This window comes from Gallinula chloropus, assembly GCF_964237585.1.
Source record: "Gallinula chloropus genome assembly, chromosome: 30".
In the NCBI taxonomy this organism is placed as follows: Eukaryota; Metazoa; Chordata; class Aves; order Gruiformes; family Rallidae; genus Gallinula; species Gallinula chloropus.
Genome location: NC_140115.1, coordinates 2,428,222 through 2,499,414, shown reverse-complemented (window position 1 = coordinate 2,499,414; position 71,193 = coordinate 2,428,222). Strand labels below are relative to the sequence as shown.

At 50.5% G+C, this 71,193-nt stretch overlaps 2 protein-coding genes across 2 annotated transcripts; one reads left to right on the top strand and one right to left on the bottom strand.

The window, feature by feature from the left end:
* Positions 1-38,229: 38,229 nt before the first annotated feature.
* LOC311202489 (olfactory receptor 14A16-like) lies at positions 38,230-39,153 on the top strand (the record flags this gene model as incomplete). Its single annotated transcript, XM_084277074.1, has 1 exon — positions 38,230-39,153. The coding sequence occupies one exon, from the start codon at positions 38,230-38,232 to the stop codon at positions 39,151-39,153; it is 924 nt and encodes a 307-aa protein (XP_084133200.1).
* An 8,850-nt stretch (positions 39,154-48,003) lies between these two features.
* On the bottom strand, positions 48,004-48,927 carry LOC311202488 (olfactory receptor 14A16-like; the record flags this gene model as incomplete). The annotated part of the gene is made up of 1 exon (XM_084277073.1): positions 48,004-48,927. The coding sequence occupies one exon, from the start codon at positions 48,925-48,927 to the stop codon at positions 48,004-48,006; it is 924 nt and encodes a 307-aa protein (XP_084133199.1).
* Between the last annotated feature and the right edge of the window lie 22,266 nt (positions 48,928-71,193).

Here is a 71,193-nt window from a genome sequence, read left to right as displayed (position 1 = left end):
TTCCCGAATGGATGGTGTGGTCTCAGACTAAATCCCCTGTGGATAGGAATGAGCTGAGGAGTGCTTCTTCTGTCAGAACTCCCTGACATTGCTGCTGCAGTGCCAGTGAAACCTTCCCTTCAGTGCAGACTAGGAAGAGCAGGTCTGCCAATCAGCCCTCTTCGGAGCTGCCCAGTGCCGGACACTCTGTGATCACTCCCGGGTGTTCCCTGTAGAATATTATTGTCTGTACTCTCAGGGAGTTACCAAATCTTTTCTGTCATGGCATTTCTTGGAGCAGCTCCTTCTCCCTCCCTGACAATGTCTCTGCTGCCTGGAGCTGTCCCTGCAGCTGCTTCTCTTTGCCCATGTCACCTCCTGCTCTGTGCTCACAGACCTCATCCAACCTGCCCTGCGCTCAGCTCTGCTCTGCAGACCCCTCCTGGCATCAGGGCACTGCCCCGAGGAACCTCTGTGTGTGCAGGGCTCAGGAGATGCTCTGACAAGTTCTAATGACAAATAAGTTTGCACTGCCTTCTTAAAAGTTACCAGTTAAAGCTCTGCTCCCACTTCTCACCGAGTCCACAAGAGCAGAAAAATTCAACGCAAAGTCTCTTTCCCTGGAGAAGAAAATGCATCCTTGATGTTACTGAAAAGTCCCCAGGAAGTTCCCAGAGATCAGCTGGAGCTGGGACCAAATCTGACCTGCACAGCACAAGACCCAACACTGTCCTTCCATGGGTGACACTTGCCACTCACAGCTTCTTTCTCTGGTGATGCTGATGGAAGCCCACCAGGCACCTGTGTGTGCAGGGCTCAGGTGACGCTGGAATGTGTAATGAGTTTTCATTTTATGTTCTTGAGTGGGGAAATAAGTTCTCATCTCCCACAGTCAGCACAGCCCACAGGAGAGAAAAAGTCAAAGCAAAGACTCTGTCTACAGGAAAATGCTTCCTTGATATTGTTCTTCAAAGTCCCTGAAGAATTTCTCAAGGATCATCTGGAGCTGGGAGCAAAGCTGACCCATGGAGCTTTTTCTTACAGCAGAAGGACCTTCCCTGGGTCCCTCCTCCCACCCAGAGCTGCTGTCTGTGGTTTGAAGCCCATGAGCCAGGCTGAGTGCTGACCCTGGCAGTAGGAGCATCTCTTCCCCAGCACACAGCCCCTGGGGTGCAGGGACCCTGCTCTCAAGGACAGCTCTGGGCACCCCTGGGTGCACACGCTGCTTCACACCTCTGCAGCCATGCCCAGGAGAAGACAGCTGTCCTGCCCTCTCCCTCTGATGGGGCACAAGGGCATCCCTTCCAGGCAGCACCTTCTGGTCCTATAGAGAACCTGTCCTCCTGACAGACCCCACACACTGCCCCATGTCCCAGCTTTAGGAGATCCCTCCAGGAACAGAACCTGCATTGCCCTGCACCCACAGACATACCAAGCAGAGTGCTGTGGAGATTTCTCCTTCAGTGAGCTCTCAGCATCCATCAGCTCTCTCAGCCTCACAGGTCTCCCCTCAGTGCCTACAGGCAGTGTCCCCAGCCCTGTGTGCTTGGCAGAGGAGCTGCTCCTGGCCAGAGCTGTCTCTTTTCAGGAGCTGCTGGGTTGCAGTGAGCTCTCTCCATCCCAGGAGCCCAGCCCAGCTCACAGCAGAGGATCAGGCAAATACGTCACATACTCCATTCCCCAGAGTCTCCTGTGAGGTGTCCCTGGAGCTCCAAGGAAACTACTTGGAAAGACACTAAGTCTTTACTGACTTTCTCTTCCTTGGGTGGGGAGAAACCCTTCTGTCCAGCAGAGTGGTTTCTCCTGATCAAACCAGAGCTGGGCAGGACAATCACTTTTCCTGGTTCTCTTGTAAGACACGATCCCCATGTAGCAACTCTTTCCCCCTCTTGGAGTCACTCTAGACCCCTCATCCTTGCTTTACAGCCCTGGGGCTGGAAGGGGATGCAGCTCTGACCTATGGCTGTCACAAACCCACCTGTGCTGGGATTCCTCTTGTCACAGTTCTGGTGGCAAAAATAGGCTCCTTCTGTCTGGGAGCTGCTGTTCCCAGCTCCCATGGGAATTACTGGGGGCAGAGACAAGTTTCCAAGATCCCCTTCTCCATGAGAGTGGACTTGATCTGATGGAAACTGTGTGTCACCCCCATTCGCCTGTACCCAAAACTGAAGACCAGGAATGACTCTTTGGGAGCCCATGCCAGAGGCTTCTGCTCCTCGTGCACACCTGGGAGTTTGTGAGATAAATCAAGATTGTAGTTTTCCATGTTATAAATCTCTCCTCACTCCTGTCTTTTACTTCTGAAAACACTTTTCCATACCCAGAGGCAGCAGATGTCCAACAGCAGCTCCATCAGCCAGTTCCTCCTCCTGCCCTTTGCAGACACACGGGAGCTGCAGCTCCTGCACTTCTGGCTCTTCCTGGGCATCTACCTGGCTGCTCTCCTGGGCAAGAATTTAATGATCAATACTATAGCCTATGACCATTGACTCCACATGCCCATGTACTTCTTTCTCTTCAACCTCTTGTAGAAGGGAGTTGACCCAGGTGCTCACCAAAGCTGCTCTATCACTCCCCTTCCTCTGCTGCATAAGGGAGAGAAGATGTAACAAAAGGTCAAGATAAGGACAGGGAGAGATCATGCAGAGGTCATTCACCAGAGTTACTCTCAATAAACCCATCTAATTCATTACCCAATCAAAGAGAGCAGAGGAATGGGAAAGATAAATAAATTAAAACACCCACAACCATCCCTCCCTGTTTTTCCCAGTGTCCCCTTCACTCTCCAATTCTCTCCTTCCTCTAACTGAGCAGCACAGGAGGATGGGGAATGGGCATTGGGGTCAGTTCATCACACATTGTCTCAGCTGCTCCTTCCCCCTCATGGGAGGACTCCTCACAGTCTCCCCGTGCTCCAGCATTGGGTCCCACCCACAGGAGACAGTCCTGCATGAACCCCTCCAAGTTCTTCCCACATGGCTTCAGATCATCACCAACTGCTCCAGGGTGGGTCACTTGAATGGGCTGCCCTCCTTCAGCACCAGACTGCTCCAGCCTGGGTCCTCCACAGCCCTGCCAGCAAACCTGCTCCAGCACAGGCTTCCTATGAGGTCACAGACTCCTTCAGGTGTCTGCACCTGCCTAAGCGTGGTGACGTCTACAGGCTGCATGTAGAATCACTGTTCCACATCATCTAGCATGGGCTGAGGGGGAACAGCCTCATTCACCATGGTCTTCTGCATGGGATGCAAGGGTATCTCTGCAATGAGGCTGGGAGGACCTTCTCCCCCTACTTCACCGACCTTGTTATCTGCAAAGTTCCTTACACTTTCTCTCTCCTTTCTCTGACAGCAAAAAGACAGATAATTTTTAATTTCTTATTAAATATATTGTCACAGCAAATATATTTTCACTGCCCCTCTGCCATGGCAATGCTGCTGACCAGTTCTTCTGTGAAATCCCCCAGATCCTCAAACTCTCTTGCTCACTGGCCACGCTCAGGGAAATTGTGGCCAGAGCTTGTTTGGCTTTTGGGTGTTTTTGTGTTCATCGTGGTGTCCTATGTGCAGATCTTCAGGGCTGTGCTGAGGATCCCCTCGGAGCAGGGATGGCACAAAGCCTTTTCCACATGCCTTCCTTACATGTGAGTAGACTCCTCCTTTGTCAGCACTGCTATGTTTGCCTACCTGAAGAGCCCCTCTAAATATCCTCCCTATTTACAGATTAACAGATTCACAGAATTGGAATTGGAAGGGACCTCCAGAGATCATCAAGTCCAAGCCCCCCCTTCAAAAGCAGAGTCCTCGGACGGGTCGGACAGGTCGGCATCCAGATGGGTCTTGAATATCTCCAGAGAAGGATACTCGACTACCAACTCAGGAGACTGTCCCAGGGCTCTGTCACCTTTCCTTTGTTCCAACTTGGAGCCGTTGGCCCCTGTCCAGTCTCCAGAGACCACTTAACCTGGTAGAGGTATTTCTTTACATGGTGGTTCCACTGGCAGTGAACCCCCTCATCTACAGCATGAGGATCCAGGAGCTCAAAGATGCCGTGTGGAAACTGAGGACTGGATGTTTCTAAGCAGCAATAAACTGATCATTTTCTTCATTGTATTGCTGGCCCTGTCGATTTAATGAAATGTAATCATGCTGAATAGATTGATGGAGATGCAGCTTAAGAGACAATTAATATAATTTTAATATAAGAATTATCGTGTTTTTAAGAATAGATTTGTTTTGGATTTTAGTAGATGTGGTTTTGCCCCAGCTGAGAGCTGAGCACCAGACAGTTCCTTGTTCTTTAAAAGGAAGAAGGTGGGGGGACAAGTTGGAAGGGAGGGAGAGGAAAGGGAGAGGGAAAAAACCCAAATCCAAGGAAACAAAACCTCACAGGTTGGGATAAGGATAGTTTACTAGAATAGCAGAAAGAGAGATATAACAATGATAACAGGACTTTGTAGCAAAATATATGAAACTGATGATACACAATGGAGTTTCTCACTGAACCACACAACTCAGGCCGTGCAGCCCAGAGCTGTCCTGAAAACTGGACCATACCAAAAAAACTGCATGTCCTGGAGCTGTCTCCTTCTCCTCCCACCAGCCCCCCTTTTATGCTGAGCATGATGTAATTGGCATGGAATACACCCTTTGGCCAGTTCGGGTCACCTGTCCTGGCTGTGTCCCCTTCCTTCTCCTTAGTAGGGAAATAGGAACAACTGAAAAGTCCTTGATTGCTTGGCAACAACCAGAAACATCAGGGTGTTATCAGCACTGCTCTCATCCCAACTCCCAAACACGGCATTCCACCCGCTATTAGAAAAGAAATTAACTCGATCCCAGCTGAAACCAGCACACTGACATAATTTCCCTGACAAAGGCGCTGGTTGGGGAGGGGTGGTCATGGCATGGTGCAGCACTCTGTTATTGTTGGGTTTGTAAGGTACTCTCTGTGCTATCACTGGGTGTGAGTGCAATTTGGGCTGATATTGCTCCCTTTTTATGGTGCTTTTGTCAGTAAACTGTCCTCATCCCAACCCACAGAGGCTCTGTCTGCTTCTCCTCCAGGAGTGAGCGAGCACCATGTGGTGCTCAGCCATTGCTTTGGGCTCAACCACCACAGTTTCCAAGCCGCAAGCAGTGAGCTTCTCTAAGAGAAAGTTCTAGAAAACTGTGTCTAAGGCCTTGCTAAAGTCAGGTAGACAACATGCACAGCCCTTCCCTTGTCCAGGAAGCAGGTCACCCTCTCATAGAGGGAGATCCAGTGTGTCAAACAGGACCTGCCCTTAGGAACCCAAGCTGACTGGGCCTGATCACCTGGGGGTTCTTCATGAACTGGTTAATGCCTCTCAGGATGATCTGCTCCATCAGCTTCTCTGGGACTGAAGTCAAACCATCAGGCCTGTAATTTCCCTGATCATCCTTCTGTTCCTTCTTATATAGGGGGTTATGTTGACTGATTTCCAATCTGCTGGTACCTCTCCAGGCAGACAGGAATGATGGAAAGTGGCTTGGTGAACCCCCCTTGCTAGTTTTTTCAGCACCCTTGGGTGCATCCCATTCAGCCCCACAGATCTGTGCACATCTCTGTGGTGCAGCAGGACCATCTCCTCCTGGATTGAGGTGGGCTCATTCTGCTCCCTGTCCCTGTCTCCTAGCTCAGGGAATTGGATTCTCTCTGTACAACTGCTCCTATTACTAAAGACAGTGGCAAAGATTTCATTAAGCACCTCAGCCTTGTCCTCATCTTTCCACAATGTTTCCTCCTGAATCTGATAGGGGATGGAGGGTCTCCCTGGTCTTTCTTTTATTTAAATGGAGGACAGATGAATTTCTAGCTGGGCTTTGGACCAACAATGAGGACAAACTCTCATCCTGCTGTTCTTCCTTCAGTGTTACACACCCCACAATGCCCCAGGAAGAGCCTGAGCAATGCCTGAGGGGCAGGACCTGTCTTCCCTGGGGCTGGGGGTCAGGGCTTGGCCTTTCTGCTTCACCAAACCAACCCAGGGCTTACTCAGCATCTCAGCTGCTTGTACATTGCCTTTGCCTACCAGCCAACATGGCCTCCAATTACCTGTGCTAACGAGTCCCTGGGGAGGCTCAGCCAGCAATGGCTCTCAGCGGGACTCATTAATACTTCAGGGTACTTTGGCTTCTACTTTTGACATGGAGTTTTTTGTGTGATTTCCTCTCAGTACCTGAGCTTCAAGGACTCAGCACCAAATGCACCCCAGGGCTCATTAAAAATAAAAAAGAAGACCTAACGAGCTATGTCTCTTGATGAAATTATCTTCAAATCTTCAAGAGATGTGCATACCATTGAAGCTGTTTCAAAGGGAGTTCATAGGAAAATTGATTTCTTTTTAAGGTTGTAGGTTATTATTTTCACTGTAGAGGAGAGATGATAACCTCTGACTGAGATTGATGCATGTTGTCTCCTAAAGAGGTCTGGACTGCTCAAAAAAAAGGTCCCCTGATGTCTGGAACAGTGGTGACAACCTTGCTGCACATCTCCACAAGCCCACCATGACTCTCACCAGCCAACTGGGACTTGCATCCCTTGTCCTTACATCAGGTCTCTCTCTGCACTCCACAGTGGGGCATTACAGCCCCTCTGTACCAGCTCCCCCTGCTTTCCTTAGAGAACTGGCTGCACACAGGCAGCACACAGGGAGTTATTTTCCCAACAACAGAAGAAACCTGAGAAGATCCACCATTAAATTAAACACTCCTCACTCTATGCCAAGTGCATTCTGCCACCAGTGAGGTTCACCTGCCACAAAGCTTAACCATGTGAGAAATGTTTTTGTAAGAGGAAGCAGACTGTGAAATCACTGCAGCTCAAGAGCTGGCTAAAGACAGAATGAGTCAGACAACTGCCAGAAAGGCAAGGGTTTAACTCCCTGAAACTCAGAGCAGCAGCTGGATGTTTGAGAGGTGTCTGAACGGTCAAAGGGGAAGGGGAAGGGAAATCTAGAGACCAACCACAAGTGCTGGTGTGCAGATCCACTGCTAAATGGTGATTTCAGACAGAGTCAAAGAATCTCCTGAGTTGGAAGGGACCCATAAGGATCATAAAGTCCAACTCCTGGCTCCACACAGGGCCAGCCAAGTCAGAGCACGGAACTGAGCGCATCATCCAGATGCTTCTTGAACTTGGTCAAGCTCAGTGCTGTGACCCCTTCCCTGGGCAGCCTGTTCCAGGGCCTGACCACCCTCTCAGTAAAGAACCTCTCCCTCATATCTAGCCTAAACCTCCCCTGTCACAGCTTCATGCTGTTCCCTCAGGTTCTATCCCTGGCTACGAAAGAGATATCAGTGCCTGCCCCCTCTCTCCCCCTCCTCAGGATGCCACAGACTGCAATGAGGTCTCTCCTCAGTCTCCTTTTCTCCAGACTGAAAAAGCAAGGGACTTGTCGTGGTTTCACCCCGGCTGAGGGCCAAGATCCACGCAGCTGCCTGCTCCTTAAAGGAAAAGAGCAGGTTAAAGGGAAGGGGGGGGTGGGGGGGGTGGGTGAGAAGTAAGGGAAGGGAAAAGTACAACCAGGTCCTTGAGCAAAAGCAATCCCAGACATGGGTTTACCTTTGCCCGAAGCAGGGATGACCCAAACTGTCTTCCCTAATATACTCTTCATATGCACCACTGGGACTCTGTCTCCTTCCACAGTACGTGGAAATTTTGACTGGGCAGGACCAGCTCGATTGGTGGATCCCCTAGAGTTAACTAACCACGTGGCTTTGGCTAAATGTGTATCCCAGTGTTTGAATGTTCCACCACCCATCGCTTTCAGGGTAGTCTTTAAGAGCCCATTATATCGTTCAATTTTCCCAGAGGCTGGTGCATGATAAGGAATGTGGTACACCCACTCAATGCCATGCTCTTTGGCCCAGATGTCTATGAGAGTGTTTCGGAAATGAGTCCCATTGTCTGACTCGATTCTTTCTGGGGTGCCGTGTGGCCATAGGACTTGCCTTTCCAGACCCAGGATTGTATTCCGGGCAGTGGCATGGGGTACGGGATATGTTTCTAGCCAGCCGGTGGTCGCCTCCACCATCGTAAGCACGTAACATTTCCATGGCGGGTTCATGGGAGGGTGATGTAATCAATCTGTCAGGCCTCCCCATATCTGTATTTCATCCACCGGCCTCCATACCAAAGGGGCTTCAAGCGCTTCGCTTGCTTGATTGCGGCACACGTCTCACACTCATGGATAACTTGTGCAATAGCATCCATGGTTAAGTCCACCCCTCGATCCTGAGCCCATCTATATGTTTCATCTCTCCCTTGATGACCTGAGGAATCATGAACCCATCGAGCTAGGAATAATTCACCTTTGCGTTGCCAGTCTAGATCTACCTGAGCCACTTCAATCCTAGCAGCCGTATCTACCTGATGGTTGTTTTGATGTTCCTCCATGGCCCGACTCTTAGGCACATGGGCATCAACATGACGTACCTTTACAACAAGCTTCTCTAACCGGGCAGCAGTATCTTGCCATAAGTCAGCAGCCCATATGGGTTTGCCTCTACACTGCCAGTTGTTCTTTTTCCACTGCTGCAACCAACCCCACAGGGCATTGGCTACCATCCATGAATCAGTATAAAGGTAGAGCATTGGCCACTTTTCTCTCTCAGCAATGTCCAGGGCTAACTGGATGGCTTTCACCTCAGCAAACTGGCTTGATTCACCTTTTCCTTCAGTGGCTTCTGCTACTCGTCTTGTAGGACTCCATACAGCAGCTTTCCATCTTCGATGCGTTCCCACAAGGTGACAGGAGCCATCAGTGAAAAGGGCATATTGCTTCTCATTCTCTGGCAGTTTATTGTAAGGTGGGGCTTCTTCAGCCCGTGTTACCTCCTCATCCTCTGGTGACATCCCAAAATCTTTGCCTTCAGGCCAGTCTGTGATCACTTCCACAATTCCTGGGTGATTAGGGTTTCCTATTCGAGCCTGCTGAGTAATCAGTGCAACCCACTTGCTCCACGTAGCATGAGTGGCATGATGTGTAGAAGGGACCTTCCCTTTGAACATCCAGCCCAACACTGGCAGTCGGGGTGCCAGGAGGAGCTGGGCTTCAGTTCCAATCACTTCTGAAGCAGCTCGAACCCCTTCATAGGCGGCCAGTATTTCCTTTTCTGTTGGAGTATAATTGGCCTCAGAGCCTTTGTAGGCCCGACTACAAAACCCCAGCGGTCGACCTCGAGTCTCCCCTTGTGCTTTCTGCCAGAGACTCCAGGTAGGGCCATTCTCCCCGGCCGCAGTGTAAAGCACATTTTTAACATCTGTCCCTGTCCGGACAGGCCCAAGGGCCACTGCATGGACTATCTCACGTTTGATCTGCTCAAAGGCTTGTTGCTGCTCAGGGCCCCTTTGGAAATCATTCTTCTTCCGAGTTACGTGGTAAAGTGGGCTCACAATGAGACTGCAGTTTGGGACATGCATTCGCCAAAAACCTATGACACCTAAGAAAGCTTGTGTTTCCTTTTTGTTGCTTGGTGGAGACATAGCTGCTATTTTATTGATAATGTCCATTGGGATCTGACGACGCCCATCCTGCCATTTTATTCCTAAAAACTGGATTTCTTGCGCAGGCCCCTTGACTTTACTTTGTTTTATAGCAAAACCAGCTTCTAGAAGGATTTGAATTATTCTTTTTCCTTTCTCAAATACTTCCTCTGCTGTATTCCCCATACAATGATGTCATCAATATACTGCAGGTGCTCTGGGGCTTCACCCTTTTCCAGTGTAGTCTGAATCAGTCCATGGCAGATGGTGGGGCTGTGTTTCCACCCCTGGGGCAGACGATTCCACGTGTATTGGATGCCCCTCCAGGTGAAAGCAAAATGTGGCCTGCACTCTGGCGCCAGTGGTATTGAGAAGAAAGCATTTGCAATGTCAATTGTGGCATACCACTTAGCTGCCTTTGACTCCAGTTCATACTGCAGTTCCAGCATGTCCGGTACAGCAGCACTCATACCTGGAGTGACTTCATTTAGGCCACGATAATCCACTGTCAGCCTCCACTCTCCATCAGACTTCCACACTGGCCATATGGGACTGTTAAAGGGTGAGCGGGTTCGACTGATCACTCCTTGACTCTCCAGTTGATGAATCAGCTTATGGATGGGGATCAGGGAATCCCGGTTAGTACAGTATTGTCTCCTGTGCACTGTCGTTGTAGCAATTGGCACTTGCTGTTCTTTAACCTTCAACAACCCCACAACAGAAGGATTGTCCGAGAGTCCAGGCAAGGCACGCAATTGTTCAATTTCTTCTGTCTCCAAAGCAGCTACTCCAAAAGCCCATCGGTACCCTTTTGGGTCTTTAAAATACCCTCTACGGAGATAATCCATACCTAAAATGCATGGAGCTTCTGGGCCAGTCACAATTGGGTGTTTCTCCCAGTCCTTCCCAGTTAAGCTCATTTCAGCCTCTAACACAGTCAATTGTTGGGATCCCCCTGTCACTCCAAAAATGCTAACAGGTTCTGTCCCAACATGATTCGATGGCATTACCATACACTGGGCACCAGTATCCACCAGAGCCTTGTACTCTTGTGGGTCTGACGTGCCAGGCCGTCGGATCCACACAGTCCAATAAACACGGTTATCCCTCTCCTCCACCTGGCTGGAGGCAGGGCACCTCTATTGTTGCTGACTGTGTTGGCTGTTCACTGGTGCAACGTTCTTCCTGTCAGAATCACGTTGTGCAATTCTTTTACCTCGCAGCTCATTCACTCGTGCTTGAAGGGCTGAGGTGGGCTGCATACCTCACTTACTCATGTCCTCACCATGGTCACGCAGGTAAAACCACAGCGTCTCTCGCGGTGTGTACCTACTGTATCCTCCCTTCTGGGACGATGGACGCTTTCTCCCAATAGCTGCAACATGGCTGCATACGGGTTGGGAGATGGACACATTTTCGTCAAGCCGTTTGACCAGTTTCTCTACTGCTGCGATGACAGAGAGAGAAACATTGTCCTGATATCTCCGAAGGTGGCCGGACACCTCAGATACGGTTGGTGGATATGTATCACTCCAGTCCATTGTTGCCAATGAATTGGTGTGCCCTGCTGGTGCACTTCGTACAACCTTACGCCACATATCTGGGGTGCATAGGACGTCATCAGGATCAGAGGGAAGCTGTGAGTTGTCCAGATCATAATAAATTACCTCCCGTACAGCTAATTCTCTCAGGTGCTGGATAACTGCCTCTAGGTTGTTACACTTGGGTGTTTGACATGTAATGTATTCCTTTATGGGATACCTTTCCCTCACACTTGACAGTAGTCGCCTCCAGAGGCTGAGGATTTCAGGCTTTTCCCCAATTGCCTTATCAATGCCTCCTTCTCTAGCTAGGGATGCCAACTGCTTGGCCTCCCTGCCATCTAATTCCAGACTACTGGCCCCGTGATCCCAGGATCGGAGCAGCCAAGTGATGATGTGCTCACCTGGGCGGCGACTGAAATCTTTTCGAATTTCACGCAGCTCACTCAGGGACAGGGATCGTGTGACAACAACCTCATCCTGAGATGGTTGAGATGGAACAACCTTATCCCGGGATGGTTGAGATGGCTTTGCCTTATCCTGAGATGGTTTGGATGGCCCTGCTTCGTCCTGACATTCATCAGATGACCCAGCTTTATCCTGACCTTCATCAGGTGGCCCTGATTCAATTTCATCCTCATCCTTCACTACAGGAACAACTTTCTTTGTGTATTTCCTCTTTCGTACGGGAGCAACAGACACTGATGTGGGTTGATTTTTTGTTTTACCGGCAGTATCTGCTGTAGGGGCAGCGGTAGCTGCAGCATCAGTTGGGCAGGTTGTAGTAGCCACAGTGCTAGTCACAGAAGTTACAGTGGCCTCAGTGTTAGTCCCAGTGGTTACAGTAGCTGCAGTGCCATTCATAGGGGTTGCAGCAGCTACAGTGCTAGTCACAGGAGTTACAGTGGCCTCAGTGTTAGTCCCAGTGGTTACAGTAGCTGCAGTTTCTGCTGGTCTGTTTTCCTTCCTTTCCCTCTGACAGTGCTGCCTGCGATCAAGCAGTGTTTGGTAAATAGTGGCCAGGGCCCAGCACAGTGCAGTAAGCTGTGCATCTCTGGGAAACTTACGGCAATTTCTTTTCAGATATGCAGCCACTTTATCAGGGTCCTGTAACTGCTCGGGAGTGAAACTCCAAAACATCGGACGTGAGAAAGTGCCTAGGTAGTTGCCCATACTCTGCCACGTCCCCTGCCACTCGTGATTATCTGGCCTCGCAGAACACTCTTGAGTGGTATTCATAAACCTTTGCTTAATATTGAACAAAAGCAGAACCATATTCACCAAACATAACAACAGCAAAATGCTAGTTTGAATATTACAGGGATATTGGAAATCTTCAAAAACTGTTACCAGAGCTGTTGTATTTAGCCCAAAGGAAGAGAAAACAGCATAGATATTTCTTTCTGTACTCCCACCATACCAGCTGCCATTGTTAACTCCTCCATGTCTAAAGAATGGACAGGGCAGCAAAATCTCATACAAGTACCAGAACAAGTTCACAACCATCGATATCACTGTATCATAAACTGTTTTCATAAAGTACACCAAAATGAGGTACGGGAACGAAAACAGGAGCTGCAGCCCCAGGATGTTAAAGGATCCTGCTAGGATTGCATACAACAGACGGTGCTTTTGCTGCCACAGCTGTGAGCACAGCCTTGTAAGTAAATACCAGAGCATCATGACCAGAGACTGCTTAAATCAAAGTGCTTATTACAACTTTGACTTAATTACAATCGGGTCAGGGTCAGATCTACTGTTATCCCAACCTTTCGGGCCCCACGTTGGGCGCCAAAAAGACTGTCGTGGTTTCACCCGGCTGAGGGCCAAGATCCATGCAGCTGCCTGCTCCTTAAAGGAAAAGAGCAGGTTAAAGGGAAGGGGAGGGGAGGGGTGAGAAGTAAGGGAAGGGAAAAGGAAGAGAAAGGGGCAAATAACCCCACAATCAAGAAATTAAGAGGCCCGTGGGTTGGGATAAGGATAGTTTACTAAGATAACAGAAAGATACAATGTAACAATGTTAACAGGACTTCAAAGCAAAAATATATGAAGCTGTTGATCCCCAATGCAGTTTCTCACCAAACCACACAACTCAGGCCGTGCCACCCAGAGCCGTCCCAGAACCCGACCGTCCCCCAAGAACCGCGCGTCCCAGAGCCGCCCCAGGCCTTCCTCCCGTCAGCCCCCGATATCCTGGGCAGGACGTAATTGGCGTGGAATACTCTCTTTGGGCAGTTGGGTCACCTGTCCTGGCTTCGCCCCTCCTTTCTCATGAAGAGCTGAGAAAGTCCTTGACTGTCTGACAGCAACTAGAAACATCAGGGTGTTATCAGCAGTACTCCCATTTTACTCTCAAACACAGCATTCATCTGCTGTTACAAATGAAATTAACTCCATCCTGACCAAAACCAGGACACCAGGCTGGAGGAATGAGGAGGAACACTTATGTGGTCAGAGAAAGTCTGCCAAGATACAGTTAGGGGTCTTGTGTGGAGAGGCTGAGAGACCCGGGCTTCTTTAGCCTTGGGAAGGGGAGGCTGGGGGAAGCCCTCTTTGTGCTACAGGGAAAGAACTTAAGAAAGGAAGTCCACATGAAACTGTGGCTCTGAAGGTCAGAGTGGACATGAGGATGAAGAAATGTCATTCTGAGGGTAATGCTGTGGTGCAAGAAGTCACTGGGAGGAAGTGTGGATGAGCTGGTGGCTTTGTGCTTGTGGGAACAGCTTGTCTGGTGGGTGAGAAATCACTATATTCAGGGACATTGTGGGGTGAGAAAATGGTAGGGAAGGGCCTGCAGCCTACAGGAAAACATGCACAGGTGTGGGACAGTGTGTCATGGGTTGTGGTGCAGATGGCCATAAGTGCCAGCCAGGCTACATGTGTCTGATAGAAATGAGACCTTGCTCCCTCCTCTATGGCTGAGGTCCCTGCCACAGAGGCATCAAAGGTGCCACACTGTCCTCACAGCCATGGAGCATCCTTGCATCCTTGCACCCATCCTAGAATAGGCCACCATGTGTCATACCACTCTCCTTCCCTTGGCATCACACTTTTCCTGGGTTTGTCCTCATGGCCTCCAGCAGTCTGCTGGAATGAGCCCAATAGGAGCAGACAAATTTCTCTGGCAACAGACAGCAGTTAATCATGACCCTTCTTAATAAACATGAAATCTCTCTCCTCAGCTGCCTGCTACGGCCAAGCAGCGTGTGAAGGGGGTCAGCTTTCAGAGGAGGTTCTCTCCCAGAACAGTCCTTGATGGACCAAAGAGCAAGCAGAGGTGGAAAACAGTGATGAAACTGAAGTGGATATGCCCAGCTAGTCTGCTGAAAAGATGTCCTTAGGCCTGGCTGTGTCATCAGGAGACGTGGAAACACCTGAATGCTGAGGAACATGAAAGAGACAGACTACCAGACTAATGTAGGTACAAGGGAAAGTATTTCTTATGCCTGCATCAGTAAATTGTATATAAATGTATGAAATAATTGTGGCCCTTTGCAAGCAAACAAGATACAAAGAGAGCACAGCTCATCACTACGCAGTGTCTCAGTACAAGAATACCTGGAGATACGTCACAAGGAGTGGTAGGAATGTGGCCCATGTTAATATAGCTTAGACAAAACAGACTGAAAAGAAAATAAAACAACTAAAACCTACTAAATACAAACTGGTCCTAACGAGAGTTACATTGCCATGGCAGAGGGGCAGGGAAAATGTGTTGGCTGTGTGCAGCACAGCACTGAGAAACCCACTGGCCCAGGCAGCTGCTGCCATGTGGACACAAGCTCTGCTGCCCAGGAGGGTCCTGTAGTGCAGGGGCTGGCAGATGGCAACGTAGCGGTCATAGGCCATGACAGTGAGAAGGAAGTGCTCTGTGACAATCAAGAATAAAAAGAAAAGTTGTTGAGCCACACATCCTGTGTAGGAAATGGCCCTGGAGTCCCACAAGGAATTGGCCATGGATTTGGGAACAGTGGTGGAGATGTAGGCAAGATCAACAACAGAGAGGTTGAGGAGGAAGAAGTACATGGGGGTGTGGAGGTGGTGGTCACAGGCTATGGTGATGATGATGAGGCCATTGCCCAGGAGAGCAGCCAGGCAGATGCCCAGAAAGAGGCAGAAGTGCAGGAGCTGCAGCTCCCGTGTGTCTGCAAAGGCCAGGAGGAAGAACTGGCTGATGGAGCTGCTATTGGACATCTGCTGGGATCCAATGTGGAGACCTGTCAAAGAATAAAAAGGTAGTGAGATGTTAGGGAACAATTCTTTGAGGGAAACAGTTTCAAATTCACAGTAACTCCCTGTATTCAGGAAGCCTTTTGGCAGGTTCCTTTTGGCAGGTCTCTTTTGTGCTGGCTTGAGCGTGCCACTGCTGGGAGGAGGGTTGGCTGTGGGCTCTGGAGAACTCAGTCCTACCTGGCAGCAGTAAGGAAATAGAAGGATGGCCTGAACTCAGACTAAATCCCCTGTGGATAGGAAGGAGCTGAGGAGTGTTTCTCCTGCCAGAACTCCCTGACATTGCTGCTGCAGTGCCAGTGAAACCTTCCCCTGAGTGCAGAGTGGGAAGAGCTGCTCTGTCCATCAGCCCTGCTCTCAGCTGCCCTGTGCTGGACGCTCTGTGATCACACCCTGCTGTTCCCTGCAGAAGAAACTGGACCCCACAGGGAGCTGAGGAATCCAGTCTCACAGGGCAGAGCTCCAAAACCCTCCTGAGGTCTCATCCTACCCAAGGAGGATCTCAGCTCCCCGCTCCCAGCCAGGGACACACAGGGCTCAGTACAGCTGCCCACACACAGGTGATGAGTGGCATTGCCACAGCCTCTGTGCTGAGATGTCTCCTGCATGGGGCTCCTCTCTGGGGCACAAGAGTCCCTGGGAGAGCGGTGCCATTGTGGGAGGCAGCCTGCAGTCCAGCAGGAGCTGCCTGTAAGTCCACAGCCCTAAAGATTGGGGTCCTGATGTGAGGGTCAGCTCAGTGGCAGCCCCACCAGATCTCCAGGTAATGCTGGGACACAGACAGCAAGGACAGGAGTTTAAACATTGAGAAATGTTCTAGTCAAGGCTGGAAGGACAGGGACAGACAGACAGGCACTCAGGGGTTTCTCCTCATGTGGGTTATGTTGCCAAGGAGAAGACTCAGCCTAAAACACTGAAACTCTGGGTGCTGACTCTATGCTGCGTGGCAGAAACCTGGTGGTTGCTGTAGGAAAGTTTCAGCACTGCTGGGGATGTCAGGGACGTCTCAAATCCCCACTGCCAGGGCATTTCTGGGAGCAGCTCCTTCTCCCTCCCTGACAGTGTCTCTGCTGCCTGGAGCTGTCCCTGCAGATGCTTCTCTTTGCCCATGTCACATCCTGCTCTGTGCTCACAGACCTCATCCAACCTGCCCTGTGCTCAGCTCTGCTCTGCAGACCCCTCCTGGCATCAGGGCACTGCCCCAGGGAACCTCTGTGTGTGCAGGGCTCAGCCCAGGCTCCAACATCTTCAGGAGAATCAAGTTTTCACTGCATATTCTCAAGGGGAGAAACAAGTTCTCATCTACCACACTCAGCACAGCTCCCAGGAGAGGAAAAGTCAAAGCAAAGACTCTGCCTTTGGAGAAACATTCTCTTTGCAATTTCTCAAGGATCAGCTCTGGCTGGGAGCAAAGCTGACCCAGGCAGCACTTTCTTACAGCAGAGGGACCTTACATTGCTCTTCTCTGGTAACTGCTTTAACCCAGAGCTGCTGTCTATATTCCTGTGGAAAGCCCAGCAGGCAGGCTGAGTGCTGACCCTGGCAACAGCAGAGTCCCTGCCCCAGCACACACACCCCTGGGACACAAGGACCAAGCTCGCGAGGACAGCCCTGGGCACCCCTCAGCCATGCCCAGGAGAAGACAGCTTTCCTGCCCTGTCCTTCTTACGGGGCAAAAGGGAATCCCTTCCAAGCAGTACCTTCTGGAGCTATATAGAACCTGTCCTCCTGATAGACCCCACACACTGTCCCATGTCCCAGCTTTAGGAGATCCCTCCAGGAACAGAACCTGCATTGCCCTGCACCCACAGACATACCCCGGACATACTCACAGGTAGAGTGCTGAGGATATTTCTCCTCCAGTGAGTTCTCAGCATCTGTCAGCTCTCTCAGCCTCTCAGGTCTCCCCTTGATGCCTACAGGCAGTGTCCCCAGCCCTGTGCGCTTGGCAGAGGAGCTACTCTGTGGCAGAGCTGTCCCTCATCATTGCTGTAATGTTTCATCAGCTCCCACTGTCCCAGGAGTCCAGCCCAGCTACAGCAGAGGAGCAGGTGAAGGCGTCACGTACTCCTCGGCTCCTCTGAGGTATTCCTGAAGCTCCAGGGAACCAACTTGGAAAGACACTGAAGTCCTCCCTGCCATCTGCTCTCTAGGCTGGGGAGAAATCCTTCTGTCCAGCAGAGTCCTTTCTCCTGATCAAACACGAGCTGGGCAGAAGAATCATGTTTCCTTGTCTTCACATGAGGCAGGAGCCCCAGACAGGAACAGGAAGGGAACTCTTTCCCCTTGGAGAATGTAAAAAGTCTGACAAGTGACTAGAGGCACCTCATCCTTGCTTTGCAGCCCTGGGGCTGAAAGGGGATGCAGCTTGGGCACAGGGCTGCCTCAAACCAAGGGAAGCTGGGATTCCCCTTGCCACAGTTCCAGTAGGCACAAAAGAGGCACCTGCTTCCTGGGAGCTGCTGGACCCAGCGCTCATGGGAAATAATGGGGGGTGGAGGCCAAGAAGGAGGTGTTCAAACACCAACACCCAGTGAAACCTGAGGGGCCAGAAGTGCTCCAGGAGACGTGCAGGGAGATCCAAGGTCAAGGAATCACATAACATTAGGAGTTGGAAGGGACCTCAAAAGGTCATCTAGTCCAACCCCCCTGCCAGAGCAGGATCACCTGGACTAAACCACACAGGAACACATCCAGGTGGGTGTGAATGTCTCCAGAGGAGGAGACTCCACAACCTCTCTGGGCAGTCTGTCCCAGGGCTCTGGCACCCTCACAGTGAAAGAGTTTCTCCTGACATTCACATGGAACTTCCTCTGCTCCATCTTTTACCCATTGACCTCAATAAGGCCACCCCTCAGTCTCCTCTTCTCCAAGCTAACGAGGCCCAGCTCCCTCAGCTCAGAGGAACTGGCCAGCATTGCCCCTCTGCAGAAAGAGGACCAGCTCAGAGGACATTGGGACAGGCTCCTGGAATGGCTGCATGTGAAAGGTGGCCAGGCAGGATCCAAGGATTCCCACAGGGAGGCACATGCCAGGGGCTGGCCTGTCACTGGGAAGCTTGCCCCACCTGGCTCTGGGCCTGTGAACAATGCTGCCTGCGGTGAGAGCGGCACCCCATGGAAGAGACTCCCCTCCAGCTGAGAGAGAAAAAGACCCTTTGGGAGGCCTGGCACATCGACTCTATTTGAGCCCTTGGGAAGGTGGAGGGGAAACAAGAGTATTAGTGGGAGTGGAAATCATTCCTGGCCTAGTCCAAGCCCAGGCATTTCCAGGAGCAGCAGGAGAACACCCAGGGCGGGCCCTGACAAATTGGTTTCGCTTTCTGCCAACCCCCAGTCTGTTCATTCAGACCAGGGCAGTCATTTCACTGCTGCCAAGGGGCAGGAGTGGGCCAAGGAAGGAGGAGGCAGGTGGATATTTCACACCCCATATTACCCCCAAGCTAATGGGATAGTGGGGGAACTAATGGGCTTTTGAAAGGGTTTTTAAAAGCTCACAAGCCACACTGGGCAGAACGTCTCTGGGATGCAGTTCCCCGAGTCAATGATTGCTGGGGAAGAAATGAATGTCCTGACTCAATGCCTTTTGTCCCAAACCCCTAGCTTTAAACTCAAACCCCCACACTCCCAGCAACCCAGAAAAGCCAGTTTTCTCTGCTGTTCTGACAGTCTTGGTAGAAATGCCGACCATTGGGACCATTCCCCTCGTACTGGCTGAGCCCCTCAACAAATACGCTTGGAAAGCAAAAGATGCCCATGGGAAGGAACACAAAGTCAATACAAAGTGGATTATTCCATCCTTCTAATAACAATCTAATTCCGGTTCCTTAAAACAAACCAAGTCCATTTTTCTTTCTTCTTTCCTTTCCAGATGGAATCTCTGACACCTGCTTGAAGGAATAGATGAAGCTGTTAATTGTCTGTATAGTTTAGTTAATAACTGCTTTGTTAATATTTATAGGACGTTTAGCAGACTATCACAAACAATGTATTGGTCAACCATTCTCAACACCTTTAATATCTGGGGAAACTTTTGTGCCCCCCTCTTCAGCCTGGGGTGGCAAAATGGATTTATAACTTTAGGCCAGCAGGTGCCCAATGCTTTTAACCTGACAAATTCTATTGGAATGAGGAAACAAAACCATGGAAAACCCCAATTTCAGAGAAGGGGGAATATTGTCTTAATCAGAAGGACGACAATGGAGGTTTTGTGGGTTGTAGTATGTGTGATTGGACCTTCAGGTGTGGAAATCCTTGTATCTTCCCTGTGTGTCGACCATTAACTGTTCAACTTATAATCACTCTTCCTGTCGAAGGTGGCATGTTACAGTGTATGTTGAGCAACACCACTGATGAGCAAGACTCATCCCTCCATGGCTAAATTGGTCATGGGTCAATGAAACTGGTGATAAAACCCAATTTGATAGCTTTTGGTCTAATACCAATCTTATGGGAGTTGAGAGGGAATCCAAGCCTCTGGTTTGTGGCATAACCTGGTTGGCATAACCAACCAGGAAGTTACCATTCAGTGTAACTATAGGAATCAGTTAGGAGCACAGAGATGCAATCTTTGGATTAATGGAATAAAATCAAATAATCGAATTAAGCATCCTTTGGGCTTATAAAACAACACCATCTATTTTGGAACTCCCTGTAGATCCAAATTAAGGTACAAAGGGAATGGACCATTTGGCTTTAAAAGGTCATTACTGGAATTGTGGCCACCATGCTTATTGAAAATGACCAAATAATTGGAGCAGAGCATGTTACACAGCTTATATACACCCCTTCTTTTTGTTGTTGTTGTTGTTGTTGTTGCCGGACCAAAGTGGAAACAGTTTGGGAATTAAGGTCTATGACGACCTCAGTCGATATCGAGGGTCCATTGGTGTTTCCATAGCAGGTCATTGTGAAGTGTCAGGGTCACAAAGACCAAGAGATACTGCATTAGGAATGGATGGAAGTGAACTGTGTTACTACAGCTTAGACAAACTAGGAGGAAAAAAACCAACAACTAGAAAAGCTACTAAATACGCGCTGGTCCTAATGTGATTTACATGGCCAGCTCTGTGCAGAAGAGGATGAGCAGTTTATTGCTGCTTAGAAACATCCAGTCCTCAATTTCCACACGGCATCCTTGAGCTCCTGGTTCCTCATGCTGTAGATGAAAGGGGTTGACAGCTGGTGGAAACACTGGGTAAAGAAATGCCATTACCAGATGCAGAAGGCAGGCAAACACATCATTTTGAGGATAGTGCTGTGATGCAAGAAGTCAGTGGGAGGACATGTGGATGAGCTGGTGCGTTTGTGCTTGTGGGAACAGCTGGCAAGGTGTGTGAGACAGCAGTACAGGCAGGGACATCGTGGGGTGGGAATGAGGTGGAAAAGCGTGTTGTGTCCCTTCAGCCTACAAGGAAACATGCCCAGGCGTGAGGCTGTGTGGGATGGGCTGTGGTGCGGATGGCCAAGGGTGCCAGCCAGGCTGAAAGGGCCTGATACATCTTTGCCCCCTTGGCTGTTGCTGCTGGCCCTGCCACAGGGGCCTCAGGGAAGACACATTGTCCTCATGGCCATGGAGCATGGCTGACTCCTTGCACCCACCCCCTGTGTCATACCCTTCTCCTTCCCTTGGTGTCACACTCCCTATGTCCCAAGGAAGAGGCCTGAGACACTGCTGAGGGTCAGGATCTCCCTGCCCAGGGGCTGGGGGTCATTTCTGCTTCATCAGACCAAGCCAGGGTGTCCTCAGCATCAGAGCTGCCTGTGCTTTGCCTGGGTTTGTCCTCATGGCCTCCAGTTGTCTGCTCTAAGGAGCCCATGGGGAAGCTTTGTCAGTAATGGTTCCCAGTGGGGCCTGTTAGTGCTTCAAGGTACTTTGGGCATTACTCCCGACTTAACTTCTGGAGAGGTTTCTTCACTGTCCTCCTGGTATCTGAGGTCTCTGCACTCTACTAGAGACACCATGGGGCTCATTAGCATCCAGAAAGCCCTTACAAGCATGTCTATTAACGTAATTTTCTTTCAAAAATTAAGACTTGTATAAGTACTGGGAGAGGTTTCAGTTGGGTGATGAAAAAATGAAAGTAATTTCACAATGGAGGACTTTTTCATAGAAAAAATAATGTTTGTCATTTTTCAGTTCATGGAAGATGTTTTAGCAGCATTTTACAATGGATGCTGGCCTAGAGTTCTCCTAAAGAGTTCTGGACAGGCAGGAAAAGCAGTCTCTTGAGATCCAACCCTGTCTGGTGAACCTTGATCTCCCCCAAGCCCAGTAGTTCTCTCCCTGGCCTCCTGGGACTCCCAACACTTTTCCTCATGTCATCTGTGCTCACAGGCACAGACAGATTTCTCTGACAATAAACAGCAGTTCAACATGATCCAGTTTAATACCCATGAAATCTCTCTCCTCAGCTGCTGCTACGGCCAAGCAGCATGTGAAGGGGGTCAGCTTCCAGAGGAGATTCTCTCCCTGAACAGTTTGAATCACATACATAGAAAGGTCACTTATCAACACCCTGAACTTCTGACAGAACAGTTCATTAGAATTCTGAAAGATGAGATGTTTTCCAACTCTGTGAAGCTGAAAGCATAAACCAGACAGCTGAGTGGCATCTGATGGACCAAAGAGCAACAAGGGGTGGAATCCTGTGAGCAAAGCGAAGTGCGTACGTCCAGCTAGTCTGTTGCAAAGATGTCCTTAGGCATAGTCGTATCATCAGGAGAGGTGGAAACACCTCAGTAATGAGGGAGATGAAGAGACAGACTGGCAGTTATGCAGGTACAGGGGAAAGTGAGTATTTATAGTGCTGCTATCGGTACCAGTCCTGGAAATTCCCAAGTAGTGTCTGCAAAGGCCAGGAGGAGGAACTGGCTGATGGAGCTGCTGTTGGACATTTGCTGACTCTAGCTATGGAAAAGTGTTGCAGAAGTAATAGAGAGAAGTTAGGAGAAGTTTATAACATGGAAACTAAACTGGTGGATTTTTCTCTCAAACTGCCAGGTGTGCGTGAGGAGCAGAAGCCTCTCCCATGGGCTCCCAAAGAGCTGGTCTTCAGTTCTGGGTATGGGAAAATGGGGCTGACACACACTTTCCATCAGATGAATTTCACTCATGGGGAAGGGGATCCTGGCAACTTACCTCCAGCCCCAGTAATTCCCATGGGAGCTGGGACAGCAGCTCCCAACCAGAAGGTGCCTATTTTGTGCCCACCATAACTGGACAAGAGGAATCCCAGCACTGGTGGATTTGTGGAAGCCATAGGCCAGTGCTGCACCCCCTTCCAGCCCCAGGGCTGCAAAGCAAGGATGAGGTTTCTCAAGTTACTTATCATACCCCCTACACTCCACAGGGGAAAGACTGCCCCCCCCATCCCTGCCTGGGGGTCCTGCCTCCTCAAGGAAAGGTGATTCTCCTGCCCAGCTCTGGTTTGATCAGGAGAAACAACTCTTATGGACAGAAGGATTTCTCCCCAACCAAGGGAGGAAACATCAGTGAGAACTTCAGTGTCTTTCCAAGTTGGTTGTCTGGAGCTCCAGGGACACCTTGAAGGAGCCCAGAGAGGATAGAGTATGTGATGCCTTCACCTGCTACTCTGCTGTGAGCACCAAAAGAAGCCTTGCCAGCAGGTCAAAGGAGGTGATCCTCCGCCTCTACTCTGCCCTCTCAGGCCCCACCTGGAGTGTTGTGTCCAGTTCTGGGCTCCCTGGGATAAAAAAGACAGGGATCTCCTGGAGAGAGTCTAGCAGATGGCTATGAGAATGATTAAAAGACTGGAGCATCTCCCCTATGAGGAAAGGCTGAAAGAACAGGGGCTGTTCAGCCTTGAGAAAAGAAGGTGAAGAGGGGGTCTTATTAATGGCTATAAATATTTCAAGTGTGTGAGACAGAGGGAAATAGCAGCCTCTTTTCTGTGGTCTGTGGAGTCAGAACAAGGGCAATGGCTACAAATTGGAGCACAGGACATTCTGCACCAATATGCAGAAGAACTTCTTCCCGGTGAGGGAGCCCTGGGACAGGCTGCCCAGGGGGTGTGGAGTCTCCATCTCTGGAGAGATTCCAGCCCCATGTGGACATCGACCTGTGTGACATGTGCTAAGGAACCTGCTTTGGGAGGAGGGTTGGACCCGATGGTCTCCCAAGGTCCCTTCCAACCCTTATGATTCTGTGATTCTGTGAAAACCAGCATTGATGGGCAACTGCCCCAATTCCTGAGCTCTGGTTTGATCTTTGACACGTCCTGTGTGCTGGAGAGCTGCAGGGAGTGACAGCAACTGCAGAGCAACACTGATACCCGCCTGACAGACGAGGTGATGGTGGCCACAGAGCAGCCCAGGGAAGCTGGTTCTCTTGGCTGTCAAATTGACACCCTGAGATGATGAAATCCCAACAAAGGGGCACAGGCTCATGTCGATCGTATTCACCTCTCCGCCCAAATCACGTCACTCGCCACTCCTGGGAGGGAACACCTAAGGTTGGGGTAGAAAGGACAGCCAGGAAGTTACTCCTGGGGTAGCTGCTCCCCAATTCCATGGCTGGCAAAATTCTGCTGTTTCAAGGAAATCCACAAGATGGCCTCGTCCTCCTGAGCCTTGTCTCTCAGGGGACCTTTGGGCTGGGGACCAGCACTGAAAGTGGCCCTGTGATCACAGAGGGCTTGCCCCAGGGGAAGGTGTTGTATTGATAAACTATAGTTTTCCATTTCACAGGGACAGAAATGGGGGGAAAGCAAGGCTTTTCAGGAAGCAGTGTGAGTTCTGCTTGGCTTAAGCTCTGCCTAAGTCCTACCAGCAGGGTGAGTTTGTTCCTACATGCTGTATTGTTAACACAGGGAAGTTTCACTTCATCCATATAAGTCTTTCTCTGCTCTCCCTTAGGCTGCATCTTAAAGAACTGGAGTAAATCTGGAGGGACGCCCCTGACTGGGGGTAAATTAAACTGGTATTGTAATGAATGGTGTCCCCAACATCCCTTGGTCAGTGGTGAAAACAGCCTGAGAATGGGACCTTGAAATATCTTACTCTATTTCAGGTGATGTTGTTTTGTCAAAGAAATGAGAAATGGGATGAGATACCTGTGGAGGCTACCCCTTGCTGGAGGCCGAATGCCCATCCAAATTGTTTTATCACTCCCCTTTTCAGTTGGACAGGGGAGAAAATAGATATTGAGAGGTTCAGGACTCGACATAAGGACAAGGAGAAATCATTCCACAATCAGTGTGAGAGGAAAACGGACAAAACACAGAATAAAGGAAAGAAAACTCACTAATTTATTACACTACACACGGAGTGACACCAGAGCCGGGCAATGAGAAGTACAACGAGATCTTAAAGCCCCTCTCCCCACCCCTCCCTTCTCAGCAGACTTCACTTTAGTTGGGATTTTACTCCCTTCTTACCCCCCATTGTGGCACAGGGAGGGGCAGGGACTGGGGGAAATGGGTGTTTGGGTTAGTTCCTCATGAGATATTCTCCTCCTTAGCGGAGGGCGACATTCCTCTACCCCTTGCCCTGCTGCACCATGGGGTCCCACCCACGGGAGACAGTCCTCCATGAATTCTCCAACATGAATCCTTTCTCATGGGGTCACCAGCTTCCCCCGAGCAAACTTGCTCCATCTGGATCTCTCCCTTGCTCATCTCTGTGTCTCTCTCTCTCTCCATGGGCTGCAAGTGCTGGCAGGGCCTTGCTCCAACACGGGTCACAGCATCTCCTGTCTGTCTCCCCCTGCTCCAGTGTGGGGCCTCTCCACGGGCTGCAGGGGGTGTCTGGGCCTTGTCCATGGGCTGTGGGGGGACACCCGCTCCACCATGGGTTTCTCCAGGGGCTCAGGGGCATCTTTCTCTCCGGCACCTGGGGCGCCTCCTGACCCTTTCCCTGGCCTTGGTGCCTGCACAGCTCCTCACATCTTCTCACTCCCTTCTCTGGGGGCACAAAGCAGCTGCTGGTGGGTTTTTGTCTCCTCACTGTGACTCCCAGATGCGCAGTGACGATCGCTGATGGGCTCGGCCTCGGTCAGCAGCGACTCCGGCCTTGAGTCAGCCAATGTTTACTCTCTGGGGCCTGCAGAGAGCTTCTGGATGCTTCTTGCAGCAGCCATCTCTGCAGCCCCCCCCTTCTCCTCCAGAACGCAGCAACGCAAAACTGCGACACACACTGATTACACCAAATATAAAAACTAAACCATACATTTCCTGTGGGCAGATTTTTCTCTCTCACAGATACACCGCGACTCAGTCGCTCACCACTCCCACCAGAGTCAACTCACTTCACTCACACAAACAGTTTGTCAAATCTAAACCAATTTTCAGTACTCAGTTCTTTGTAACAATGTCCAAAGTGAATACCAATCAATCAGTGCCACCAGAGCAGTGATTCCCCATTGGGGAATGGAACCCTGGTCTCCCCTGTGACAGGCAGGAGTTCTCCTGCTGACCCACAGAGCAGGACACTGTGACAGAAGGATGCAGCAGGACTCCACACTCACTTCGTGCTTCTCTGCATGTCTCAGTCACACACATCCACACAAGTTCTTTATAAGACAAATCCAAACCAAAACAATACCAGATACAGTTATGGAGATTCCAGTCATTAGCAGCAGTTACATGTGACTAACCAAGTGTACACATCAGGCACCAGTGACCTGGGATACGGCACTCGCCTGGGACGTCTCCCGACGACTTACAGTATCCCCAAATGACCGGTCTCCAAAACCCAAATACCAAAATACTCAAGGATACCAAATACAGCCATGCAGACACCAGAACCAGGAGCTCAAAGAACTTTCAAAGAAGGCGTTAATCATCGGAGGATGCTCCTTTTCTGCTCCATCAGTGAGCTGAGCAGGGCAAGGAGTCCCTCCGGGAAATCCAGGGTGTGCCTGGGGAGTCCTGTTCCTTATGGGATCCTGCACCCCAGCAGAGAGGGTCCCATCTGGGTGCCAAACTGATGCCTCAGAAAGCCGGAATCAAAACTCACCAGCCTTGGTGACTGTTAAGCAGGGATCCTTTACTGCAGCTCTGGGCACACAGGGGATCGCTCGTCCCAATGTGTGTGCCCATTAAAGCCAAATTTCTCCTCTTTATACAGATTAACTCTACGTATTCATTATAGAGTCTAAGAAAGGGCAGGGTTATGCAGATTATTTTCAGGAAGTCATTTACATTCACTCCTCCCAGGTAGAGCATGCTCAGGGACACTCATGGGGTCTTCTGCTCTTTATGGTTTTCTCCATAGTTTCTATAACTCATTCCTGCACAAACTCATTAGTAGCCCTTTTTAGCTCAAAGTAAGAAAGACTGATGACCTACTAGTTCCAACCAGCCTGGCTTGCCTTGATGCATACATGGTGATGGTTATTTCCTTACTTCATCACTTCACTGTTTACCTAAGAGATAAAGCTTGCATACCAGAGCTGGAAGCTCTGAAGGCTGAGCTGAAGCAAGAGCAGCTCCGCAACCAAGAGCAGCACCGCCGCTTCGCTGCCGAAACCCAGGAGCTGAAGGCGGCTTTGGCCAGGGAGCGGCAGGTGCTGGCGGAACGGCTCGAGTCCCAGTGGGAGCAGCAACAGGTTCTGTCGGAGCACCAGCTGCAGGAGCTGAACCAGCGGCAGCGGGTGGCAGAGACCCGCCAGCTGCAGTGCTGGAAGGAGGCTGAGTTCCGCCAGACACAGGCGCTGCTGCAGCAGGAGTGCAGCACTGCCACTCGCCGGGCTCGCCACCTGCAGCAGGCCCTGGCTGAGGAGATGGTGAGGCCCATCAGGGGCAGGGGGGAGGCCCTCGGCAAGCTGCGGGACATCGTCACCAAGCTCCAGTGGGAGAGGGATGGCAACCAGCCCGCCCGTATCCGCATCCTTCAGAACCGGCTGCGGCTGGAGAGGGATCTCTTCATGTTCTTCCTGCAGCGCTTCGAGGGTGAGCTGCCCACCTCCCCCAGCACGGCCCAGTGCAAAGACCCTTCTGGGCAGCAGGGAGATGTGGAGGAGCAGAACTCCTGCTCCACTGGCAGAAAGGAGCCCCAGGCCCTGGCAGCACCACAGAAGAGTGTGTTAGAAAGCCAGAACGCCGGGCACCTCACAACAGGCAACACTGTGGCAGATGCTCAGCTCCAGGTATCGGAGGGGGAAGAGCTGGTGCTGCCTGGCAGCATACGCAGCCAGCTCCTGGAGAAGAAGACCCGCCTGCAGCAACTTCTCCAAGACCTGGAGAAGGGAGGGAGTGCCATTGAGGTGAAGACCACCCAGCTGAGAATGGAAGGCTCTCCAGAAGTGTGCAAGGAGGCAGAGAAGCTGCAGCAGAAAAGGGCTCAGCTCACTGCCCTTGCCATGAAGCTGGCTGAAAAGTCCAGGGACCTGGAGCAGACCATGGATGACCTGGGCAATACTCCAGTGCCACAGCACATCCACAGCTCCACTGAGGAACTCTGCACGGCACCGGTTCATCAGCAGCAGGGTGGAGAAATGGGAGAGCCTGGGCAACTCACACTAGTGTCAGGGGAGCCAGACTCTGCCACCCAAGGAAACATCTGTGTTCCAACCCAGCTGGAAGAGGCAAAGTCCAAACTGGAAGCCAAGAGAGAAGTGGCAGAAAGGAGCCCACAGCTGGAGAAGGAGCCAAAGGGGACAATGTTCATGCTCCCAAGGAAAGGCAGGCGTTTGTGGAGGCCTCAGGCAACACAGAAAAATCCTGCAGGGCTTTCAAGCCTGCTTGGTTGCCTTGAATGACCAGTTGGGGAAGCCAAATGGATGCCAGAATCTGTACCAGGAACAGGAACGGCTGGAAAGATCCAGCTGTATCAATTCCAGGCAGCACCAGGCTCCCCGCGACCAGGAGTCCATCCTCCTGGAGGCCATGAGAAAACAACCAGCCAAGCTTCGAGCCTTTGTAGCTCGATACAGCTACGACCCTTTCCATGGCCCCAACCAGCGGCCTGAGCTGGAGCTTCCTCTCGTTGCTGGACAGTATGTTTACATCTATGGAGATGTGGATGAAGACTGGTGGGATGTGGGCGAGCTGACAGATGGCACCAGAGGATTCGTCCCTTCCAACCTTGCTGAAGAAGTCTCCAGTGAGGCACCACCCGATGACAGCGGAGACTCTTCGGACGACAGTGACTGCTCCTTTCTTGCCAAACCTTCTCCATAAAGCTTTCCTTGATGATCTCTCTGTGTAATCTCAGTCTTGCCCCTTTGTGTATGTGAATGGAAAAAGATCTTTATCATCACACACATGCCACTGCTTCAGAAAAAGGGTTTCTAGGATGATGAGTCAGAAAAAGAAATGGGAGGGGAAAAGGAACAGTGGGGCAAAGAGGAGGAGAAGGTAGAGAACACAGAGGAAGGACTATGCTGACAGGAGGAGAAAGTAACAGAAGAGTGGAGGAGAGGAAGAGAGGGAGAAAGACAGAGAGAGAAGGCAAGGAAAGGGAAAGGGCCAAGGGCAGGAAAGGGGAGTAAGAGACAGGCAGAGCGAGGGAGCAGCACCGGGGGCAGTGGGAGGAGAAGGGGGAAGAGAGGTGAGATGGACATGGGCCAGGGAGCAGGCCAGAGTGACAGAGGGGAAGGGGTGAGGGAGGGAGAAGGAAAGGAACAGGGAGCAGGACACGGAGCAGCGCAAGAGCCAGAGGAGGTTACTATGCAGCTCTTTTTATTAAATAACTCTAAGGTTGTATAAAATCCCTTAATTTATTTTTTGTTGGTTTCCTTATCTCAAGTCTCCCTTTTTCTTTTTCAAAAGACCCTTGGCGTTCAGAAGTCCATTGCTCTCCTGGGGGTCTTTTCACTCCATAACAATGAATCCCAGTAGGTCGCTTTTGTACCTCACTGGCTGTGGAAGTTGTTAGCAACACCTGGTATGGTCCATCCCACCTTTCCCTCAAAAATTTTAATAACCCCCCAATTTCCAGGATCAAAAGCATGTAATGGGGCAGTCTGAACCTTCAGCTCTGGTCCCTCATACACGTTTATTAATTGGTTTCCACTGTTTTCCCAGCGATACTGTGTAATTCCGCAAGGCAGAATCTCCTAATCAATGTAGGGTCTCTCCTTTATCTTTGGAGTCCTGAAGGTCTCTGGAGATCTGAAAGGCCCTAAAACAGACATGGAAGGTCCCAAAGTGCATGTGGACGTGCCTGAGGTGGACTTGGAATGTCCAGAAGGGAAAATAAAAGGCTCCAAATTTCAGCTGCCGAAGTTGAATCTCAAGGGGCCAAAGTTGTCCATGCCAGACGTCGATTGGAACCTGAAGGGACACAAAGCGAAGGGAGAGGTGGACGTTGCCCTGACGAAGGTAGAAGGTGACTTGAAAGAACCTGATGTTAACATCAAGGGGCTGAAAATAGACATTGAGGTCCCAGACGTCAACCTGGAGTGTCCAGAAGTCAAACTGAAAAACCCCAAAGTGAAGATGCCTCATTTCAATGCGTCCGGCCTGAAGCTTCCTGTGGTCTTCCAGACAGTATCCCAAAAGGGCTTAAATTTCCCTTAGCCCCAGGTTTCACTCGTACCCTGAGTAGTGCAATAGGCCATGCCTGATTCCAATACAGGTTTGCTTATTGATCTCTTTCTGCTTCTTTGAGAAATGCCAAAGGTCCTAAAGAACGGACTTGTGGAAGACGTAGTAGTGAAGCAGTAATTTATTAAACCTTCTTGCCAGAGCAAAGACCTAGCAAAGTGGGCACACCTGTGGGCAGAGTCTGCAGCATTTTTATACCCTATTCCCATCCAAAATCCCTCCCTTGTTTACTAAGGGTTAGGTATTTCCAAGGTTTACAGATGCCTTATTCACAGTATTACATAATATAATATGCATTGCATGTCTGTCAGGTTCCTGCTTCCCATTAATATTTATGGGGATCACTAAGTTCTCTTACATACCCCTTAACTGTTGCATATTTGTTTTGTCTGGACCCATTGAAGCCAAATGCTCAAATGCTGCCTTTCATAGAATCATAGAATCATAGAAAGGCGTGGGTTGGAAGGGACCCCAAGGATCATAGAGCTCCAACCTCCCTGCCACAGGCAGGGACACCAACCTCCAGCCTGCATCTACACAAGGTTGCCCAGGGCCCCATCCAAACTGGCCTTGAACACCTCCAAGGATGGGGCATCCATCAATTCTCTGGGCAGCTCGTTCCAGCACCTCACAACTCTCTCTGTAAAAAAATTCTCCTTAATATCAAATCTAAACCTTCCTTCCTTTAGTTTTAATCCATTCCCCCTTGTCCTGCCATTATCTACCCTTTTAACAAGCTGATTCCCCTCCTGTTCCTCTGCTCTCTTCAGGTACTGGAAGGCTGCAATGAGGTCCCGCCACAGCCTTCTCTTCTCCAGGCTGAACAAGCCCAGCTCCCTCAGCCTCTCTTCATAGGTGAGGTGCTCCAGCCCTCTAATCACCTTTGAGGCTCCTCTGAACCCTCTCCAACAGTTCCACATCTTTCTTATATTGTCGGCCCCAGACCTGGACACAGGACTCCAGATGGGGCCTCACGAGGGCAGAGTAGAGAGGGACAATCACCTCCCTGTCCCTGCTGCCACCCCTCTGCTGATGGAGCCCAGGATACCATTGGCCTTGCAAGCTACAAGAGTCACTGCTGGCTCGTGTTAAGTTTCTCATCCACCACAATCCCCAAGTCCTTCTCAGCAGGGCTGCTCTCCAGGAGCTCTTCTCCCAGTCTGTATCCATGTCTGGGATTCTCCTGGCCCAAGTGCAAGACCTGACACTTGGCAGTGTTGAAACTCATTAGGTTCCCCCACACCCACCTTTCCAGCCTGTCAAGATCCCTCTGGATGGCTCCTTTCTTTCTGGTGTGTCACCCACACCACTCAGCTTGGTGTCATCCGCAATCTTGCTGAGAGTGCACTCAATTCCATCATCGATGTCATTGATAAAGATGTTAAAGAGCACCGGTCCCAAGACAGACCCCTGGGGGACCCCACTTGTCACCGGCCTCCACCTGGACACAGACCCATTGACCACCACCCTTTGGCTACGGTCTGTTAACCAGTTTCTTATCCACTGGATGCTCCACCCATCAAATCCACATCTCCCCAATTTAGAGATAAGGATGTGGTGGGGGACTGTGTCACAGGCCTTGCACAAGTCCAGGTGGATGACATCAGTTGCCTTCGCTTTATCCACCGATGCTGTCACTCCATCAGAGAAGGTCACCATATTGGTGAGGCACAACCTTCCCTTGGTGAAGCCGTGCTGGCTGTCTTGGATCAAGTGTTCATCCCTCATGTGCTCCAACATGTCATCCAGGAGGATCTGTTCCATGATTTTCCTTATAGTTTTACTTTCTTTTCTATTACTGTTTTGGTCTTTCATGGGTTGTGTTGTTTATTTTACTTTTTCAAAGAGGAAATTGTTTTCCAGCTCTAGGGTGTCCTGGTTTCAGCAGGGATAGAGTCAATTTGCTTTGTAGTAGTTATGTGGTGCTGTGTTTGTAACTTAGGGTGAGAGCAATGTTGATAACGTTGTTGCCAAGCCCTCAAGGGCTTTTCAGCTTTACATGCTGCTAGTGAGAAGGCAAGTGGCACCCAGGAAGCTGTAGGGGACACAGTTTGGACAGGTGACCCAAACTAACCAAAGGAGCCTGGAACAGGCTGCCCAGGGAGGGGGCTGGGTCACCTTCCCTGCGTGTGTTTAAAAAAAGGGTTGATGAGGTACTTAGGGATGTAGTTCAGCTTAGGACGGGAATGGTTGGACTTGATGATCTTAAAGGTCTTTTCCAACCCTGTGATTCTGTGATTCTCTGATTCTTTTTAATGTTTTCATAAATGACCAGACAACTGGACTAGAGGGTGTCTTAAGTAAATTTGCATGTGACACCAAATTGTGAGGAGCTGTTGACTCCGTTGAGGGTGGAGAAGCCTTGCAGAGACCTGGACAGGTCAGAGAGCTGGGCAATCACCAACACTATGAAGTTTAACAAGGGCAAGCACCAGCTCCTGCACCTGGGAAGGGGCAGCCCCTTCATACAGACTGGAGGGTCAGACACTGGAGGGATTTGGGGGTCTTGGTAGACAGGAAATTAAACACGAGCCAGGAGTGTGCCCAGGCAGCCAGGAGGGCCAAGCGTATCCTGGGGTGCATCAAGCATGACATTGCCAGCTGGTCCTGGGAGGGGATTGTCCCCCTCTACACTGTGCTGGTGCAGCCTCACCTTAAGTGCTGGGTGATGTTTTGGGTGCCACAGTACAAGTGGGATATAAAAATATTGGAAAGTGTCCAGAGGAGGACAATGAAGATGGTGAAGAGTCTGGAGGGGAAGTCTTACGAGGAGAGGCTGAAGTCCCTTGGTTTGTTCAGCCTGGAGAAAAGGAGGCTGAGGGGAGACCTCATTGCAGTCCGTGGCATCCTGAGGAGGGGGAGCGAAAGGGCAGGTGCTGATCTCTCTTTGGTGGCCAGAGATAGAACCTGAGGGAAGAGCATGAAGCTGTGACAGGGGAGGTTTATGCTAGATATTAGGGAGAGGTTCTTTGCTGAAAGGGTGGTCGGGCCCTGGAACAGGCTCCCCAGGGAAGGGGTCACAGCACTGAGCTTGACCAAGTTCAAGAAGCGTCTGGATGATGCGCTCAGTCCCGTGATCTGACTTGGCTGGCCCTGTGTGGAGCCAGGAGTTGGACTTGATGATCCTTATGGATCCCAAGGAGATTCTATGACCATGTCTGAAATCACCACTTAGCAGTGGATCTGCACACCAGTGCTTCTGGTTGCTCTCTAGATTTCCCTTCCCCTTGGACCATTCAGACACATCTCAATCATCCAGCTGCTGCTCTGAGATTCAGGGAGTTAAACCCTTGCCTTTCTGGCAGTTGTCTGACTCATTCTGTCTTTAGCCAGCTCTTGAGTTGTGGTGATTTCACAGTCTCCTTCCTCACTAGAACATTTCTCACAGGGTTAAGCTTTGTGGCAGGTGAACCTCATTGGTGGCAGATTGCACTTGGCATAGAGTGAGGAGTGTTGAATTTAATGTTGAATCTTGTCAGGTTTCTTTTGTTGGTTGGACAACTGCCTCTCTGCTGCCTGTGTGCAGCCAATTCTCTAAGGAAAGCAGGGGAGCTGGTACAGAGGGGCTGTAATGCCCCACTGTGGAGTGCAGCAGAGAGACCTGATGTAAGGACAAGGGATGCAAGTCCCAGTTGGCTGGTGAGAGTCATGGTGGGCTTGTGGAGATGTGCAGCAAGGTTGTCCCCACTGCCACAAGGGAACCCTCTTTTGGACCAATCCAGACCTCCTTAGGAGACACCCTGGATCGATCTCAGTCAGAGGTTGTCACCTGAGGAAAGGTTAAAAGAAAATAATAACCTACACCCTTAAAAATAAATCAATTTTACTCTGAGCTCCCTTTGAAACAGCTTCAATGGTCTGTCCATCTCTTGAAGACTTGAAGATAATTTCATCAAGAGACATAGCTCGTTAGGGCTTGCTTTTTATTTTTATGAGCCCTTGGGTGCATTTGGTGCTGAGTCCTTGAAGCTCAGGTACTGAGAGGAAATTACACAATAAACTCAATGTCAAATGCCAAAGTACCCTGAAGTATTAATGAGTCCCGCTGAGAGCCATTGCTGGCTGAGCCTCCCCAGGGACTCGTTAGAACAGGTAATTGGAGGCCATGTTGGCTGGTAGGCAAAGGCAATGTACAAGCAGCTGAGATGCTGAGAAAGCCCTGGGTTGGTTTGATGAAGCATAAAGGCCAAGCCCTGACCCCCAGCCCAGGGAAGACAGGTCCTGGCCCTCAGGCATCACTCAGAGCTCTTCCTGGGGCAGGACAACGTGGGATGTGTAATGATGATGGAAAGGACAACAGGATGAGATTACACAGACTTACTAGGGGTGTGTCAGGAGACACTGAGCCCCACCCCAGTTCATTAGGACAACATTTCTCATTGTAGGTCCAAAGCCAAACTCCATGGTAAAGAAAGAAAGACCAGGGAGACCCTCCATCCCCTATCAGATTCAGGAGGAGACATATCATCGAAAAATGAGGACAAGGCTGAGGTGCTTAATGAAATCTTTGCCTACGTCTTGAGTTGTACAGAGGAGAATCCAATTCCCTGAGCTAGGAGACAGGGACAGGAAGCAGAATGACCCCACCTCAATCCAGGAGATGATCCTGCTGCTGCACCACAGAGATGTGCACAGATCTGTGGGGCTGAATGGGATGCACCCAAGGGTGCTGAAAGAGCTGGCAAGGGGTGTTCACCAAGCCACTTTTCATCAGTCCTGGCTGACTGGAGAGATACCAGAAGACTGGACATCAGTCAACATAACCCCCTATATAAGAAGGGACAGAAGGATGATCAGAGAAATTACAGGCCTGATAGTTTGACTTCAGTCCCAGAGAAGCTGATGGAGCAGATCATCCTGAGTAGCATTATCCAGTTCATGAAGAACCCTCAGGTGATCAGGCCCAGTCAGCTTGGGTTCATAAATGCAGGTCCTGTTTGACCAATTGGATCTCCCTGTATGACAGGGTGACCTGCTTCTTGGACAAGGGAAGGGCTCTGGATGTTGTCTACCTTGACTTTAGCAAAGCCTTGGACACAGTTTCCCACCACCTTCTCCTAGAGAAGCTCACTGCTTGTGGCTGGGAAACTGTGGTGATTCGGCCCCGAACAATGGCTGAGCACCACATGCTGCTCACTCACTCCTGGAGGAGAAGCAGACAGAGCCTCTGTGGGTTGGGATAAGGACAGTTTACTGACAAAAGGACCATAAAAGGGGAACAATATCAGGTCCAATTGCACTCACACCTAGTGATAGCACAGAGAGTACCTTACAAACCCAACAATAACAGAGTGCTGCACCATGCCATGACCACCCCTCCCCAGCCAGCCCCTTTGACAGGGAAATTATGTCAGTGTCCTGATTTCGGCTGTTATGGAGTTAATTTCTTTTCTAATAGTGGATGGAATGCTATTTTTGGGAGTTGGGATGAGAGCAGTGCTGATAACACCCTGATGTTTCTGGTTGTTGCCAAGCAATCAAGGATTTTTCAGTTGTTCCTATTTCCCTACTAAGGAGAAGGAAAGGGACACCGCCAGGACAGGTGACCCAAACTGGCCAAAGGGGGTATTCCACACCAATTACATCATGCTCAGCGTAAAAGAGGGGGCTGGTGGGAGGAGGGGGAGGCAGCTACAGGACATGCGGTTTTGGGGACAGTCCAGTTTTCGGGACAGCTCTGGGCTGCACGGCCAGAGTTGGGTGGTTTGGTGAGAAACTTCATTGTGTGTCACCAGAGCCAGAAGTGCAGGAGCTGCAGCTCCTGTGTGTTTGCAAAGGCCAGGAGGAGGAACTGGCTGATGGAGCTGCTGTTGGACATATGCTGACTCTGGGTGTGGAAAAGTTTTGCAGAAGTAAAAGACAGGAGTGAGGAGAGATTTATGACAAGGAAAATTAAAATGCTGGATTTGTCTCTCAAACTCTCAAGTGTGTATGAGGAGCAGAAGCCTCTCCCATGGGCTCCCAAAGAGTCATTCCTAGTCTTCAGTTTTGGGTACAGGCAAATGGGGGTGACATACATTTTCAATCAGATGAAGTCCAATTTCATGGAGAAGGGGACCTTACAAACTTATCTGCAACTCCAAGAATTCCCATGGGAGCTGGCACCAGCAGCTCCCAGACAGAAGGTGCCTATTTTGTGCCCACCAGAACTGGGGAAAGAAGAATCCCAGATCCAGTGGCTTTGAGGCAGACAGAGGCCAGAGCTGTGTTCCCTTCCAACTCCAGGGCTGCAAAGCAAGGAGGAGTGAGTCGACTGACTCACTGTCTTTCACAGGGCTCCTGTCACATGGGGAGACATGGAAAGGTGATTCTCCTGCCCAGCTCTGGTTTAATCAGGAGAAAGGACTCTGCTGGACACAAGGATTTCTCCCCAGCCTAGGGAGGGAACATCAGAGAGGACTTCGGTGTCTTTCCAAGTAGATTCCCTGGAGCTCCAGGGAGGAGCTCAGAGGGGATGGAGGGTATGATGTCTTCACCTGCTCTTCTGCTGCTGAGCTGGGCAGGGCTCCTGGGACAGTGGGAGCTCATGGCAACCTGGAAGCCCTGTCAAGAGACAGTTCTGCCCAGGAGCAGCTCTTCTGCCAAGTGCACAGCACTGGGGACACTGCCTGTAGGCACTGAGCAGAGACCTGTGAGGCTGAGAGAGTTGATGGATGCTGAGAGCTCACTGGAGGAGAAATCTCCACAGCACTCTCCCTGGTATGTCTGTGGGTGCAGGGCAATGCAGGTTCTGTTCCTGCAGGGATCTGCTAAAGCTGGGACATGGGGCAGTGTGTGGGGTCTGTCAGGAGGACAGGTTCTCTATAGGACCAGAAAGTGCTGCCTGGAAGGGATGCCCTTCTGCCCCATCAGAGGGACAGAGCAGGGGTTGAAGAGGTGTGAAGAAGTGTGTGCACGCAGGGGTGCCCAGGGCTGTTCTTGTGAGCAGGGTCCCTGCACCCCAGGGACTGTGTCCTGGGGCAGGGACTCTGCTGCTGCCAGGGTCAGCACTCAGCCTGACTGCTGGGCTTCCATCAGCACCACAGCCAGAAGCTGTGGGTGGCAAGTGTGACCCATGGAAGGACAGTGTAGGGTCCTTCTGCTGTCAAAGTGTGCTGCATGGGCCAGGTTTGCTCCCACCTCTAGCTGATCCCTGGGAACTTCCCAGGGACTTTTTAAGAACACCAAGGATGCATTTTACACTCCAGGTAAAGAGACTTTGCTTTGAATTTTCTGCTTTTGCGGACTGTGTGGGAAGTGGGAGCTGAGCTTTTCCTGATAACTTTGCAGCAGGCAGTGCAAACTCATTGGTCATTAGGACTTGTCAGGGTATTTCAGGAACCCTGCACACACAGAGGTTCCCTGGGGCAGTGCCCTGATGCCAGGAGGGGTCTGCAGAGCAGAGCTGAGCGTAGGGCAGGTTGGATGAGATCTGTGAGCACAAAGCTGGAGGTGACATGGGCAAAGAGCAGCAGCTTCAGGGACAGTTCCAGGCAGCAGAGACATTGGCAGGGAGCGAGAAGGGGCTGCTCCCAGAAATGCCCTGTCAGTGGGGATTTGGTACCTCCCTGACATCCCCCACAGTGCAGACACTTTCCCACAGTGACCCCCTGGTTTCTGCCAGCCAGCACAGACTCTGACCCCAGAGTTCCAGGGTTTCAGGCTGAGCCTTCTCATTGGCAGCCCAACCCATGGCGAGGAGAAACCCCTGAGTGCCTGTTTGTCTGTCCCTGTCCTTCCAGCCTGGGCTGGAGCATTTCTCCCTGTTTCCACTCCTGTCCTTGCTGCCTTTCTCCCCCCGTGGCAGTCGCTCATCGTCTGTGTGTGGGCAGCTGCAATGAGCCCTGTGAGTGGGGAGTGGGGAGCTGAGATGCTCCTTGGGTAGGATGAGACTGCAGGAGAGCTTTGGAGCTCTGCCCTGCAAGACTGGATTCCTCAGCTCTCTGTGGGGTCCAGTTTCTTCTGTGGGGAACAGCAGGGTGTGATCACAGAGCCCCCCCACAGGGCAACTGAGAGCAGGGCTAATGGACAGAGCAGCTCTCCCCACTCTGCCCTCAGGGGAAGGTTTCACTGGCACTGCAGCAGCAATGTCAGGGAGTTCTGACAGGAGAAACACTCCCCAGCTACTGTTAGGAGAAAACCCAAGCTCCAAAGCTCTGCTCTGCCCTTGGGTGACAGTGCTGAAAATTTCATTCCTATCCATAGGGGATTTAGTCAGAGATAACAACATCCTTCTATTTCCTTACTGCTGCAAGGCAGGACTGAGTTCTCCAGAGCCCACAGCCAACCCTCCTCCCAGCAGTGGCATCCTCAAGCAAGCACAGAGCAGACCTCCCAAAAGGGACCTGACAAAAATGTTCCTGAATACAGAGAGTGAATCTGAGTGTATTCCCTAAGAATTGGAAGACCTTTTCTTTAAGGAAGTTCCTTAACTTCTCACTGCCTTTTCCTCCTTGGACTGGTGTCTATGCTCACAGAAAGCAGATGTCCAACAGCAGCTCCATCAGCCAGTTCCTCCTCCTGGCCTTTGCAGACACTCGGGAGCTGCAGCTCTTGCACTTTGGCCTCTTCCTGGGCATCTACCTGGCTGCTCTCCTGGGCAATGGCCTCATCATCATCACCATAGCCTGTGACCACCACCTCCACACCCCCATGTACTTCTTCCTCCTCAACCTCTCTATTGTTGACCTTGTCTACATCTCCACCACAGTTCCCAAATCCATGGCCAATTCCTTGTGGGACACCAGGGCCATTTCCTACACAGGATGTGTCTCTCAAATCTTTTTCTTCCTATTTTTGATCTTCACAGAGTACTATATTCTCACTGTCATGGCCTATGACCGCTACGTTGCCATCTGCCACCCCCTGCACTATGGGACCCTCCTGGGCAGCAGAGCTTGTGTCCACATGGCAGCAGCTGCCTGGGCCAGTGGGTTTCTCCATGCTGTGCTGCACACAGCCAACACATTTTCACTGCCCCTCTGCAAGGGCAATGTCATTGACCAGTTCTTCTGTGAAATCCCCCAGATCCTCAAGCTCTCCTGCTCAGATGCCTACCTCAGGGAGATTGGACTCCTTGTGGTCAGTGTCTGTTTACATTTTGTGTGTTTTGTGTTCATTGTGGTGTCCTATGTGCAGATCTTCAGGGCTGTGCTGAGGATCCCCTCGGAGCAGGGACGGCACAAAGCCTTTTCCACCTGCCTCCCTCACCTGGCCGTGGTCTCCCTGTTTGTCAGCACTGCCATGTTCAACTACCTGAAGCCTCCCTCCATCTCCTCGCTCTTTCTGGACCTGGTAGCGGCATTTCTTTACTCAGTGTTTCCACCAGTAGTGAACCCCCTCATCTACAGCATGAGGAACCAGGAGCTCAAGGATGCCTTGTGTCAACTCAAGAGTGGATGTTTCTAAGTAGCAATGAACTGCTCATCTTCAGCATATTACTGACATTACTGGCCATGGAACTCACATTATTAGTAGGGTTTTGGTTGTTGTTTTGTCTTCTCAGTAGCCTGGATACATGTATGTACTTCACTTTGCTCAGCAGGCTTCCACCTCCTCTTGCTCTTTGGTCATTCAGATGCTGCTCAGCTCTCCAGTGTGTGCTTTGAGGTTCGGAGCATTTGAAAATGTCCCATCTTTCAGATGTCTAATTAATGGTTCTCGCAGAAGTTGTGTGTTGTTAAGTGACCTTTCTATGTATCTGAACAAAAGTTGGTTTGGAGAGAATATCCTCTGAACGGTGACCCCCTTCATATGCTGCAGGATGAACATGAGCCAGCAATGTGCCCTCATGACTCAGAAGGCCAATGGCATCCTGGGGTGTATTAGAAGGGGTGTGTTCAGTAGGTCAAGAGAAGCCTTTCTCCTCCTTTCCCAGGTGAGACCGCGCCTGGAATGTTGTGTCCAGTTCTGGGCTTCTCAGTTCAAGAAGGACAGAGAACTCCTTGAAAGAGTTCAGCACTGGCCATACTGTGGCTCTGTGATTCTGTGATTCTTACACAATGGAGTGATCCTAAAAGCCCCTGTTAGCATTTTCAGGCTCAACCAGTGTCCACCTCAGGAAGTGCTAAATGTGCAAGTAGGGCTGCAAAGCAAAAGGTTTGAGTGCTGAAAGATGTTCCTGGCCTGAAACCTATCTAGGTAGCCCACTAGCAGCCCAAGTAACCTTAGGGATCAGGGCTTTCCTTTCCAAGGGAACAGTCCTAACAGTGCCTGTGGTCATTTATGGGCTTTCCCAGCATCCAACTTTGAACATGATAAATGTAAAGCTGCAGCCTCAAACATAATGTGTGAGGGGATAAAAATCTTCTTGGCCAGAAATCTCCCCACGTATTCCAGTAGCAACCCAGTAACTGTGGGACACAGGGCTTTCATAGACAATACAATGGTATGAAATTTGCCTGATGTCTTTTTCCAGCAATACCAGCATCCACCTTAGAAAAAGTTAAAAGTCCACCTATAACTCTCAAAGAAAAAGTTTGAGGTGTGAAAGATGTTTCTGACCTTCAACCTGCCTGGGTATCCCACTAGAAGCCCCAGTAACCTCAGGGCTCAAGGATTTCCTTAGACATGAAACTGTCTTAAAACTACCTGATGTCATTTTGGGGCTCTACCAGCATACACCTTCAAACTGCTAAACGAACAGCAAGAGATCCCTAACAAAAGTGTGAGGGATGAAAGATGTTTCCAGAATGAATCCTGCCTAGGTAGACCACTGGCAGCCCCAGTACCTTAGGGCTCAGAGTGTTCAGAGACAAAAGGAGGGTCTTAACATTGCCTGATGTCATTTCTGGCTATGCCAGCGTCCACCTCTGAACCTGCTATATGCACAGCAATACATCCCAAACAAAAGGTGTGAGGGATGAAAGATGTTCATGGCCTTACATATCCCCTGGTATCCCACTAGCAGCCCCAGGAACATGGGGGTCAGGGCTTTTGTAGCCATGGGAGTGGATGTAACTCTGCCCAACATAATTTTCCAGCTTTAACAGTGTCCACCTTCAATACTGCTCAATGTCCAGCACCAGCTCCATGGCAAAAGGTGCGAGGGGGGAAAAAGGTTTTGGCCTGAGACCTCCTCAGGTATCCCACTAACCGCCCCATTAACCTTGGGGCTCAGGGCATTCCCAGCCATGGGAACAGTCCTGACAACGTCGTTTTCGGTCTCTACCATCATCCACTCTTGAACGTGCTGAACAACCAGCAATAGAGTCCCAGGTTCTATAGCACCTATTGCTGTCCTTTTGTAAGTTAGTGAGCCATCTGCAAGCACATGTGAACCATTAGTGAAATGGAGCTTCCCTTCAAAGAGACTTTGAGAAACTCTGGGATTTGATGAACAAGAACATCAAGAAGATTTCCAACCAGAACAGATCTCCTCCTCCTGACCATATTTTCTCTGGACTGGAATTAATTCTCATGTTGGCGGCCCCCATAGTTCTGTGCTTTGGATTTGTAATCAAAAAATTCTAAATAAAGGTGTTTGTTCCTTGCTGAGCAGGGCTGGCACAGCATCAAGGGCTTTTTCTAATTCTGCTCCAGAAATGAGTCAACTGGGAGTGCACAAGTGCCTGGAAGGGGACAGAACAGGCCCAGCTGACCATAACTGACCAAGGGGATTATCTATACTGTATGGAGTAAACCCACTGTTGTGGTGCACAAAGGTGGCCTGGTTTTGGGAGGAAACAGTTGATTTTCTTTCTAGCAGCCCGCGTAAAGCCACGTGTGGGTGTCAGGATGAGAGCAGTGCTGATAACAGGGAGGCTTTAGTTGTGTCCAAACAATCAAAGGCTTTTCTGTTGTTCATACTCCACTACTAATGAGATGGCGGGTGGCACCCAGGGAGCTGGGAGGGGACACAGCCAGGACAGGTGACCCAAACTGCCCAAGAAGTGTATTCTATTCAAATTACCCCATGATCAGCATAAAGGGAGTCTGGTGGGGGCAGGAGAACTCAGCTCCAGGACACACATGTTTTCGGGATGGCTGTGAGCTGTGTGGCCAGAGCTGTGGGGTTCGGTCAGAAACTACATTGTGGATCTCCAGTTGTGTGTATTTTGCTACAAAGTCCTATTGTTGTTGTTGTTTCTCTCTCTGCTGTCCCAGTAAACTGTCTGTATCCCAGCCCGTGAGGTTTAGAGTTTTTTGGTTTCCTTTTCCCTCCCCCACTACCCCAATCTCCCCCTACACACACTCCCTCTTAGAGAGAGACTGGCCGCGTGGTGCTCGGCTCTTGTTGGGGTGAAACCATGACAAAAGGTGCCAGTACAACACCCACACATCAAGGCAGCTCAGACATGACAGGTGGAGAACCGGCTACCAGGAGAAGAACTTGGGCAATGCAGGGGCTGCCATAGCAGTCAGAGGTGCTGAACAGGAATCTGGCCATGAGCACATTGGGCTGCACTGGGAGGACTGTGGCAATGCAGACAATGACACCTATTGTCCATTTGGACTCAGCACCATTAAAGCCCTCTCTGGAGCTGTCAGTCCCAGTGTGGGGCTCCCCAGTCTGGAGGAATGAGGAGGAACTGTCATGTGGTCAGAGAAAGTCTGCCAAGATATGGTTAGGGATCGTGTGTGGAGAGGCTGAGAGACAAAGGCTTCTTTAGCCTGGGGAACGGTGGCTGAGAGAAGCCTTTTTGGTACGTGGAAAGAACATAAGAAAGGAAATCCATGTGAAACTGCGGCTTTGAAGATCAGAGTGGACATGAGGATAAAGAAATGTCCTTCTGAGGGTAATGCTGTGGTGCAGGAAGTCACTGGGAGGAAGCGTAGATGAGCTGGTGGTTTTGTGTTTGTGGGAACAGCTGGTGAGGACGGAGAGACAGCAGTACAGGCAGGGACATGGTGGGGTGCAGACAATGTGGAGAAGGTCACTGGGTGCCTGCAGCCTGCGGGGGAACATGCACAGCCGTGGGGTAGTGTGGGATGGGCTGTGGTGCAGATGGACAAGAGTGCTGGCCAGGCTGAAAGGGCCTGATAGAAATGAGGTCTCTGCCCACTTGGCTGTTGCTGCTGGCCCTGCCACAGAGGCTTCAGGGAAGACCCATTATCATCATGGCCATGGAGCATGGCTGACTCCTTGCACGCACCCCAGGCGATGGCATCATGTCTGATACGCCTGTCCTTCCCCTTGTGTTGCATCCCCACATCCCAAGGAAGAGCCCTGAGACACAGGTGAGGGTCAGGATCTGCCTTCCCCAGATACTTACACTGTCTCATTCAGATGTTCTAGAAGGTGAGATATGGGACAAGGGCCATTGATGCTCACGTAAACCAATAGTAATCTCCCCTTGCAGCCACCTGGGGGGCCCGTGGAAGAAACCCAGCAACGGGAACCAGCAGCACTGAAATCAGCCAGTGACTCGGTCAAGGGTGAGATACACTCACATAGCTTGAATGTATTCATAAAGAGCAAGGTCTGAGGATTAATTGGGTTATGGCCCTGATACAGGAACCAGAGGCAGAAAAGAGCAAGATGTGCTAGGGGTGCAGGGGAAAGAATGGCTCTGAAGCTGGGCGTGTAAGGTGTTTCTAACACTGGGTTGCTGATCTCTCGTGAGGTGAATGATTAATAAATAACCTGGTCTGAAGATAGCGGCATGTTGAGAATTGGTGGCATGTTTAGTCCAGGACCATGAATGTCTTGGCCTGGACCATGGATTTGTTGTGGGTGGGAATATCCGTATTCTTGGTTGGAGTTGTGTAAAAGTCGGGTTTCTGTGTCTTTAGTACAAAGAGTGTTTCCCTCTCCTTATTTGATTAACTCAGAATTACTTTAAAGTAGGATGTACATAGATAGTAGTTGGAGCTTATACATATGATGGGCTAGAACATGTATATATCGTCCTAATACATGAATTGTAATGTAATTAGGGCATGACTATTATGCACACAGGACGATTCTGTGCTCATGGCAGGGGTAGGGGGGGCCTTAGGTCTGAAGAATTTGAGTTTAAAAAAAAAAGGAAAAAACCAAGCTACAGTAAAATGAGTGCCTAGTTCCTCTAGTTGAAGCATACAGGGGTGTCTTTTTGAGCCACAGATCTTGGAGAAATGCTCAGTGAGAAGATATGATTTATTTGACGTGTTTTTAGGGCTGTGTTTTGTTTTGCAAGGGTTGGTGGTTACATCAAATCCTTCTCCATACTATGGGGTAGTTGGCTTAATACGAGCGTCTGTTGTAGGATGTGGGTGGTTGCTGAGTTTGGGGTTCCCTTTTGTGTCCCTAGTGTTGTTTATGGTTTATTTGGGTGGGATGTTGGTGGTTTTTTTGTATTCTGTGTCTTTGGTGGCTGATCCTTAACCTGAGGGATTAAGGGAGGAGACTGACGGGTTATGGGTTATATAGTGGGATTTGTTTTGGTGCTTCCTCTTGGGTGGTTTGTTGGTGGTTCTGTGGAGTGTTGGAAGTTTGGGGTGGTTACCGTTGATAGTGTGGGTGTTCTTTCTGTTGGGTTAGACGTTAGTGGGGTGGTGATGTTGTGTTCATGGGGTGTGGGTATGTTTTGGATTGCTGGGTGGAGCTTGTTGTTGACTTTGTGGTGTTGGAGCTTGTGCTCCAGCTTGTTGGCTCCAGCTTGTTGGCTCGAGGGACAATTCGGGCAGTTTAGGGGGTTTCAGAGAATAGTTTTAATATAAATGCCAGCTTTGGGAGTTGGAGATAAAGGTTCAAATCCTTTTTTTCTGAGCAGTCACTCTAAGAAGGGATATAATCTTCAGGTTTTTGTTTCCAAGGCCAATGTTTTTAATAAACTGTTGGAGTCTTTTTAGTGGTTTAGGATTTTGTTTTCTAATGCCCCAATGGTTGGGAAGAGGATTAGAAGGATGGTAAAGTAAGTGAGTGATGCTATTTGGCTAGTTGGGGTAAATGGGTGTTGTACTGGTTGGCTACCGATTCATGTTAGGATCAATAGGCTGCCACTGGAGTTCAGAACAGGAGTTGAGAAAGTGGCTGGAGGGTCATTGCACGTTGTTCAGGTTTGTGGAGAAGCAGCAATGAGAATAGGGCTGGTACTGAGGCAGCTCAGGCTGATGCTCCTCCTGGTTTGTTGGGGATTGAGTAGAATGGAGTGTGCAAACAGGAAGAATCATTGTGGCTTAATGATTCTGGTTCAGGTACTGGACAGACCGACCAGAGGCAATGCGCTGCTGGACCTGGTGCTCACCAACGTGGGGGACATCACTAAAGACGTTAAGGCTGGAGACAGCCTGGGCTGCAGTGACCATGCCCTGGGTGAGTTTGGTTCTCAAGGAATGTGGGGTTGGCAAAGAGTGGGATCAGGACCCTGAACTTTAGGAGAGCAAACTTTAGGCTGTTTAAGGACTTGTTGGCCAAGATCTCCTGGGATGTGGTCCTTAGAGACCGAAATATTGAGGACAGCTGGCTACTCTTTAAGGATGCCTTTCTGACAGCTCAAGGGCTCTCTGTCCCTCTGAATAAGAAACTGGGCAGGAGGGGCAGGAGGCCAGCATGGCTGGGCAAGGACCTGCTGGTCAAACTGAGGGAAAAGAAAGGCAAATACAAGCTCTGGAAACAAGGGTGTGTTGCCTGGAAAGAATACAGGGATGCTGTTGGGGATTGCAGAGCTGCCATCAGGAAAGCCAAGGCAAGGGATGTTCAAAACAACAAGAAGGGATTTGACAGGTACATTGGCCAGAAAAGAGAGCATACCCCCTTTGGGGGTAAAGCTAAAGGAAGGAAGGTTTAAATTAGATATTACAGGGAAGTTTTTTACAGAAAGAGTGGTGAGGGGCTGGAACAGGCTGCCCAGCGAGCTGATGGATGCCTCATTCCTGGTGGTGGTCAAAGCCAGGTTGGATGGGGCCCTGGGCAACCTTGTGTAGCTCCATGCCTGGAGGTTGGTGGCCCACCTGTAGTAGGGGGTTGGAACTCTACGATCCATGGGGTCCCTTCAAACCCAGACCAGTCTGTGAGTCTATGATTCTATGATCTTTCACTCCCTTCTAGGTCCCTGAGCTGTTTTCTCCCTTGGGCTCAATTCGTCTTCCAGCTCGTGTGTGAAGTCTTTGTTCTTCTCACTTAATGTTTTAATTTCCTCAGCCTTTTAATTTTGCTGACGTGCTCCCTGGTTTGTCTGGGTTTGAGCTTCATCCACCCGAGTGGCTGGGTAGTGATGTGCTGAAGGATGGATGGAGGATGTTGTGGTTCAAGGGGAAGTCACTGCTGGTGACAAACTCCAGCAAAGCCAGAGCGTGGTGAGGAGAGGAGCTGTGCTGGGTGGGGGGACGGGGCTGCTCAGCAAAGGCCATGAAGGGGCTGGAGAAAGGGGAGAAAAAGGGTTTAAGGGCCCTGGGACACATGGTGCAAGGATCTGGGGTACAGGTAGTGTTTTCCTCCATCATTCCTATCTATAGGCAATAAGGAAGGATGGAATGAGAAGAGTCAGGAAATTAATCCCTGGCTCTGAGCATGGGGTGAGAAGCAGAACATTGGGTTCTTTGACAATGGGCTGGCACGAGCATCACCAGCCTTGCTGTCTAGGTACACAGGGAGGCTGTCCATTGTGACATCCCCAGTACAGAGGCAGGTTGTTCATTGTGACATCCATGGCACACAGGGAGGTTGTCCATTATGACAGAGGAAGGCTTCCTATTCTGGCATCTCATGTACATGGCTGCGGGGTTCAAGACACACTTCTTCCACAGGTAGGCTGTCCGTTATGAAACACCCGATACAGAGGCAGGCTGTCCAATACCACACTTCTGGTATAGAGGACAGCTGTCCATTGTGACACCCTGTAGAGACACACACGGTGCAAGACACCCCCAGTATAGAGGCAGGCTGTCCATTATGACACCCCCAGTACAGAGGCAGGCTGTTCATTGTGAAATCCACAGTAGCTGGGGAGGCTGTCCATTATAACATCCCTGGTAGAGAGGCAGGTTGTACATTAAGACACACCCAGTTCAGAAGAAGGCTTTAAATTCCCACACACCCCTTATAGAGAATTGTGGTGCAAGTCACCCCCAGTATAGAGGCAGGTTGTCCTTTAGAGCACCCTGGTAGAGAGGCACAGTGTGCGAGATGACCCAGACAGATGCAGATTGTCCATTATGACACCCCTGGTACAGAGGCAGGCTGTCCGTTATGACACATGTGGTACAGAGGCACTGGGTGCAAGACACCACCGTTATGGAGTCACGCTGTCCGTTACAACACCCCCAGTATCGAGGTAGGCTGTCCGTTACCACACACCCTGTACAGACACACAGGGTGCAAGAAACCCATGATACAGAGGCAGGCTGTCCTTTACAGCACCCCGGTACCGAGGCAAGTGGTGCTAGACACACCCTGTACAGAGGCAGGCTGTCCATTACGAAACCAGTGGCAGCGAACCAGGCTGTCCATGTGACACCCCCGGTACAGAGTCACGCTGTCTGTTATGACACCCCTGGTACAGAGGTAGGCTGTCTGTTATGACACACGCGATACAGAGGCAGCCTGTCCACTGTGACATCCACGGTACACAGGGATGGGGAGAAGAATGGGAAGACAAAAGGTAACCTTTATGGGTTCACTTAAGAAGAGTGTACTGGGACAGAGAGCGGAGGGGGAAATAACAACAGCACTTAGATTGAAATATGCACAATGGGTGACTCACAGGGCAGTTTGTCGCCTGATGACCAAATAACCACACACAACCGACCACCACTGAGACCTTCCCAGAGACACATCACAGTGTAAATACTAATCACAAAGTAATTCTGTCTTGTTCATTTCACATTTCAAAGGTGTGTAGATGTTGTGCTTGAGGACATGGTCTCAAATCAGAGCCCCATACAAGTGGGCAGGGTTAGGTGTAGTTGGACTCAAAGATCATAAAGGTCTCCTCCAACCTAATAGATTCTATGATACATTTGCAGGAAATTCACATTCTGTCATGGTGGGAAAACATTGCCAATTCAGAGAAGCTCTCAAGTGATTCAGCTGGTGAAAATGTGCTTGTAAAATTATTGTAAATGTCAGGAGAAAATAAAAGAAAACTTTGTGTACCTTTCAGGCAGGTATGATGGAAAGGGAGCAGAGCTGGTCATTACAAAGTGTCTGGATCACATGAGACCTGGAGAAACTTAATTAGGAATAAGATAAACATGTCCCATGTTAATATAGCTTTGACAAACAAGAAAGAAAAAAAAATCCCAACAACTAAAACAAGTATTGAACACGGGCTGGTCCTAAATTGAGTTCCATGGCCAGTGATATGCAGAAGAAGATGAGCAGTTAATTGCTGCTTAGAACCCTCCAGTCAGCAGTTTCCACATGGCATCCTTGAGCTCCTGGTTCCTCATGCTGTAGATGAGGGGGTTCACTGCTGGTGGAACCACCGAGTAAAGGAATGCCAATACCAGGTCCAGAAATAGGGAGGAGATGGAGAGGGGCTTCAGATTGGCAAACATGGCAGTGCTGACAAACAGGGAGACCACGGCCAGGTGAGGGAGGCAGGTGGAAAAGGCTTTGTGCTGTCCCTGCTGCGAGGGGATCCTCAGCACAGCCCTGAAGATCTGCACATAAGACACCACAATGAACACAAAACAAGCAAAACCAGAACAAAAGCTAACCAGAATGAGTCCAGTTTCCCTGAGGAAGGCATCTGAGCAGGAGAGCTTGAGGATCTGGGGGATTTCACAGAAGAACTGGTCAATGACATTGCCCTTGCAGAGGGGCAGTGAAAATGTATTGGCTGTGTGCAGCACAGCATGGAGAAACCCACTGGCCCAGGCAGCTGCTGCCATGTGGACACAAGCTCTGCTGCCCAGGAGGGTCCCGTAGTGCAGGGGGTGGCAGATGGCAACGTAGCGGTCATAGGCCATGACTGTGAGAAGGCAGAACTCTGCTGTGATCAAAAATAAAAAGAAAAAGATTTGAGCCAGACATCCTGTGTAGGAAATGGCCCTGGTGTCCCACAAGGAATTGGCCATGGATTTGGGAACAGTGGTAGAGATGCAACCAAGGTCAAGAACTGAGAGGTTGAGGAGGAAGAAGTACATGGGGGTGTGGAGGTGGTGGTCACAGGCTATGGTGATGATGATGAGGCCGTTCCCCAGGAGGGCAGCCAGGTAGATGCTCAGGAAGAGACAGAAGTGCAGGAGCTGCAGCTCCTGTGTGTCTGCAAAGGGCAGGAGGAGGAACTGGCTGATGGAGCTGCTGTTGGACATCTGGTTTCTGTTGGCACAGAGACCTGTCCAAGGAGTAAAAGGCACAGTAATAATTTAGGGAACATTTATGTGAGGAAAAACTTGTGAATTCTTAGGGAACACCGACAGATTGACTCTCTGGATTAAGGAAGACTTTTGGCAGGTGCCTTTTTGGAGGTCTGCTTTGTGCTGAGAGAGCATCTGAGGGCATCTGAGCAGGAGAGCTTGAGGATCTGAGGAATTTCACAGAAGAACTGGTCAAGAGTATTGCCATGGCAGAGGGGGAGTGAAAATGTATTGGCTGTGTGCAGCACAAAATAAAGAAACTCACTGGCCCAGGCAGCTGCTGCCATGTGGACACAAGCTCTGCTGCCCAGGAGGGTCCCATAGTGCAGGGGGTGGCAGATGGCAACGTAGCGGTCATAGGCCATGACAGTGAGGAGAAAGTACTCTGTGGAGAGCAAAAATACAAAAAAAGAGTTGAGCCAGACATCCTGTGTAGGAAATGGCCCTGGAGTCCCACAAGGAATTGGCCATGGATTTGGGAACAGTGCTGGAGATGCAGCCAAGGTCAGTAGCAGAGATGTTGGGGAGGAAGAAGTACATGGGGGTGTGGAGGTGGTGGTCACAGGCTATGGTGATGATGATGAGGCCATTGCCCAGGAGAGCAGCCAGGTAGATGCCCAGGAAGAGGCAGAAGTGCAGGAGCTGCAGCTCCCGTGTGTCTGCAAAGGGCAGGAGGAGGAACTGGCTGATGGAGCTGCTGTTGGACATATGTTTTTGCAGGCAAAATCCTGTCCAAATAGGAAAAGGCAGTGAGAATTTAGGGAACTCTTCTCTGAGGAAAAACTGTATTTTGGAGGAGTTTTCCAGGTCCCTAATGGCAGGTCTGTTTTGTGCTGGCTTGAGTGGGCCACTGCTGGGAGGAGGGTCAGCTGTAGCTCTCAAGAACTCAATCCTGCCTGGCAGCAGTCAGTAAATAGAAGGATGGTGTGATCTCAGACTAAATCCCCTGTGGATAGGAATGAGCTTTTCAGCACTGTCACTCCAGTTTAATCTGAGGGCAGAGCAGAGCTTTGGAGCTTTGGTTTTCTCCTGTGTTTCTCCTCTCAGAACTCCCTGACATTGCTGCTGTAGTGCCAGTGAAACCTTCCCCTGAGTGCAGAGTGGTGAGGGCTGCTCTGTCCATCAGCCATGGTGTCAGCTACCCTATGCCCCAGTTATTCAGACAAAGCTGGAACGACAGGGACAGACTGAAATACAGTCAGGGGTTTCTTTTCTCTATAGAAGCCTATCCAAAGATTCATTAGTAAGCCACACAATCCTGGGGTCAGAATCTGTGCTGGGTGGCATTTCTGGAAGCAGCTCCTTCTCCCTCCCTGAAAATGTCTGTGCTGCCTGGAGCTGTCCCTGCAGCTGCTTCTCTCTGCCCATTTTACCTTGTGCCCTGTGCTCACAGAACTCATCCAACCTGCCCTGCGCTCAGCTCTGCTCTGCAGACCCCTCCTGGCATCAGGGCACTGCCCCAGTGCAGGGCTCAGGAAAAGCTCCATCTCAATGAGAATTGTGCTTTCATTTCACATTCTTGAGGAGAGTAATAAGTTCTCATCTACCACAGTCAGCACAGCCCACAGGAGAGGAGAAGTCAAAGTAAAGACTAAGGATAATCAGGAAAGCATCAGGAAAATGTTTCCTTGATGTTATTCCTCCAAGTGCCTTTGGAATTTCTCAGGAATCAGCTGGAGCTGGGAGCAAAGCTGACCCATTCAGCACTTTCTTACAGCAGGAGGACTTTAAGCTGCTTTTCCTTGGGTCACACCTCAAACCCACAGGTGCTCTCTCTATCGCTGCAGAAAGCCCATGAGCCAGTCTGAGTGCTGACCCTGCTCACAAGGACAGCCCTGGGCACCCCTGGGTGCACACTCTGCTTCACACCTCTGCAACCATGCCCAGGAAAAGAGAGCTGATGGGGCAGAAGGACATCCTTTCCAGGCAGCACTTCCTGGTCCTGTAGAGAATCTGTCCTCCTGACAGACCCCACACACTGCCCCATGTCCCAGCTTTAGGAGATCCCTCCAGGAACAGAACCTGCAATGCCCTGCACCCACAGACATACCAGGCAGAGTGCTGTGGAGATTTCTCCTCCAGTGAGCTCTCAGCATCCGTCAGCTCTCTCAGCCTCACAGGTCTCCCCTCGGTGCCTACAGGCAGTGTCTCCAGCCCTGTGTGCTTGGCAGAGGAGCTGCTCCTGGGCAGAGCTGTCTCTCTGCAGCGCTGTAATGTTTCATGAGCTCCCACTGTCCCAGGAGCCCAGCCCAGCTCCCAGCAGAGGAGCAGGTGAATACATCACACACTCCATTCCCCACAGGCTCCTGCAAGGTGTCCCTGGAGCTCCAAGGAACTAACTTGGAAAAATACTGAAGTCCTCTCTGACGTTCCCTCCCTTGGCTGGGGAGAAATCCTTGTGTCCAGCAGAGTTGTTTCTGCTGATCAAACCAGAGCTGGGCAGCACAATTCCCTTTTCTTGTCTTCCCATGATACAGGACCCCCAGACAGGGACAGGGAGGCAACTCTTGTCCCCTGTGAAAAGAAAGGAGTCAGTCCAGTTATTCCAGACCCCTCATCCTTGCTTTGCAGACCTGGTGCTGGAAGGGAACACAGCACTGGCCCATGGAAGAGGCTTCAGCTCCTCATCCATACCTAGGAGCTTGTGACACAAAGGCAACATTTGAATTTTCCTTGTATATAAATCTCTCCTGACTTCTGTCTTTTACTTCTGCAACATTTTCCCATAGCCAGAGGCAGCAGATGTCCAACAGCAGCTCCATCAGCCAGTTCCTCCTCCTGGCCTTTGCAGACACACAGGAGCTGCAGCTCTTGCACTTCTGGCTCTTCCTGGGCATCTACCTGGCTGCTCTTCTGGGCAAGAGTTTCATGATCATTACTGCAGCCTATGAGCACTGACCCCACACCCCTATGTACTTATTCTTCCTCTTCAACCTCTTGTTGAACGTGTGGTGGGTTGACCCAGGTGCTGACTAAAGCTGCTCTATCACTCCCCGTCCTCAGCTGAATACGGGAGAGAAGATGTAAGAAAGGGTCAGGTTAAATACTGGGAGAGTTAATGCAGTGGTCACTCTCCTGAGTTACTCTCAAGAAACCCATCTAATTTATTACCCAATCCAAAGAGAGTAGAGCAATGAGGAAAAAGGAAAAGAACCAAACTTTAAAACACACCCCATATCCCTCCCGGTTTTTGGTCAGGGTCCACTTCACTCTCCACTCCTCCCCTTCCTCCAACTGGGTGGCAAGGGGGTGGGGAAAGGGAATGGGCATTGGGGTCAGTTCATCACACATTGTCATGGCCGCTCCTTCCCCCTCATGGGAGGACTCCTCACAGTCTCCCCTTGCTCCAGCATTGGGTCCCACCCATGGCAGACAGTCCTGCATGAACCCCTCCAATGCGAGTCCTTCCCACATGGCTTCAGATCATCACCAACTACTCCAGGGTGGGTCACTTGAATGGGCTGCCCTCCTTCAGTTACAGACTTCCCCAGCCTGGGTCCTCCACAGCCCTGCCAGCAAACCTGCTCCAGCAGAGGCTTCCTGTGAGGTCACAGCCTCCTTCAGGTGTCTCCACATGCTCTAGTGTGGGGATGTCTACAGGCTGCAGGTAGAATCAGTGTTCCACATCATCCAGAATGGGCGGTGGAGGAACAACCTCACTGACCATGGACTTCACCAGGGGCTTCAAGGGAATCTCTTCTATACTGACATGGTTCACATTTATCCCATTCCTAACCCAGGATCTCATGGTCTTGTGTGATGCAGACATTCTGTAACAAAAAACTGTGCTCTCTTTGCATTATGTCTCCCTGGTAAGGTGCTCAGATTTCTCCAGGAGGATGCTGTGGAGACAGTGATGAAGGCTTAACTATGTAGACATCAGCCTCTTTTCTTCATCCTCCACCACAACGGTTCCCCCCCCATTCAATAAAGGTGGGAGATCCGCCCTGGCCCTCCTTCTGTTCTTAATATTTTTGTAGTTTAGTCCTGGCTGGAGGGCAGACGCCCACCAAAGTCAGTCTATTACTCCCCTTCTTAGTTGGACAGGGCAGAAAATATACATTAAGTGGCTCGGGAGTTTGAATAAGGACAGGGAAGAGCCCAAAAGCAGCATTTGTCAAATTTAGGACTGTTCCCTTTCTAAGGAAAACCTTGAGCCTCAGGGATACTGGGGCTGCTACTGGGCTGCATAGAAACACTCCCCTTCCCCTGTACCTGCATCACCACCAGTCTGGCTCTTTCATGTCCCTGGTCAGGCAGGTGTTTCACCCTCTCCTGATGGCACAGCCATGCCTAAGGACATCTTTTCAGCAGACTGGCTGAATGTGTGCACTTCACTTTGATCACAGGATTCCACCTCCGCTTGCTCTTCAGATGCTGCTCAGCTCTCTGGTTCTTCCTTTGAGTTTCAGAGAGTTGGAAATGTCCCATCTTTCAGAAGTCTAATGAACTGTTTGGTCAGAGGTCAGTGTGTTGATAAGTGACCTTTCTATGTATCTGATTCAAACTGTTCTGGGAGAGAATCTCCTCTGAAAGCTGACCCCCCTCACACGCTGCTTGGCCGTAGCAGCAGCTGAGGAGAGAGATTTCATGGGTATTAAACTGTGTCATGTTGAACTGCTGTTTGTTGTCAGAGAAATCTGTCTGTGCCTGTGAGCACAGATGATGCCAGGAAAAGTGTTGGGAGTCCCAGGAGGACAGGGAGGGAACTGGTGGGCTTGGGGAAGGGCAAGGTTTTTACATGAAGGGTTGGGTCTAAGGAGACTGCTTTTCCTGCCTGTCCAGATCTCCTTAAGACACCTCTGGACCAGCCCCCATTGCAGCATGCTGCTGAACTTTCTTCCATGATCTGAGATGTGACAGAAACATTTTTCCTAAGAAAAAATCCTGCATTGTGAAACTCCTTTGAAGTTGTCATCACTCAAATAAAACCTCTCCAATTAGTTGTACAAGGCTTATATTTTTTAAAGAAAATGACTTGAAGAGCCATGGTTGTAAGGGGTTTCTGGATGTTAATGAGCCCCATGGTGTGTTTTATTCTGAGTCCACAGACCTCAAGGTAGCAAGAGAAGAATGATGAAACCTCTCCAGATGTTTAGTCAGGAATAATGCCCAAAGTACCTTGAAGCATTTACAGGCCCCACCGACAGTCACTACAGACAAAGACTCCCCATGGGCTCGTTAGAGCAGACAACTGGAGGCCATGAGGACAAACCCAGGCAAAGCACAGGCAGCTCTGATGCTGAGGACACCCTGGCTGGGTCTGATGAAGCTGAAATGCCAAGCGCTGACCCCCAACACCTGGGTAGGGAGATCCTGACCCTCACCTGTGTCTCAGGGCTCTTCCTTGGGATGTGGGGAGTGTGACACCAAGGGAAGGACAGGGATGTGACTCATGGAGGCCTACCCTGGGGTGGGTGCAAGGGGAAAACAATGCTCTGTGGCCATGAGGACAATGTGTCTCCTCTGAAGCCTCTGTGGCAGGGACATCAGCCACAGCTAAGGGGGCAAAGACCTCATTACTATCAGGCCCTTTCATCCTGGCTGGCACCCTTGGCCATCTGCACCACAGCCCATCCCACACTGCCCCACACCTGTGCCTGTTTCCCTGTAGGCTGCAAGCACCCAGCACCTTTCCCAACCTTGATCTCACCCCATGATGTCCCTGCCTGTTCCGATGTCTCTCCCTCCACACCAGCTGCTCCCACAAGCACAAACCCACCAGCTCATCCACACTTCCTCTGAGTGACTATTTGCATCACAGCACTGTCCTCACAGTGACATTTCTTTATCCTCAAACCCACTTCAAAGCTGCAGTTTCAGTGGATTTGATACCCTATGTGCTTTCCACATACCACAGACAGGGCTTCCCTTAGCCTCCCCTCTCTCCGCCCTAAAGAAGCAATGGTCACTCAACCTCTCCACACAAGACCCCTCATTGTAACTTGGCATACTTTTACTGCCCACATGAGTGTTCCTCCCCATTTCTCCAGACTGGGGAGCCCCACACCGGGACTAACTGCTCCAGAAGTTGCCTCACCAGTGCTGCATCCAGATGGACAAGAAGGGCCCTTGTCTGTGTGGCCACGCTCCTCCCAGTGCAGCCCAATGTGCTCATGGCCAGATCCCTGTTCAGCACCTCTGACTGCTATGGCATCCCCTGGAACGACCAAATTCTTCTTGTGCCCGGTTCTCCACCCATCATGTCTGAGCTGCCTTGATGTGCGGGTGTTGTGCTGGAACCTTTGGTCATGGTTTCATCCCAGCTGAGGGCCGGGTACCACACAGCTACTCTCTCTCTTCAACACGGTGTGGGGGGTGGATTATGGCTGGGATGAAGGGAGAAAAAAGGAAACCAAAACACCCAAAACATCGTGGGTTGGGATGAGAACAGTCTACTGGGCCAGCAGAGAGAGACTGACAACAACAACAGGACTTTGTAGCACAATATACAAACTGGTGCTGCACAATGCAGTTTCTCACTGAACCTCACAGCTCAGGGGGAACAGCTCAGAGCTGTCCTGAACCTGGACAGTCCCCAAAACTGCATGTCCTGCATCTGCACGATCCTCTCCCCTCCAGCCATCATCTGAGCATGACACAATTGAATGGAATACGCTCTTTGGCCAGTTTGGGTCACCTGGCTGTGTCCTGGCTGTGTCCCCGCCCAGCTCCCTGGGTGCAACTCGTGTTCTCGGAACCAGGGCAGCATAAAAAACTGAAAAGTCCCTGACTGCTTGGACACAACTCGACCATCCCTGTGTTATCAGCACTGCTCTCATCTGAACTCCCAAACACGGCATTACACCCACTGTCAGAAAGAAAATCAACTCTATCCTGGCTGAAACCAGCCCATCCTTGCAGACAACAAGTGCAACACAACAGTGGGCTCACTCTTGTAATTATACAGTATGGATAATTCCTTGGGTCAGTTATGGTCAGCTGGGCCTGTTCTGTCCCCTTCCTGGCACTTGAGCACTCCCAGTTGACTCATTTCTGGAGCAAAATTAGTCCAAAGCCCTTGATGCTGTGCAAGCCCTGCTCAGCAAGGAACAAATCCATTTAGTTAGACTTTTTTTGCTTACAAATCCAACCCACAGAACTCTGGGGGCTGCAAACATGAGAATTAATTCCAGCCCAGACAAAATATGGTCAGGAGGAGAAGATCTCTTCTGGTTGGAAGCATTCTTGATCTTTCTGGTCTGGAAATCCCAGCGTTTGTCAAGGTCAGTTTGAAGTGCAGCTCCATTTTGTTAACAGTGCACATGTGTGCATGCAGGTATCTCTCCAAATTGTGTTCCCTCTAACAAAATGACAGCAACTGGTGTTAAAGAACCTGGGACTCTATGGCTGGACGTTCTGCATGTTTGAAGGTCGATGAAGGTAGATGCCGAAAATGAAATCAGGGTTTTTTAGGACCATTCTCGTGGCTAGGAATGCCCTGAGCTCCAAGCTTGACAGTGCTCCTAGTGCAGTGCCTGGGGAGGATTCAGTCCCCACACCTTTTGCTTTGGTGCTATTGTGTTACATGTAGAAGTTTTGAATGTGGATGCAGGTAGATCTGTAAATTGACATTAGGCCCTGTTAGTACTGTTCCCTGTCTGGGAATGCCCTGAGCCTCAAGGTTAATGGGGTTGCTCATGGGCTACCTGGGGGAGTTTCAGGCCAGGAACCTCTTCAATTCCTCACACCTTTGGTTGGGGAACTATTGCTCTACATTTAGAATATTTTAAGGGTGACGCTGGTAGAGCTTGAAAATGACATCAGACTCTGTTAGGATCGTTCCCATGGCAAGGAATGCCCTGATCTCAAGGGTTACTGGGGCTACTTGCCTCTCATAGTGGAGGTTTCAGCCTATGAACATCTTTCATCCCTCAAATTTTATTTAGGAAGGAGTTATTGCTGGAGCTTTAGCTGTTTCAAAGCTGGATGGTAGCAGAGCCTGGACATGACATCAAGAACTCTTAGGACTCTTCTCCTAGCAAGCAAATCTCTGAGCCCCAAGGTTACTAGGGCTGCTAGTTGGCTACCTGGGCATGTTCCATTCCAAGCAACTTTTTTCAACCCTCTCACTTTTTCTTTGGGAGATATTGGTGGACATTTAGCAGTTTAGAATTTGGACACTGGTAGAGCCAGAAAATGACATCAGGCACTGTCACCACCATTCCCTTCGTAAGGACTGACCTGAGTCCAAGTGTAGCTGGAGCTGATAGTGGGCTACCTAGTGAGGTTTCAAGGCAGGACAATCTCTCAGCCTTTGATTTTCTTTTGGGGGATTTGTTGCTGGACATTTTGCAGTTTCAAATCTGGACATTGTTAGAGCCCGAAAAATGATGTCAAGCACTGCCAGGAAGATTCTGTTGTCTATGAAAGCCCTGAGCCCTAAGGGTACTGGGGCTGCTTGTGGATTATCGCAGAAGCTTTCAATCCAGGAACATCTTTCATCCCTCAAAGCTTTTTTTAAGGATCTATTGCTGTTCGTTTAGCAGTTGGAAAGTGTATACTGGTAGATTCCAAAAGTGACATCAGGCATTGTCAGGATTGTTCCCGTTCTAAGGAAAGCCCTGAGCCCCAAGGTTCCTGGTGCTGCTAGTGTGCTACCTGGGGAGGCTGTAGTCCAGACCCATCTTTCATGCCTCGTATGTTTTGTTTGGGAGATATTTCTGGATGTTCAGTGTGTTTGAAGGTGGACACTGGTAGAGTCCTAAAATGGCATCAGGCAATTTTAGGACCGTTCCCTTGGTAGTCATGTACAAGGGTCAGGTTATAATGCTCACTCCCGGAGGAGAAACAGACAGACGCTCTGTGGGCTGGGATGAGGACAGTTTACTGACAAAATCACTGTGAAAAAATGATAAAAGCACATCACAAACTACACTCACATCCAGTGATAACACAGAGTACTTTACTGACCAAAGGATCACAAGGTACTGCACAGTGCAAGGACCAACCAAATGCCCCAGCCACATTCAGACTGTCCTTAAGGAACCCAGGAGTGTCCCTCCCCAACCAGCCCCTTTTATGGGGGAGAGATGTCAGGTGGTGTGGAAAACAGCCTGGACTAACTCAGCTGAGCTGTGCTAACTCAGGTCACCCCTGCTAATTTAGCTCACCTCTGCTGGCTGCTTGGGGAGGTGAACTCTTGCCTGGCCTGAAACAGGACCGCTGTGCATTTAATCTCCCCTGTCTGTCACATATTTCTACCTGTCCAAAGTCAATTGACCGTTGTTCCAACAGTGGATCTGCACACCAGCGCTTCTGGTTGCTCTCTAGATTTCCCTTCCCCTTCCCCTTGGACCATTCAGACACCTCTCAACCATCCAGCTGCTGCTCTGAGTTTCAGGGAGTTAAACCCTTGACTTCCTGGCAGTTGTCTGACTCATTCTGTCTTTAGCCAGCTCTTGAGTTGCTGTGATTTCACAGTCTCCTTCCTCTCACAAAAACATTTCTCACCTGGTTAAGCTTTGTGGCAGGTGAACCTCATTGGTGGCAGATTGCCCTTGGCATAGAGTGAGGAGTGTTGAATCTAATGGTGAATCTTGTCAGGTCTCTTCTGTTGGTGGGAAAATAACTCCCTCTGTGCTGCCTGTGTGCAGCCAGTTCTCTAAGGAAAGCAGGGGAGCTGGTACAGAGGGGCTGTAATGCCCCACTGTGGAGTGCAGCAGAGAGACCTGATGTAAGGACAAGGGATGCAAGTCCCAGTTGGCTGGTGAGAGTCACGGTGGGCTTGTGGAGATGTGCAGCAAGGATGTCCCCACTGCCTCAAGGGACCCTTTTTCAGAGCAGTCCAGACCACCTTAGGAGGCACCCTGGATCAATCTCAGTCAGAGGTTGTCATCTCTCCTCTACAGTGAAAATAATAACCTACACCCTTAAAAAGAAATCAATTTTACTCTGAGCTCCCTTTGAAACAGCTTCAAAGGTCTGTCCATCTCTTGAAGACTTGAAGATAATACATGAAGAGACATAGCTCGTTAGGGCTTGCTTTGTATTTTTAATGAGCCCTGGGGTGCATTTGGTGCTGAGTCCTTGATGCTCAGGTACTGAGAGGAAATTACACAACAAACTCCATGTCAAAAGCAGAAGCCAAAGTACCTGAAGTATTAATGAGTCCCGCTGAGAGCCATTGCTGGCTGAGCCTCCCCAGGGACTCGTTAGCACAGGTAATTGGAGGCCATGTTGGCTGGTAGGCAAAGGCAATGTACAAGCAGCTGAGATGCTGAGCAAACCCTGGGTTGGTTTGATGAAGCAGAAAGGCCAAGCCCTGACCCCCCAGCCCAGGGAAGACAGGTCCTGTCCCTCAAGCATTGCTCAGGCTCTTCCTGGGGCAGCATGGGGTGTTGGTCCAAAGTCCAGCTAGAAATTCATCTGGCCTTCATTTAAATAAAAGAAAGAGCAGGGAGACCCTCCATCCCCTATCAGATTCAGGAGGAAACATTGTGGAATGATGAGGCCAAGGCTGAGGTGCTTAATGAAATCTTTGCCACTGTCTTTAGTAATAGGAGCAGTTGTACAGAGAGAATCCAATTCCCTGAGCTGGGAGACAGGGACAGGGAGCAGAATGAGCCCACCTCAATCCAGGAGGAGATGGTCCTGCTGCACCACAGAGATGTGCAGAGATCTGAGGGGCTGAATGGGATGCAGCCAAGGCTGCTGAAAAAGCTGGCAAGGGGGGTTCACCAAGCCACTTTCCATCAGTCCTGGCTGACTGGAGAGGTACCAGCAGACTGGAAATCAGTCAATGTAATTCCCAATATATGAAGGCACAGAAGAATGATTGGGAAATTACACGTCTGATAGTTTAACTTCAGTCCCAGAGAAGCTGATGGAGCAGATCATCCTGAGCAGCATTAACCAGTTCATGAAGAACCCCCAGGTGATCAGGCCCAGTCAGCTTGGGTTCATAAGGGCAGGTCCTGTTTGACCCACTGAATCTCCCTGTATGACAGGGTGACCTGCTTCTTGGACAAGGGAAGGGCTCTGCATGTTGTCTACCTTGACTTTAGCAAGAACTTCGACACAGTTTTCCACCACCTTCTCCTAGAGAAGCTCACTGCTTGTGGCTTGGAAACTGTGGTGCTTCAGCCCCAAACAATGGCTGAGCACCACATGCTGCTCACTCACTCCCGGAGGAGAAACAGACAGAGCCTCTGAGGGCTGGGATAAGGACAGTTTACTGACAAAAGCACCATAAAATGTAAACAATATCAGCCCCAATTGCAGTCACACCCAGTGATAGCACAGAGAGTGCCTTACAAACCCAACAATAACAGAGTGCTGCACCATGCCATGACCACCCCTCCCCAACCAGCCCCTTGGATGGGGATGTGATGTCAGGTGGTGTGGAAAACAGCCCACGTAAAATCAGCTCAGCTGTGCTGGCTTCTTGGGGAGGAGAACTATGGCCTGTTCAGTACCAGGAAATTATCCACCCCTGTTTCAACACCAGGGGTGCTACATTTTCAGAGTATTTGGGAGGTTCATAACATCATTTTCTATTTAGACCATCTGCCATGGACCACCATCCAGGCATCAGTATAGAGCTACATATGTGGCCTTTTTTCTCCTTTGGCAATGTCTAAAGCCAGCTGGATGGCTTTCACCTCTGCAAACTGGCTGGATTTGCCTTCTCCATAGGCAGCTTCTGCAACTTGGCGTGTGGGACTCCATACAGCAGCCTTCCACCTCTGATGTTTACCAGCAATGCCACAGGACCCATCAGTGAACAGGGCATATTTTCTCTCATTTTCTGGCAGATCACTGTACAGTGAGGCCTCTTCAGCACGTGTCACCTGTTCCTCTGGTGATTTTCCACAGTCTTTGCCTTCTGGCCAGTCTGTGATCACTTCCAGGGTTCCTGCGTGATTGGGGTTTCCTATTCCAGCCCACTGTATGATAAGTGTGACCCACTTGCTCCACGTAGCATCAGTGGCATGGTGTGTAGAAGGGGCCTTCCCTTTGAACATCCAGCCCAGCACGGGCAGTCGGGGTGCCAGGAGGAGCTGGGCTTCAGTCCCAATCACTTCTGAAGTGGCTCGAACCCCTTCACAGGTAGCCAGTATTTCCTTTTCTGTTAGAGTGTCTGGATCCTCTGTAGCCCCGACTCCAAAACCCCAGAGACTGACCTTGAGCCTCCCCTGGTGCTTTCTGCCAGAGTCTCCAGATAGGGCCATTCTCCCAGGCTGACCTGTAGAACACATTTTTTACATCTGGCCCAGTCTGGACAGGCCCAAGGGCCACTGCATGGACTATCTCCTGTTTGATCTCTTCAAAGGCTTCTCACTGCTCATTAGAAATCGTTCTCTTACCAGGTTACACAGCAGAGAGGGCTGACAGTGAGACTGTGGTTTGGGATATGCAATCTCCAGAACCCCACAGTGCCTAGGAAAGCTTCTGTCTCCTTTGTGTTGGTTGATGGAGACATAGCTGAAATTGTATTGATAACATCCACTGGGATCTGATGACACCCATCCTGCTATTTTATTCCTAAAAAGTGGATTCCTTAAGCAGGTCCTTTGCCCTTACTTTGTTTGATGGCAAAACCAGCTTTAGCAGAATTCAGATCATTTTCTTCCCTTTCTCAAAAAATTCCTCTGCTGTGTTGACCCATGCCATGACATCATCAGTATACTGTAGGTGCTCTGGGGCTTCATCCAGCTCTAATGCAGACTGGATCAGTCCATGGCAGATGGTGGGGCTGTGTTTCCAGCCCTGGGGCAGTCGATCTCAGGTGTACTGGATTCTCTTCCAACTGAAAGCAAACTGTGGCCTGTATTCTGCTGCCAAAGGAGCAGAGAAAACAACATTTGCAATGTCGATTGTGGTGTAGCACTTGGCTGCTTTTGACTCCAGTTCATACTGGAGTTCCAGCAGGTCTGGCACTGCAGCACTCAGAGGCAGCGTGACCTCATTCAGGGCACGATAGTCCAGCCTCAGCCTCCACTCTGCATTGGACTTCCCCACTGGCCAGATTGCACTGTTGAAGGGTGAGCGGGTTCTACCAATCACTCCCTGACTCTCCAGTTGATCAGTTTCTGAATGGGAATCAGGGAGTCTTTGTTGGGTGTGGTATTGTTGCCTTTGCACCATCATGGCAGCAACTGGTAGTCATTGTTCTTCAACCTTTAGCAGCCCTACAACAGCAGGGTCTTCTGACAGTCCAGGTAGAATAGAGAGTTGTTAAGTTTCTTCTGTCTCTGAGGCAGCTATTGCAAAAGCCCACTGGTACCCTTTTGGATCTTTGAAGTGCCCTCTCCAGAGGAAGTCTATGCCCAGTATGCACAGAGCGGCAAATCATCAGCATCACACTAAATCATCTCTCACATGGCTAATCCCCTCAGATAATGGATATCTCTCTCCATGGGCATCCACTGGTCTGGCCAATACACAGCATCTTCAATGAACTGGTACCATGCCCTTACACTTGATCGAAGTCACTTTCAGAGGCTGAGAGCTTGAGACTTCCTTCCAATTGCCTTGTTACTGCCTCCTTCTCTGGACAGGGATCCCAGCTGCTTGGCCTCCCTGCCTTCTCCCTGCTGCGTGCCCCATTGTCTCAGCATCGCAGTAGCCAGGTGATGATGTGCTCCCCTGGAAGGTGGCTGAAGTCTTTTCTCATGTCTCTCAGCTCAAGGACAAGGATCAGGTTATAACCTCTGGTATTGCCTCTTCAGGTCCTTGGAATGGTCCCAGTTCATCATCATCTTTCACAATGAGGACTGATTTCTCCATGTATTTCTTCTTCTGGATAGAGGTGACTGACAGGTGTACTGGTTGGCTGTCTGGATCAGCTCTGGGGTTGGCCTCTGAGGTTTGAGTACCCATGGTGCTTGTTGGGGAGACTGGAGGAGCTGCACTCTCTGAGGCACAGGTAGCTCCAGTGCCTGTTGTAAGGGATCTTTCTGGCTCAGCTGTGGTGGTGGTTTCTGAGGCCTGGGCAGCCACAGTGCCTCTGGATCTGTTTTTCTTGTCTAGGTATTTTTTCATGCCCTCCCACACCCCATGCCACCCCTGACCCTTCAGCCCAGGGAAGACCTCTTGGCAATATTCTTGGAGCAGTTGTTGGTAACACGTAGGTCCAGACAGACATTCAGGAGAGAGAGCAAGACACATATGCTGGTCTGAACATTCCAGGGATAGTCAACGTTCTCAACAGATGCTGTAAAAAGCCTAAAGGGAAAGGGGGAGGAGAAAGCACCCCTCACCTCATCCTCTACTGTTATCACAACCCTTCAGGCCCCACCTTGGACTCCAAAAAGGGCTGTTGTGGTTCAGCTCCAACCAGTGGCTGAGCAGCACATGCCGCTCACTCACTCCCACAGGAGAAACAGACAGAACCTCCATGGGCTGGCCTAATGACAGTTTACTGACCAAATCACCATGAAAGGCAAATAGCCCACAGTGAATTTCACTTATACCCAGTTATGACCCAGTAACTGCACAACATGATGACCAACCCGATGACTCGGCTGCACTTTGACTGCCCTGGAGGCACCAGGAGTGCCCCTCCCCAACAAGCCCCTTTTCTGGGGGAGTGATGTCAAGTGGTGTGGCAAACAGCCTGGGCTAACTCAGCTCACCTGTGCTGCCTGCCTGGGGAGGTTAATTCTGCCCTGGCAAGATCCAGGACAGATGGAATGGGATTGGGATGGGGATGGGATTGGGATGGGGATGGTATTGGGATGATGTAGCCAAGGCACCCATTGCACAGATGGTGTGTCAGTTTGCCAGGGTTGTTTGCCTGTGCAGCTGTAAAGTCACAGGCCGTAGGAGGTGATAACTGCCCTATGACCTGCTCAAATCCTTCCACAAACCCTACCAGCCAGGGACTGGCTGCTGAGGGAGGAGGAAATGTTAGAGAGACTATAACAATGATCATTAAACTGCTGCCCAGAGGAGCAGACAGGAAGATGCCCAGGAAGAGGCAGAACGGCAGGAGCTGCAGCTCCCATGGGTTCTGCAAAGGCCAGGAGGAGGAACTGGCTATTGGAGCTGCTGTTGGACATGTGGTGCTTCTGGGTATGGATGTTTCTAACTGTTACCATCTGGTGTCTTTTCATTTGGCCAAAGGAATTCCCCACCAGGCTCAAAAATGCTCCTCATCCCAGGCACCATTGCTCTATTGGACCTTGAACCCACTCATGTCTCTTGGACCACCTCTGGCCCTTCAGCTGACAACAGGGGTTGGTGTCCGAGCAACTCTCTCCTGGCCTCCACCCTCAGTAATTCCCATGGGCACTGGGACCAGCAGCTCCTAGGCAGCCATGCTCCTTAACCTCTGCAGGGGGTCAAAGACCCCTGCCTGTCCCTGCCTGGGGGTCCTGTCTCATGCAGAGACAATGAAAGGTGATTGTCCTGCCCAGCTCTGGTTTGATCAGGAGAAAGGACTCTGCTGGACACAAGGATTTCTCCCCAGCCAGGGGAGGGAAAGTCAATGAGAACTTCAGTTTCTTTCCAAGAAGGTTCCCTGGAGCTCTAGGGAGGAGTCCAGAGGGGATGGAGAATATGATGTCTTCACCTGCTCCTCTTCTGTGAGCTGGGCTGGGCTCCTGGGATGAATAGAGGGAGCTCAGAAATATTGCAGTGCTGCAGAGAGACAGCTCTGCCCAGGAGAAAGACTGATTGCTTGGACACAACTAAAGCCTCCCTGTTATCAGCAGTGTTCTCATCCTAACACCCACACATGACACCACACTGGCTGCTAGAAAGAAAGTCAAATGTATTGCTCCCAAAATTAGGCCGCCTTTGTAGACAACAAGTGCAACACAATGGTGGGGTCACTCCTGTGCCCTTCCAGGCACTTGTGCACTCCTAGTTGACTCATTTCTGGAGCAGAACTAGAAAAAAGGCCGTGATGCTGTGCAAGCACTGCTCAGCAAGGAACAAACATGTTTATTTAGACTTTATGACTTACAAATCCAAACACCAGAACTATGGGGGCCACCAACATGAGAATTAATTCCAGCCGCAGAGAAAATACGGGCAGGAGGAGAAGATCTCTTCTGGTTGGAAATCTTCCTGATGTTCCTGTTCATCAAATCCCAGAATTTCTCAAGATCTCTCTGAAGGGAATCTCCATTTTACTAATGGTTCACATGTGCTTGCAGATGGGTCTCTAACTTACGGTGCTTTTAACAAAATGCCAGCAATAGGTGCTAAAGAACCTGGGACTCTACTGCTGGACATCTAGCATGTTCGAGAGTGGATGATGGTAGAGCCTGAAAATGACATTTTAAGGACTGTTCCTGTGGCTAGGAATGCCCTGATCCCAAGGTTAATGAGGCTGTTAGTGGGATACCTGGGGAGGTTTCAGGCCAGAAACCTTTTTCCACCCTTGCACCTTTTGCCATGGAGCTGGTGCTGGACATTGAGCAGTTTCAAAGGTGGACACTGTTAAAGCTGGAAAATTACATTGGGCAGAGTTACATCCACTCCCATGGCTACAAAAGCCCTGACCCCCATGTTCCTGGGGCTGCTAGTGGGATACCAGGGGATATGTAAGGCCATGAACATCTTTCATGTATTGCTGTGCATTTAACAGGTTCAAAGGTGGACTCTGGTATAGCCAGAAATTACATCAAGCAATGTTATGACCCTTCTTTTGTCTCTGAACACTCTGAGCCCTAAGGTACTGGGGCTGCCAGTGATCTACCTAGGCAGGTTTCATGCCAGGAGAATCTTTCATCCCTCACACTTTTGTTAGGGATCTCTTGCTGTTCGTTTAGCAGTTTGAAGGTGTATGCTGGTAGAGCCCCAAAATGACATCAGACTGTTCCCTTTCTAAAGAAAACCTTGAGCCCCAGCGCTACGGGGGCTGCTAGTGGGATACCCAGGCAGGTTGAAGGTCAGAAACATCTTTCACACCTCAAACTTTGTCTTTGGGAATTATAGCTGGACTTTTTATGTTTTCAACGGTGGACACCGTTAGAGCTGGAAAAAGACAACAGGCAAATTTCATACCATTGCATTGTCTATGAAAACCCTGTGCCCCATGGTTACTGGGGCTGCTAGTGGGCTACAAGGAGAGTTTTCAGATTTTTATGCCCTTGCATGTTATGTTTGAGGCTACTGCCTTACATTTAGTGTGTCATGTTGGATGCTGGGAGAGCCTGTAAATGTCCACAGGCACAGTTAGGAAAGGTAAGCCCTGAGCCCTAAACCTGCTTGGGCTGCTAGTGAGCTACCTAGATAGGTTTCAGGCCACGAACATCTTCCAGCACTCAAATCTGCTTTGCAGCCCTACTATACATTTAGCACTTCCTAAGGTGGACACTGGTTGAGCCTGAAAATGAAAACAGGAGCTTTTAGGATCATTCCACTGTGTAGGAACCACAGAATCACAGAGCCACAGCATGGCCAACGCTGGACTCTTTCAAGGAGTTTCCTGTCATTCGTGAACTGAGAAGCCCAGAACTAGACACAGCATTCCAGGTGCGTTCTCACCTGGGCAAGGGGGAGAAAGGCTTCTCTTGACCTACTGAACACACCCCTTCTAATACACCCCAGGGTACCATTGGCCTTCATAGCCAGGAGGGCACATTGCTGGCTCATGCTCATCCTGCAGCATATGAAGGGGGTCAGCTTTCAGAGGAGATTCTCTCCAAGCCAACTTTTGCTCAGATAGATAGAAAGGTCACTTATCAACACACTGAACTTCCAAGAGAACTGTTTATTAGACATCTGAAAGATGGGAAGTTTTCCAAGTCTCAGAAAACACTGGAGAGCTGAGCAGCATCGAAATGACCAAAGCGCAAGCAGAGGTGGAAATCTGCTGAGAAAGGAGAAGCGCATACATGTACCTAGGCTACTGAGAAGACTAAACAACCAGCAAAATTCGTACTAAATACAGATTAGTCCTAATGTGAGTTCCATGGCCAGTGATATGCCAAAGATGAGCTGCTTAGAAACATCCAGTCATCAGTTTCCACATGGCATCCTTCAGCTCCTGGTTCCTCATGCTGTAGATGAGGGGGTTCACTGCTGGTGGAAACACTGAGTAAAGAAATGATGCTAACAGGTCCAGAAATAGGGAGGAGATGGAGGGGGACTTCAGGTAGGCAAAGGCGGCAGTGCTAAGGAACAAGGAGACCACAGTGAGGTGAGGGAGGCAGGTGGAAAAGGCTTTGTGCTGTCCCTGCTCCGAGGGGATCCTCAGCACAGCCCTGAAGATCTGCACATAGGACACCACAATGAACACAAAACACCCAAAACCTAAACAGGCACCGACCACAATGAGTCCAGTTTCCCTGAGGTAGGCATCTGAGCAGGAGAGCTTGAGGATCTGGGGGATTTCACAGAAGAACTGGTCAACTGCATTGCCATGGCAGAGGGGCAGTGAAAATGTATTGGCTGTGTGCAGCACAGCATGGAGAAACCCACTGGCCCAGGCAGCTGCTGCCATGTGGACACAAGCTCTGCTGCCCAGGAGGGTCCCGTAGTGCAGGGGGTGGCAGATGGCAACGTAGCGGTCATAGGCCATGACAGTGAGAAGAAAGAGCTCTGTTGAGATCAAACATACAAAGAAAAAGAGTTGAGCCAGACATCCTGTGTAGGAAATGGCCCTGGTGTCCCACAAGGAATTGGCCATGGCATTGGGAACAGTGGTGGAGATGTAGCCAAGGTCAACAATAGAGAGGTTGAGGAGGAAGAAGTACATGGGGGTGTGGAGGTGGTGGTCACAGGCTATGGTGATGATGATGAGACAATTTCCAAGAAAAGCAGCCAGGTAGATGCCCAGGAAGAGGCAGAAGTGCAGGAGCTGCAGCTCTCGTGTGTCTGCAAAGGCCAGGAGGAGGAACTGGCTGATGGAGCTGCTGTTGGACATCTGCTGGGATCAAGTGTGGAGACCTGTCCAAGGAGGAAAAGCCGCAGTGTGAAAAATTAGGGAACACTTCTCGGATGAAAACATCTTCCAACTCTTAGGGAACACCCTCAGATTGACTCTCTGTATTCAGGAGGACTTTTGGCAGGGCCCTTTTGGGAGGTCTGCAATGTGCTGGCTTGAGCGTGCCACTGCTGAGAGGAGGGTTGGCTGTGGGCTCTGGAGAACTCAGTCCTGCCTCGCAGCAGTGAGGATACAGAAGTATGGCCTGAACTCAGACTAAATCCCCTGTGGATAGGAAGGAGCTGAGGAGGGTTTCTCCTACCAGAACTCCCTGACATTGCTGCTGCAGTGCCAGTGAAACCTTCCCCTGAGTGCAGAGTGGGGAGAGCTGCTCTGTCCATCAGCCCTGCTTTCAGCTGCCCTGTGCTGGACGCTCTGTGATCACACCCTGCTGTTCCCTGCAGAAGAAACTGGACCCCACAGAGAGCTGAGGAATCCAGTCTCACAGGGCAGAGCTCCAAAACCCTCCTGCAGTCTCATCCCACCTAAGGAGAATCTCAGATCCCCTCTCCCAGCCAGGGACACACAGGGCTCAGTGCAGCTGCCCACACACAGGTGATGAGTGGCATTGCCACAGCCTCTGTGCTGAGATGTCTCCTGCATGGGGCTCCTCTCTGGGGCACAAAAGTCCCTGGGAGAGCGATGCCATTGTGGGAGGCAGCCTGCATCCCAGCAAGAGCTGCCTGGAAATCCTCAGTCCTAAAGATGGGGGTCCTGAAGTGAGGGTCAGCTCAGTGCCAGCCCCACCAATGGACGTGCTCAAAGCCCCAGGTAATGGTGGGACAAAGGCAGCAAGGACAGGAGGGGATACAGCAGGAAATGCTGCAGCAAAAGCTTTAGGGTCAGGAACAGACAGACAGGCACTCAGAGGTTTCTCCTCACTGCTGGTTTGGCTGCCAAGAAAAGACTCAGCTTGAAACCCTGTACTCTGGGTGCAGAGTCTGTGCTGGGTGGCAGAAACCAGGGGGTGGGTGTCGGAAAGTGTCAGGGAGGTCCCAAATCCCCACTGCCAGGGCATTTCTGGGAGAAGCTCCTCCCTGCCTGACAGTGTCTCTGCTGCCTGGAGCTGTCTCTGCAGATCCTTCTCTTTGCCCATCTCACCTCCTGCTCTGTGCTCACAGACCTCATCCAACCTGCCCTGCGCTCAGCTCTGCTCTGGAGACCCCTCCTGGCATCAGGGCACTGCCCCAGGGAACCTCTGTGCGTGCAGGGCTCAGCCCAGGCTCCAACATCTTCATGAGAATCAAGTTTTCACTGTATATTCTCAAGGGGAGAAATAAGTTCTCATCTACCACACTCAGCACAGCCCACAGGAGAGGAAAAGTCAAAGCAAAGACTCTGCCTTTGGAGAAATATTCTCTTTGGCATTTCTCAAGGATCAGCTCTGGCTGGGAGCAAAGCTGATCCAGGCAGCACTTTCTTACAGCAGAGGGACCTTACGTTGCCCTTCCCTGGGTCACTGCTTCAACCCAGAGGTGCTGTCTATATCCCTGTGGAAAGCCCAGCAGGCAGGCTGAGTGCTGACCCTGGCAGCAGCAGAGTCCCTGCCCCAGCACACAGACCCTGGGTCACAAGGACCCTGCTCACAAGGATAGCTCTGGGCACCCCTCTGCAACCATGCCCAGGAGAAGACAGCTGTCCTGCCCTGTCCCTCTGATGGGGCAGAAGGGCATCACTTCCAGGCAGCGCCTTCTTGTCCTATAGAGAACCTGTCCTCCTGACAGACCCCACACACTGCCCCATGTCCCAGCTTTAGGAGATCCCTCCAGGAACAGAACCTGCATTGCTCTGCACCCACAGACATACCATGGACATACTCACAGGTAGAGTGCTGAGGATATTTCTCCTACAATGAGCTCTCAGCATCTGGCAGCACTCTCACTCTCTCAGGTCTCCCCTTGATGCCTACAGGCAGTGTCCCCAGCCCTGTGCGCTTGGCAGAGGAGCTACTCTGTGGCAGAGCTGTCCCTCATCATTGCTGTAATGTTTCATCAGCTCCCACTGTCCCAGGAGTCCAGCCCAGCTACAGCAGAGGAGCAGGTGAAGGTGTCACGTACTCCTCGGCTCCTCAGAGTTGTTCCTGAAGCTCCAGGGAACCAACTTGGAAAGACACTGAAGTCCTCCCTGCCATCTGCTCTCCAGTCTGGGGAGAAATCCTTCTGTCCAGCAAAGTCCTTTCTCCTCATCGAACACGAGCTGGGCAGAAGAATCACTTTTTCTTGTCTCCACATGAGGCAGGAACGCCAGACAGAGACAGGAAGGGAACTCTTTCCACTTGGAGAGTGTAAAAAGTATGACAAGTGACTAGAGGCACCTCATCCTTGCTTTGCAGCCCTGGGGCTGAAAGGGGATGCAGCATTTTTGAGCACATGGCTGCCTCAAACCAATGGAACCTGGGATTCCTCTTGCCATAGTTCCAGTGGGCACAAAAGAGGCACCTGCTTCCTGGAAACTGCTGGTCCCAACTCTCATGGGAATTAATGGGGGGGAAGGCCAAGAAGGAGGTGTTCAAACACCAATACCCAGTGAAACCTGAGGGGCCAGAGGTGCTCCAAGAGATGTGCAGGGAGATCCAAGGTCAAGGAATCACAGAACGTTAGGAGTTGGAAGGGACCTCAAAAGGTCATCTAGTCCTACCCCCCTGCCAGAGCAGGATCACCTGGACTAAACCACACAGGAACACATCCAGGTGGGTGTGAATGTCTCCAGAGGAGGAGACTCCACAACCTCTCTGGGCAGTCTGTCCCAGGGCTCTGGCACCCTCACAGTGAAAGAGTTTCTCCTGACATTCACATGGAACTTCCTCTGCTCCAGCTTTTACCCATTGACCCGAATAAGGCCACCCCTCAGTCTCCTCTTCTCCAAGCTAACGAGGCCCAGCTCCCTCAGCTCAGAGGAACTGGCCAGCATTGCCCCTCTGCAGAAAGAGGACCAGCTCAGAGGACATTGGGACAGGCTCCTGGAATGGCTGCATGTGAAATGTGGCCAGGCAGGATCCAAGGATTCCCACAGGGAGGCACATGCCAGGGGGTGGCCTGTCACTGGGAAGCTTGCCCCACCTGGCTCTGGGCCTGTGAACAATGCTGCCTGCGGTGAGAGCGGCACCCCATGGAAGAGACCCCCCTCCAGCTGAGAGAGAAAAAGACCCTTTGGGAGGCCTGGCACATCGACTCTATTTGAGCCCTTGGGAAGGCGGAGGGGAAACAAGAGTATTAGTGGGAGTGGAAATCATTCCTGGCCTAGTCCCAGCCCAGGCATTTCCAGGAGCAGCAGGAGAACATCCAGGGTGGGCCCTGACAAATTGGTTTCGCTTTCTGCCAACCCCCAGTCTGCTCAGT